Source organism: Hyperolius riggenbachi, chromosome 10, assembly GCF_040937935.1.
Source record: "Hyperolius riggenbachi isolate aHypRig1 chromosome 10, aHypRig1.pri, whole genome shotgun sequence".
Taxonomy (NCBI): domain Eukaryota; kingdom Metazoa; phylum Chordata; class Amphibia; order Anura; family Hyperoliidae; genus Hyperolius; species Hyperolius riggenbachi.
Window position 1 is genome coordinate 281657359 of NC_090655.1, and position 65182 is coordinate 281722540.

At 46.8% G+C, this 65182-nt stretch overlaps 2 protein-coding genes across 2 annotated transcripts; one reads left to right on the plus strand and one right to left on the minus strand.

Annotated features, from left to right (window-relative positions):
- Positions 1–9822: 9822 nt before the first annotated feature.
- Positions 9823–27997, minus strand: LOC137535512 (zinc finger protein 665-like). Its single transcript, XM_068257354.1, has 3 exons — positions 27963–27997; positions 19662–20507; positions 9823–13363 (listed from the first exon to the last, which is right to left on the minus strand). Exons 2-3 carry the CDS (start codon positions 20449–20451, stop codon positions 11661–11663), a joined length of 2493 nt encoding a protein of 830 aa, XP_068113455.1. The 5' UTR covers positions 20452–20507; positions 27963–27997; the 3' UTR covers positions 9823–11660.
- Positions 27998–35734: 7737 nt separating this feature from the next.
- LOC137535524 (zinc finger protein 84-like) lies at positions 35735–50080 on the plus strand. The gene is made up of 2 exons (XM_068257364.1): positions 35735–36140; positions 48521–50080. Exons 1-2 carry the CDS (start codon positions 35783–35785, stop codon positions 49894–49896), a joined length of 1734 nt encoding a protein of 577 aa, XP_068113465.1. The 5' UTR covers positions 35735–35782; the 3' UTR covers positions 49897–50080.
- Positions 50081–65182: the final 15102 nt, after the last annotated feature.

Consider the following 65182-nt stretch of genomic DNA (forward strand, 5'->3'; position numbering starts at 1 on the left):
ACAGGCAGCGCAATCAGACATTACACCGTATCTCCTCTCCTCCTCCACCTTCTTTTCCTGCTATTACATCACTTCCCTTTTTGTGTTTACATCTCTTCCTTCCTTTGGCTTTATGACCTCTTATTTGTACGTTCCACTTGGAAGCTGTAACATTGCCATCTAGTGGTGAATAGGCTAACTGCAGTCTCTGTTTGCAGTAGTAACGAGATCATATTTCATATAGTAGTAATTTCACAGCGAAATGTACAATTACAATGCAAAAATCATAAAGCAAAATTTCAAACTGTTACAACATTCATTTTGTACATAATCATGATTAAATAGGTAGAATTACACATTGACGTATAACTTCAGGAAATATTCATCTCTGTGAAAATGCCTGTTGACCTCAATGCATTTGGTGGGAATTCATTTTTGCATACACACCCATACATTTTTCTCACCTATATTAATTTTTTGCATCGTTCAAAACACTTTAGTGAATCTGGTGAATGTAAATTTGCATGGCTTGTAAACAAAATTAGAATTATTTGCAGAATAGTAAGAATTATTTACTGTACATCGTAAAACAGAAATTTGCCTTCTTAACCACTTAAGGACCAGCGGTCTCTGGGCACTTAAGGACCAGAGACCGCTGGTCCAATCCCGATGAATCGCCACACATGCCCACCGCAACCGCCATCACCGCCGCTCGCCGAGACCCCCAGGACACAGACTAAGGCCTGAAACACACCAGAGGAGTTTTTCTGAGCGTTTTGAGTTTTTAAATCTGCTGCTAATGTTATCCTATGTGTCTGTGCACACTGGAGCAATGAGGTTTTGTAAAAACCCCATAGCATTACATTGGGAAGAGCTTTTGAAACCTCTAAAAGCTCTTCCCAATGTAATGCTATGGGGTTTTTTACAAAACCTCATTACTCCCAGTGTGCACAGACACATAGGATAACATTAGCAGCAGATTTAAAAACTCAAAACGCTCAGAAAAACTCCTCTGGTGTGTTTCAGGCCTAAGCCGGCTCTATGACGCAGAGTCATGTGAGCCGGTCAGGAGCCGCTTTCATTAGCTCCTGACCCTGCCTATCAATGTAATCCAATGGGAGTGGCTTATGTTGATAGACAAGGCCAGGAGCCAATGAAATCGCCTCCTGACCTGCTCACATGACTCTGCCGTCATAGAGACAGGCAGAGCCTGTGAGCTGCGGCGAGTAACATCGGGTTTCAGCAGCGCGATCGGCGGGGAGCGACGGAAATGGTGAATGCGCGCTGCGGACGGTGATTGCGATCTCCGCCCTGCCAGCCAGGAGCCCACCAATACAGGGCGTAGATCTCAATCAGCGCGGTCCTTATCTAGTTAAAACAGAAGGTATTTGTGATTATTCAGAGTGAAGTGATCATATGAGGTGTCCCCCACAATGCATCACTGGTGAATATGCAAATCATCCTTTGTTGTCCCTGTAAGCTAGCCACACCTCCAGAACAACTGGAATGCAATGATGTGTCAGTTTGTTAATTGTACAGAGCCACAATAATCCAACATGCATACAGACTGTTTCTGATTTGTTGATCCTCCTCAGTGCATGGCAAGGGATAATTTGCATATTCAGCAGTGATGCATTGTGGGAGACATCATATGATCACTCCAATCTGAATAATCACAAATACCTGCTGTTTTAAAAAGGTAAACTTTTGTTTCACATAACATTTTAGTAAGGAGGCTTTTGGTCCTTTGTAGTCCCTTACACAGTGCTAGGGGTTCTGGTTCACCATGAGCTTTGTGGATAGTCTGTTATGTACATCATTCATAATTGTGAAAATTGCATGAAATTTCAAAATTATGGTCAGCACAGTTTGCAGAGTCACCCTCACTGTATAAATGAGGCTTCATTCACATTGCGTTCCGTTCGCATGTCTGTCCGCGTTGGGCGGGTTTTGTGGCTTTTTTTTCCCCGATTCCCGGTGATTACCTGCAAGGTTTTTTTTTTAAATGCTTCTCTAAGCGGTTTTGCCGAGTGATTGCGGTTTTTCACTTCCTGACTTTAGTCAGGAAGTGAACTCTTTGAACCGGAAAAGAATAAGTACAATGTATTTATTCTTAAAAACGTGAACGCAATCGCTGCACAAACTGATTTTGTGAGCGTTTTGAGTTTCTCCTATACCTTCCATTGAGGCAGAATCGCCTCACAAATGGTGCAGGCAACACTATGCTGACCGCAAAGCGCACGACCCGCGCGGATAAGAAGGTGTTCAAAAAGGAGGAGATTAGAGAAAAGAGGTATGTTTGTTTATATGACACTTGCAGTTAGCCGAGTCCAAGTTTGCTGTAATGGGAGCGCTGCTTGTGGGATCTCTAGGAAACTATTATCACATCTGTTTTTACATGAGTCAAGCAGAACTTTGCGTGGGAGTCTTTAATAGGTAGAGGTAAAAAGAGAAAAGAGATTAAAGGAACACTAGAAAAAGAATTTTATATATAAAAAAAAGTGTATAATATTTTTGTGGCAACATTAGTAATGGATGTAAAAGCATTTTAAAGAAAGGACTCTGCATATATGTTTGTCATGTAATGCTTTTTACATCCCAGGTACCTGTACATCAGTGTCCCCTGAAGAAACTGATGGAGGAACAGTCCATCTGCGTAGGTGATGCCGCTGATGTAAAATCTGAGCAGCACAGTCTATATCCTGGCTCCGCCCTCCTCCAAACATGGAGTTAGGTTTGATAAGAGACAACTGCTATCGCTCCTCTTATGCCGCCCACCCCCCTCCTCAATGCGAGTTGTAACTCACGTGGTCGCTGTACAAATTGCTATTATACCCACCTATAGTATGTAAGAGGAGCGGGTGTGTATCTCCCTTCCCTCGCTCCTGCCCTGTACCTTCTGTGCGCACACTAAGGGCTCGCTCACACTAGGGGGTGTTTTATGTAAGAGGAGCGGGTGTGTATCTCCCTTCTCTCGCTCCTGCCCTGTACCTTCTGTGCGCACACTAAGGGCTCGCTCACACTAGGGGGTGTATTATGTAAGAGGAGCGGGTGTGTATCTCCCTTCCCTCGCTCCTGCCCTGTACCTTCTGTGCGCACACTAAGGGCTCGTTCACACTAGGGGGTGTTTTATGTAAGAGGATCGGGTGTGTATCTCCCTTCTCTCGCTCCTGCCCTGTACCTTCTGTGCGCACACTAAGGGCTCGTTCACACTAGGGGTGTTTTATGTAAGAGGAGCGGGTGTGTATCTCCCTTCCCTCGCTCCTGCCCTGTACCTTCTGTGCGCACACTAAGAGCTCGTTCACACTAGGGGTGTTTTCAGCCTTTTTTCAAGCGCAGGCGATTTTTTAAATCACCCACAAAACACTTGTGCAATGAATCTCTATGAGAAGGTTCATATCAGCGCGGTTCATGCGCTGTGCATTCAGCAAAGCGCTGCCTGGACCGTTTTAGGTCATTTTTGCTATAATGGAAGGTATAGGAAGATCACTAAGCGCTCACAAAACCGCTTTATGCGGCGATTCCCGGGTCAAAGAGTTCACGTCCTGACTTGCGTAAGGAAGTGAATTACAAAACCGCTCTGGAAAAGTGTTTTTTCCAGAAACGCAGTGCGCAGTGGAACGACAGGAGGGGGGAATCACACAAAAATGCAAAACGCTTGCGTGATGTAGGAATTTTTTTCTTTTTTAATATGGAAAGGATTCAGGTGTTTTATTATTCCACTAAAACTACTTGGATTTCTGCAACCTTCATATTCCAGCAAAACAGAACTTAAATGACAGCAGCATAAGCAGAACTACCAGCATATGTAGTGTCCACAGACAGAGAACTCCAAGAAGTCCAAAGATAAAGCCCAGGCAATTAGTCCAGTATTCCATATAGAGGTAATTGGATTTCTTCCCTCCTGTAACTATTGGATCCAGGGGGTTGGAGAACCAGCGCTGCAGCTTGCTGTCTCCAAGTACCTGACCTTATACGGCAGATACAGGATCCTATCCACATGGAGACGCCTTGCTCCCAGACCATTCAGTACATACAGACAATTCCCATCTCTAGGAGCTGTGTGGTCCAGCAGAAATGGTCCAGTCAGACCATTGTCTATTGGTAAGCTGATTGGAGGAAGCTTACAGAGGTAGGGAGGGAATGGATGCAGGCGGGGAGCGGCGATATGCAGGAGGCAGGGGAGCGGAGGTAAACGACAGCTTAAATGTAAACAGCCAGCTAGCGACAATCTGTGTGTCGCTAGCGTGGGTTTTTTTCTAAGGGGGGACAGCAGAGCACAGTATAAGGACACAGAGGCTGGGCATTGTATGCCGGATGTGCCTGTGTCCTCATATTAATGTCAGAAACCCCCCTCAGGTTCTCTTTAAGTGAGAAAAAGTAAAACCGGGTTAGGAATGTGCTGGGACCATCAGGGTGACCTACTGATCCGTTACTCCCAGAGGATCTAATCTCTTCCAGCAATTCCATATCTTACAATATTGTTTCATGTTACCTTTGGCTCCACAAACTAGTTCCTCCATTTCTCTACCCCCTATTGGTCCATTGTTTTATACTGGGGATCTGCTGATTGGCCCATTTTCAAGCTGCATACATTTGCATGCACTCGGAAAGATTTGCATCTCATTGAACATCCCTAATGTAGAGCTACCATATGGATGTGTCTCCATAGTTACAGGGAGTGTCAGCTTCTTGCCCCAGACTGGGAGGAAGAGGCAGAATCACTGGAGAAACTGCAAAACATCAAAATGAACTTCCGCACACTCATGCAAATCCTCATGCGAATCCACTTACAAAAATCGTGCAGCAATCAATGCTGTCCCTACAGCTAACTTAAAAGCTGGGATCTTTGTTACAAGAATAAGTCTCTTGTGTAGTCACATACGCCGCATAGAGGTAGCCCAGTGTTGTATGTGTCCTAACTCTGGCCCTGTAACATGCATAGCACAAACATGCACGCATTCAGCGCATCAAAACCTATCTAATAGGAGCACATATCCTTAACGTCCTCTCCTGGGACAGATAGTGCATCTAACTAATCCTGCAAGGGAGCTGCCAGTACCTACATATGTGCCATGCGAACACACCAGCAAGCTGTGTGTTAAGATCACTAATAGGGGAAGAGGGAGAGCACTAAATTTTAATTTTTTTCACTGGAGAAACTGTCTGGACTGGGATGTCCACTTAATCCCTCCATATCTCTCCTGGGACTCCCATTCTCTTCTGGCCACGCTCCTCCTCCTCCCAGCAGCTCCTCCTCCCAGCAGCTCCTCCTCCCAGCAGCTCCTCCTCCCAGCAGGACAGCTGACAGACTGGTAGGCGGGACATAGAAGTCCTCTCCTCCCTCCACCATTACTGAGCTTATGGGAAGTGTCCTGGAATCAGGTGACTGTGAACACCCTAGGGCAGTGATATGACTATGTACTCTGTAATGTGCTGGAGCGCATGTCAGTGCTATATAAATACATAATAATATGGTAGGACATTAGACTATGACTATGGTAGGATTAGATTGTGAGCTCCTCTGAGGACAGCCAGTGACATGACTATGTACTCTGTACAGTGCTGCAGAAGATGTCAGTGCTATATAAATACATAATAATAATATGGCAGGGCATTACACTATGACTATGGTAGGATTAGACTGTGAGCTCCTCTGAGGCCAGTCAGTGACATGACTATGTACTCTGTACAGTGCTGCAGAAGATGTCATTGCTATATAAATACATAATAATAATATGGCAGGGCATTACACTATGACTATGATAGGATTAGATTGTGATCTCCTCTGAGGACAGTCAGTGACCTGACTATGTACTCTGTAAAGTGCTGCAGAAGATGTCAGTGCTATATAAATACATAATAATAATAATATGGCAGGGCATTACACTATGACTATGGTAGGATTAGATTGTGAGCTCCTCTGAGGACAGTCAGTGACATGACTATGTACTCTGTACAGTGCTGCAGAAGATGTCAGTGCTATATAAATACATAATAATATGGTAGGACATTAGACTATGATTATGGTAGGATTAGATTGTGATCTTCTCTGAGGACAGTCAGTGACCTGACTATGTACTCTGTAATGTGCTGCAGAAGATGTCAGTGCTATATAAATACATAATAATAATATGGTAGGACATTAGACTATGATTATGGTAGGATTAGATTGTGATCTCCTCTGAGGCCAGTCAGTGACATGACTATGTACTCTGTACAGTGCTGCAGAAGATGTCATTGCTATATAAATACATAATAATAATATGGCAGGGCATTACACTATGACTATGATAGGATTAGATTGTGATCTCCTCTGAGGACAGTCAGTGACCTGACTATGTACTCTGTAAAGTGCTGCAGAAGATGTCAGTGCTATATAAATACATAATAATAATAATATGGCAGGGCATTACACTATGACTATGGTAGGATTAGATTGTGAGCTCCTCTGAGGACAGTCAGTGACATGACTATGTACTCTGTACAGTGCTGCAGAAGATGTCAGTGCTATATAAATACATAATAATATGGTAGGACATTAGACTATGATTATGGTAGGATTAGATTGTGATCTTCTCTGAGGACAGTCAGTGACCTGACTATGTACTCTGTAATGTGCTGCAGAAGATGTCAGTGCTATATAAATACATAATAATAATATGGTAGGACATTAGACTATGATTATGGTAGGATTAGATTGTGAGCTCCTCTGAGAACAGCCAGTGACATGACTATGTACTCTGTAATGTGCTGCAGGAGATGTCAGTGCTATATAAATACATAATAATATGGTAGGACATTAGACTATGATTATGGTAGGATTAGATTGTGATCTCCTCTGAGGACAGTCAGTGACCTGACTATGTACTCTGTAAAGTGCTGCAGAAGATGTCAGTGCTATATAAATACATAATAATAATATGGTAGGACATTAGACTATGACTATGGTAGGATTAGATTGTGATCTCCTCTGAGGACAGTCAGTGACATGACTATGTACTCTGTAATGTTCTGCAGAAGATGTCCGTGCTATATAAAATACATATTATTAATAAGATAGGACATTAGACTATGGTAGGATTAGAGTGTGAGCTCCTCTGAGGACAGTCAGGGACAGGACTATGTACTCTGTAAAGTGGTGTGATAAATACATAATTATAGCATTGTAGCACATTAGACTATGACTATGGTAGGATTATTGCTAAAAAGAACTGTAGGAGGCACCAAAGAGATTCTATTCTATAGTCATAAAATGTAGGAGTAAATTTGTCTTACCTTCATAACACAACAAACCAACTGGGTAGATATAAATTTTAATGATGCACAAAAGACAACGCGTTTCATGGGTACTGGCCTGTTTCCTCAGGTCAATAACAAGTCCCTAAGTCTGCAGCAATCGTGGGTCTGGGTGCCTCTTATTAATAATAGAAATTGCACCCTGTATGTATTTATAGAGTTTAGCCAGTCTAATTCCCCCTCATCTGTGATTAATCCCAAATTGTAATTTGATCTCTCACCAGTGTCAGCTGACTGCCATGGCAGAGCAGCTACTTTGTATACACAGGATGTTAACAATATGTCTGCTTCCATGAAAGCAGGAAGTAGACACCCTGCAGATTTATATCAGCTGTAACAAATAAATGCTTTTCTTTAAAGGTTATTATGCTGTTGCTTATCTTATAGAGCAGAGAGGAAGTTCTGAGTTCAGGTCCGCTTTAATGACTGTGTTCTGCCAGACAGCAAGACCTGCTGTTCTCTGATAGCTAATTTCCTTATGGTCTGTGTCTACATATCGGCGTTCCCTCCCTGGCAAATAGCTCCTGTGATTACTGTGTGAGCCATTGTCAGGTGCTCTGAGGGTGAATAGATCTGAGCAGCAGCACTGATGGACATTGTTACATTTACAAGGGGGTAATACTGTGTACCAGGCCTGATAGCTAATTTCCTTATGGTCTGTGTCTACATATCGGCGTTCCCTCCCTGGCAAATAGCTCCTGTGATTACTGTGTGAGCCGGTGTCAGGTGCTCTCAGGGTGAATAGATCTGAGCAGCAGCACTGATGGAAAACTTTACATATAAAAGGGGGTAATACTGTGTAACATGGCGACTGATTGCTGTAATACCCAAGAAAATCATATATAAGCTTCTGTATGTGACACTTCTTTCTATGGTTACATAATTATTTGGGTTGAAAAAAGACGTACCTCCATCGAGTTCAATATTCCAGATGTGGCCTTACTAGAGAGTTAAACGGGCAATATTATGCTAGCATCTCGAGTTTTTATTTCCCTTTTAATGCATCCCAACATTTTGTTCGCTTTAGCTGCAGCTGCTTGGCATTGAATATGATTATTTAACTTGTTGTCGATGAGTACTCCTAAGTCCTTCTCCAAGTTTGATGTCCCCAACTCTATCCCATTTATTTTGTATGGTGCTAGACCAGGGGTCTGCAACCTTTAAGACATAAAGAGCCACTTGGACCCGTTTCCGAAAAGAGAAAAAAACTGGGACCCGCAAAACCATTATAAAACAAATCTAACACTGCATATATTGTTTCTTACCTTAATGCTATATACAGGATCAGATCTGACCCCAATATGCACAAATTGTTAGCAGATCTGACCCCAATATGCACAAATCCTTCAGCAGCTCTGACCCCAATATGCACAATCCTTCAGCAGCTCTGACCCCAATATGCACAAATCCTTCAGCAGCTCTGACCCCAATATGCACAATCCTTCAGCAGATCTGACCCCAATATGCACAATCCTTCAGCAGATCTGACCCCAATATGCACAAATCCTTCAGCAGCTCTGACCCCAATATGCACAATCCTTCAGCAGATCTGACCCCAATATGCACAATCCTTCAGCAGATCTGACCCCAATATGCACAATCCTTCAGCAGATCTGACCCCAATATGCACAATCCTTCAGCAGATCTGACCCCAATATGCACAATCCTTCAGCAGATATGAAAAGAAAAACCCCTTTACTCACCTAGTCAGAAGACCTCCTGTCACCATCTCCTCCGGTCCCGACCTCCTTGTGGCGCGCAACTCCCACGATCCTCTTCCTTCCCGACGTCACGTCCTGCCTGCATTACACTGCAGGGCTACAAGAAAATGGCCGCCCGAAGCCCTGCACTGCACCGGTCCGGCGGCCTCTCTGATAGGCTGCCGGCCAGCAGCAGCACACGTCACACGCGCACCGCAGCCAATGACACACACTACCGGAACCGCGGCAAAGGTGAAAAAGAGCCGCATGCAGCTCTGTAGCCGCGGGTTGCCGACCCCCAAAACATTCAATTTACTTTGTAAATGTTTAAATATAAAATAAAACCACGAGATATTAAAAAAGCCTCATTTTTAGAAGTAGGATTGTACAATTATTTATCTCATCAATTTATTTTCACCTCGCATTCACTTTAAAAGTAAATATTGGTGACAGTCCCCCCTTTATTCAGTCAAGTAACCACCTCGATCCTCTGAAACGGAATACATGACAAATCGTGATTGCTTGGAAGATGATGATGTTGCAGGACTGATGGGCATATTATATGCTAAGGTGTATGAGGTGTTGGCAGAGCACAATGTACTTTCTGATCAGGGATTGCTGCTGACACAGGCTGCATATAAACTAGCAGCGCTGATCTTAGTCCAGCCATGCTGCTGTGTTGGCACTTTTATTAGATGCAAGTTTTAGGACTCTTTCACACTTACCGCGTGTTTTAGTGTTTTGCGGGATGTATAAAAGGCACACCCAATACACACACAGGTGAACGCTACACACGCCATCTTCAGGATGAGGAAAGTTTTTTGGAAACTTTTTTATTGGTAAATATTATGACAGTCATATCAAAACATCAGCAATCATCACATATATTATCACTTAGGAAAGAAAAGTAGCTACAATAACAATGACACACAACATTCCTTCCAATACATCATTTTCCATTTTTATAACCCATCCCCAATTCATCATCAGCTCGCTATATAATTATGCGAGGAGGAGAAGAAACAGTGAAGGAGTCACATCGCCGCGGTCATGTCCGTACAGCTCTCAGTCATCATATTACACCTTAGAAAATAATGAATCCGGCCCCAAATTTAATGTCACCCTCTAAGGAGCTCTACTTTCTTGTCTCCCTAATGTACCTTTCTACTGATCTGTACCATGCCATTCCGTATACATAAACGGTTCCATTATAATGTCTATTTCTGCTCTGGTGTAGTAAAAGGCAATACACTAGACAAGACACAGAACATTTATAGTGTGCTTTTCTCCTGGCGGACTCAAAGCGCCAGAGCTGCTGCCACTAGGGCGCGCTCAGTAGGCAGTAGCAGTGTTAGAGAGTCTTGCCCAAGGTCTCCTTAGTGAATAGGTGCTGGCTTACTGAACAGGAAGAGCCGAGAATTGAACCCAGGTCTCCTGTGTCAGAGGCAGAGCCCTTACCCAGCACACCATCCAGCCACTTTCAGGCGCCTGCGGCTCAATGACCCCACCCCATACGGACGCTGCCACACAGCTCTGCCAGTATCAGGTATGTCACTGATGCACAGTGTATGTGTTTCTGAGGACTGCTGCTGAGCTCACAATGAAGTCATTACAATGGCCACTTGGCCAGCAGTCCTGGTAGTTTGTATCCTGTTTTGTTACAGATGAAAAAGAATGTATTTTCTTTAGTTACAAAAATAAATTTTACACATCGATATTCCCCTCACTGAGACCAGAGCTTATGGAATTCTAGCAGGCTGTATATTATCTGTGCAGCAAGTAGTTCTGAATCAGGATAATATCAATAAATGGCTAACTGAAAGTGAACCCAAGGTGAGAGTTATATGCAGGCTGCCATAGTTATTTCCTTATAAGCAATACCAGTTGCCTGGCTGTCCTGCTGATCCTCTGCCTCTAATACTTTCAGCCATAGCCCCTGAACAAGCATGCAGCAGCAGGGCTGCCAGGCAACTAGTATGGTTTTAAAGGAAACAAATATGGCAACCTCCATATTACTCTCACCTCGGGTTCCCTTTTGCCTTCATCAGACTTGGATCCTGTATGCTGACAAGTTGTTGGAGCACACAGCTATATACATGTGACATCAAAAGGGGATACATGGATTTTTTGGAAACAAATACGCGTCATACAATTCTTTAATTGAAACAACATCCAAATTGAATCTTGAGAGGATGTTAGCTGATTTATGACAAATAGATAAGACTCCTCACATAACTGAGACCCAGACTGCCACAGAGGCATCGTAAATTCTGAGTTCAAGAGTTCGCTGCAAGCAGAGTGGTTACAGTTAGTCGGGGCTGAACAATAATTATGACATTACTTATCAACTACCTCATACCAATATAAGAAATTGGTAGCCTTGTTCAATACTTTCTCCACAGATTAGAATCAATGAATAATATCTGTGCAGATGAGTCATCGCCAGGTCCTGAGTTCATAGACATATCTTATTCATTGGATAAAGTCTGTTGTAGCAAACATTTCCCTCACTCAGTACCGGAATACAACGCCTCACCTGTGTGAGTTTTAATATGCATGTTAAGATTTGATTTCTGTGTTAAGCATTTCCCACACTCAGCACAGGAACAGAGCTTCTCACCTGTGCGAGTTTTCTTATGCATATTCAGTTTTGATTTCTGTGCAAAACATTTCCCACACTCGCTACAGGAAAATGGCTGAGTGGATTCTCTCATGCTTAAGCAGATCTGATTTCTGTACAAAACATTTCCCACACTCAGAACAAGAATATGGCTTCTCATCAATATGAGATCTCATGTGTTTAATAAGCTGTGATTTCTGTACAAAACCTTTCCCACACTCAGTACAGGAAAATGGCCGCTCTCCCGTGTGAGATCTCATATGTACAACAAGCTGTGATACGTGTTTAAAACACTTCCCACACTCAGTACAGGGATATGCCTTCTCGCCAGTGTGAGATCTCATATGTACAACAAGGTTAGACTTGGTTAAAAAACATTTCCCACACTCAGAACATGAAAATGGCTTCTCACCTGTGTGGGTTCTCTCATGTGTGATAAGGTCTGCTTTACGCCCAAAACATTTCCCACACAAATCACACGAGTATGGCTTCTCGCCAGTGTGGGATCTCATGTGTTTAGTAAGCTGTGACTTCTGAACAAAGCATTTCCCACACTCAGTACAGGTATACGGCCTCTCTCCGGTGTGACATCTCACATGAAGGGCAAGCTGTGCTTTGCGTATAAAGCTTTTCTCACACTCAGTACAGGAATATGTCTTTCCACCAGAGTGAGATCTCTCATGTCTGAGAAGGTTTGACTTTGATCCAAACAATTTCCCACACTCAGAACATGAATAAGGCTTTTCTCCTGTGTGGGTTCTCATATGTCTGAGAAGATCTGATTTTTGTATAAAACATTTCCCACACTCTGTACAAGAATGTGGCTTTCCACCAGTGTGAGATGACAAGTGTACTGCAAGGGCTGGCATTGTTCCAAAACATTTCCCACACTCTGTACAAGAATAAGGTTTCTCACCGGTGTGAGTTTCCTCATGTACAATTAGAGCTAATGTCTCGACAAAACATTTCCCACACTCTCCACAAGAATACAGCCTCTCGTCGGTGTGGCATCTCACATGATTAGTAAGCTGGGACTCCTGTACAAAACATTTCCCACACTTGTTACAGGAATATGGCCGCTCTCCGGTGTGATATCTCATATGCACCGTAAGCTGTGATTTGCGTGCAAAACTTTTTCCACACTCAGTGCAGGAATATGGCTTCTCGCCAGTGTGAGATCTTTCGTGTATAGCAAGATTTGTCTTCGAGACAAAATATTTCCCACACTCAAAACATGAAAAGGGCTTCTCACCTGTGTGGCTTCTCATGTGTCTGAAAAGATCTGTTCTCTGTATAAAACATTTCCCACACTCTGTACACGAATAGGGCTTATCACCAGTGTGAGATCGCAAGTGTACGGCGAGGGCTGAATTTGCTCCAAAACATTTCCCACACAGATTACAAGAATACGGCTTCTCGCCTGAGTGAGTTCTCTTATGATTGTGAAGCTGTACTTTCTGAAGAAAACATTTCCCACACTCAGCACAGGAATGTGGCTTCTCACCAGTGTGAGTTTTCTTGTGCTTAACAAGGTATGATTTCTGAACAAAACATTTCCCACACTCAGCACAGTAAAATCCCCTCCTCTCATGGGCTCCAATATGAGGCCCCCCGGGGTTAGACAAGTGAGGGGAGTCTGGGGGTATATTTGGGGTCACCAGGATATCTGCAGGAGACTCTTGTCCAGTGACATCATCATCCGTTGTACAGTCTGTGGATACAGAGAGACGAGTCTCTGAGAGGTTCCTGATGCCGGGACTTCGCGCTGCAAATAGAGAAACATCATCACTTCCTGTTGGAGAATTCTGATAAGAATAATAGTTATACAAACATGAAGAAAACATCTCTGAGAATATGCCTGTAATAAGGTAATTTAGTACCTCCTAAGGCCTCTTTTCCGTGGACAGTTGATAGGCAGTGAAATGCCTCACAAACTCTCACAACTGCTCACTGCTGCCTGGTGACTGCTTATTGCTGCCTGGTAACTGCTCACTGCTTGTTGCTGCCTGTTAACTGCTCACTGCTGCCTGGTAACTGCTCACTGCAGCCTGGTAACTGCTCACTGCAGCCTGGTAACTGCTCACTGCAGCCTGGTAACTGCTCACTGCAGCCTGGTAACTGCTCACTGCAGCCTGGTAACTGCTCACTGCAGCCTGGTAACTGCTCACTGCAGCCTGGTAACTGCTCACTGCAGCCTGGTAACTGCTCACTGCTGCCTGGTAACTGCTCACTGCTGCCTGGTAACTGCTCACTGCTACCTGGTAACTGCTTGATGAGCACACAGTTCAACTGTCAGTGGAAAAGAGGCCTAAGAGTTGGAAAGTCCTCACCTTATAATTAGTGGTACCAAGCTAACCCAACCACAATGTGTGCGTTATGTACAGTCCGATGTCTGTGCATAACCGATGTCTGTGTGTAACGCATGCATTGTGGTCGGGTTAGCTTAGTTTAAGACAATCTCATATCTCTGAGAACAAAAATCGCTGCCAGAGTCCGAGGAGTTTAGATACATCCAGGTTGCCCATTATAGTGATGCTGTTCTCCCCCTCCCCCCCCCCCCCTTCACCAGGACTTCTATCAAACATCACTGCGCCAGGGACCCTTTCACACTGAGCCGAGGACCCTTTCACACTGCGCCAGGGACCCTTTCACACTGAGCCGAGGACCCTTTCACACTGAGCCGAGGACCCTTTCACACTGTGCCAGGGACCCTTTCACACTGCGCCAGGGACCCTTTCACACTGCGCCAGGGACCCTTTCACACTGCGCCAGGGACCCTTTCACACTGCGCCAGGGACCCTTTCACACTGTGCCACCTTTCTACCCTGGAATGATTTCCATCTAATATTTAGAATTGATAGCAGCACACTCCCAACAAAAAACAGAATATTGAAGTGTAGCAGGTAGAGTAAAGAAACCGGCACTGCAGATAGTCAGGAAGCATGCATGGAGATAAATGTGAGGTGTTGAGGAGTTAGTATCGGGTAATGCTGTTGGTTGCGTGCTCAAACTGAGAAAAAACAGCAATTTCTAATATAGCAAGCAGTAGGGAAGCAGTTGGCACATGCAGTGTTACAGCATAAAACAGCTTTATTCCATTTGGCTTCATGCAAATTGCTAAGCATACATGTCCATATAAAATTGATCCTACCCGATACTTAGATGGCTGTGGGGTTATATATCACCAGATGGGAAGTAAACTAAATCTTGCAGAATATTTGGTGTCAGATGCCCGGAGACTCCATCTCAGCAAAGTTTGTGGAAGCTCCAAACTACAAGTCGGGAGGTCCGCGCAGGCGCAGGAGGCCAGAGTGAGTTACTGGGGCTGAACGGCAGACCACGGGAGGACAGCCAGGGACCGCGCAGGCGCAGGAGGCCAGGACTGATGCAACTGAGCCAGTTACTGGGGCTGATTGTGGCTGAACGGCAGACCACGGGAGGACAGCCAGGGACCGCGCAGGCGCAGGAGGCCAGGACTGACGCAACTGAGCCAGTTACTGGGGCTGATTGTGGCTGAACGGCAGACCACGGGAGGACAGCCAGGGACCGCGCAGGCGCAGGAGGCCAGGACTGACGCAACTGAGCCAGTTACTGGGGCTGATTGCGGCTGAACGGCAGACCACGGGAGGACAGCCAGGGACCGCGCAGGCGCAGGAGGCCAGGACTGATGCAACTGAGCCAGTTACTGGGGCTGATTGTGGCTGAACGGCAGACCGCGGGAGGACGGCCAGGGATCGCGCAGGCGCAGGAGGCCAGGACTGACGCAACTGAGCCAGTTACTGGGGCTGATTGTGGCTGAACGGCAGACCGCGGGAGGACGGCCAGGGACCGCGCAGGCGCAGGAGGCCAGGACTGATGCAACTGAGCCAGTTACTGGGGCTGATTGTGGCTGAACGGCAGACCACGGGAGGACAGCCAGGGACCGCGCAGGCGCAGGAGGCCAGGACTGACGCAACTGAGCCAGTTACTGGGGCTGATTGTGGCTGAACGGCAGACCACGGGAGGACAGCCAGGGACCGCGCAGGCGCAGGAGGCCAGGACTGACGCAACTGAGCCAGTTACTGGGGCTGATTGTGGCTGAACGGCAGACCGCGGGAGGACAGCCAGGGACCGCGCAGGCGCAGGAGGCCAGGACTGATGCAACTGAGCCAGTTACTGGGGCTGATTGTGGCTGAACGGCAGACCACGGGAGGACAGCCAGGGACCGCGCAGGCGCAGGAGGCCAGGACTGATGCAAGTGAGCCAGTTACTGGGGCTGATTGCGGCTGAACGGCAGACCACGGGAGGACGGCCAGGGACCGCGCAGGCGCAGGAGGCCAGGACTGATGCAACTGAGCCAGTTACTGGAGCTGATTGCGGCTGAACGGCAGACCACGGGAGGACGGCCAGGGACCGCGCAGCGCAGGAGGCCAGGACTGATGCAACTGAGCCAGTTACTGGGGCCGATTGTGGCTGAACGGCAGACCACGGGAGGACAGCCAGGGACCGCGCAGGCGCAGGAGGCCAGGACTGACGCAACTGAGCCAGTTACTGGGGCTGAACGGCAGACCACGGGAGGACGGCCAGGGACCGCGCAGGCGCAGGAGGCCAGGACTGACGCAACTGAGCCAGTTACTGGGGCCGATTGTGGCTGAACGGCAGACCACGGGAGGACAGCCAGGGACCGCGCAGGCGCAGGAGGCCAGGACTGACGCAACTGAGCCAGTTACTGGGGCTGATTGTGGCTGAACGGCAGACCACGGGAGGACAGCCAGGGACCGCGCAGGCGCAGGAGGCCAGAACTGACGCAACTGAGTCAGTTACTGGGGCTGAACGGCAGACCACGGGAGGACGGCCAGGGACCGCGCAGGCGCAGGAGTCCAGGACTGATGCAACTGAGCCAGTTACTGGGGCTGATTGCGGCTGCCGGCAGACCACAGGAGGACGGCCAGGCACTGCACAGGCGCAGAAGGCCAGGACTGATGCAACTGAGCCAGTTACTGGGGCTGATTGCGGCTGAACGGCAGACCACGGAAGGATGGCGAGGGACCGCGCAGGCGTAGGAGGCCAGGACTGACGCAACTGAGCCAGTTACTGGGGCTGATTGCGGCTGCCGGCAGACCGCGGGAGGACAGCCAGGGACCGCGCAGGCGCAGGAGGCCAGGACTGACGCAACTGAGCCAGTTACTGGGGCTGATTGCGGCTGCCGGCAGACCGCGGGAGGACAGCCAGGGACCGCGCAGGCGCAGGAGTCCAGGACTGACGCAACTGAGCCAGTTACTGGGGCTGATTGCGGCTGCCGGCAGACCGCGGGAGGACAGCCAGGGACCGCGCAGGCGCAGGAGGCCAGGACTGACGCAACTGAGCCAGTTACTGGGGCTGATTGTGGCTGAACGGCAGACCACGGGAGGACAGCCAGGGACCGCGCAGGCGCAGGAGTCCAGGACTGATGCAACTGAGCCAGTTACTGGGGCTGATTGCGGCTGCCGGCAGACCACAGGAGGACGGCCAGGCACTGCACAGGCGCAGGAGGCCAGGACTGATGCAACTGAGCCAGTTACTGGGGCTGATTGCGGCTGAACGGCAGACCACGGGAGGATGGCGAGGGACCGCGCAGGAGGCCAGGACTGACGCAACTGAGCCAGTTACTGGGGCTGATTGTGGCTGAACGGCAGACCACGGGAGGACAGCCAGGGACCGCGCAGGCGCAGGAGGCCAGGACTGATGCAACTGAGCCAGTTACTGGGGCTGATTGTGGCTGAACGGCAGACCACGGGAGGACAGCCAGGGACCGCGCAGGCGCAGGAGGCCAGGACTGACGCAACTGAGCCAGTTACTGGGGCTGATTGCGGCTGCCGGCAGACCACAGGAGGACAGCCAGGGACCGCGCAGGCGCAGGAGGCCAGGACTGACGCAACTGAGCCAGTTACTGGGGCTGATTGTGGCTGAACGGCAGACCACGGGAGGACAGCCAGGGACCGCGCAGGCGCAGGAGGCCAGGACTGACGCAACTGAGCCAGTTACTGGGGCTGATTGTGGCTGAACGGCAGACCACGGGAGGACAGCCAGGGACCGCGCAGGCGCAGGAGGCCAGGACTGATGCAACTGAGCCAGTTACTGGGGCTGATTGCGGCTGAACGGCAGACCACAGGAGGACGGCCAGGCACTGCGCAGGCGCAGGCGGCCAGGACTGATGCAACTGAGCCAGTTACTGGGGCTGATTGCGGCTGAACGGCAGACCACGGGAGGACGGCGAGGGACGCACACCTGCTTATGGGGCTAGAGGAAGACTACTAGGAAGATCACAGCTGTAACTATCCTGATCTTTGTTGGTAATGTGGAGTCTCTATCCTTATAGTACAGAGTTCCCCAACCCTGTCCTCAAGGCCCACCAGCAGTACGAGCACAAGGCCCACCAGCAGGACATGTTTTGCAGAAAACCACAAACATGCACAGGTGAGGTAATCAGTGTCTCAGCAGAGCTGAGTAACTACTTCTGTGGATTTCCATAAAACATGCACGGTTGGTGGGTGTGGTGATATATTGAGGTGCTGATGATGTTAGAGAATACACGATCATATTTCTGTCATTTTTCTGTCTACTTTGTCTGCTATATCTCACATGTGTATTCTGCTTTGAAGTGATGGTCATCTGGCTGTACTACATTTGCATCTAAAGGGACTTCAGTGAATAAGCTGGGGTAATCAGACAATGGCAGAAGTGAAGTGTGGAAGTCATTGACACTTGAAACATTTACACTTCTGTTGAGGAAGAGCCTCCTGTGTGTCAATGACTATTTCGTTGTGAGGAAATTAAATTATTGGTGGAGGTGCAAACTATATCCTTATCTTTGATCAGCTAGGAAATACTGTCAACAATGGGGTTGTCACCTGTAACTTGGACTAGGGAAATCTTTTCATGTATGTGGGCTATAGTACATTTTTCACATGTGGATCTCTGGAAATCCCATTATGTCTGAGATTTAATTAAAAAGTAGTTCCTCCCCTCCCCAAGGAAGTTGCAGCCTCCAAGCGTATCGCACAGTATAAAACCGCAGCTAGGATAGCCACAACTTGTAGTTCTTGGAGGTAGCACACACGGCTAGAACTAACCTGGTTCCTGACCAGAAGTGCGTACTCCCGCAACAACGCCAGATCGATACACTGGTACGTTTATTTCCCCGTTTATTTTGGTAAGCAAAATCGCTTTGTGTGTATTTTTGTAACTTTTATCTTTGTAACTTTTTATTTTATTTGTTGTAATCTTTTGTATATAATCTGTTCTGCATTGTTCCACGGTTTTTATGGAATATTAAATCGTTATATAAGAAGCTTGACTTCTGCTGTGCTAAACTAACACTCATAGCCTAGAAGAGATTGAAGTGCAACTGTGTATAGTTCATGCCTAATTGTATGCTTGAGCAACACTACCATATGAAATTGTAATTGCATTGTGTGTGGGGGCGTTTGTCATATGTTGGCCTAAAGCGCGCAGCTGACCCAACGTATGAAAAACGCCAGTGCGAGTAGCGACAGCAGAGTGGCTAACAGTATCGTTTGGAACGACTGTTAGTGGGTTTTTGCTTCACTACAGTGTAAGATTGCAACTGTGTGTGTGTGTGGGTGCGTGGCGTTCCCGTATTCGGCCTAAGCGCAAAGCTGACCCGAATACGAAAACGGGGAGTGCGCACTGAGGGCTCGACAGCAGAGTGGAAGTGTCTAGCGAACAGCTAGTGGTGGCAGTGAGAGGTGTTCTGAGGGGTCCCAGCCTTGTTTTAGCTCGAATAAGGCTGCTCCCCGCTTGATCTGGTCAAACCCGCAGTCAGGAACCGTATACGCAGGCGTGCCGCGGGCCGGTTCCTGACAGTGGGCCTTGTGGACAGGGTTGGGGAATACTGCTTTAGTATTTTGTCCAAACTTGCCATAGCTTTCCTCCCAAACAACAAGCATCCCTTAATCTAATGGATTAAGATGACATAAATCTAACATGAGTACTAAGGAGCATAGCTAGCATTAGGCCAGTCTGTGAGCAGTGACACAGTCATAACAACAGAAGAAATTCAATATTTTATGTTGATTACTTACCTGTTCTGCCCTTTGTGAGAGCTTCTTCCTCTTTCCCCATCACATCTACCTCCTCCGTAAACTGCTGATCACTCCTCACATACGTCTCTTCTTCTTCCTCTTTACTTGTCCTCATCATGTCACCCTCCTCCATAGACTGCTGATCACTCCTCACATACGTCTCTTCCTCCTCTTTACTTGTCCTCATCCTGTCACCCTCCTCCATAGACTGCTGGTCACTCCTCACATACGCCTCTTCTTCCTCTTTAATTAACACCATCATGACACCATCCTCCATAGACTGCTGATCACTCCTCACATACGTCTCTTCTTCTTCCTCTTTACTTGTCCTCATCATGTCACCCTCCTCCATAGACTGCTGATCACTCCTCACATACGTCTCTTCCTCCTCTTTACTTGTCCTCATCATGTCACCCTCCTCCATACACTGCTGATCACTCCTCACATACGCCTCTTCTTCCTCTTTAATTAACACCATCATGACACCATCCTCCATAGACTGCTGATCACTCCTCACATACGTCTCTTCTTCTTCCTCTTTAATTTTCCTCATGTTACCCTCCTCCATAGACTGCTGATCACTCCTCACATACGTCTCTTCTTTCTCTTTACTTGTCCTTATCATGTCTCCCTCCTCCATAGACTGCTGATTACTCCTCACATACATCTCCTCTTCTTCCTCTTTACTTGTCCTCATCATGTCTCCCTCCTCCATAGACTGCTGATCACTCCTCACATACGCCTCCTCTTCTTCCTCTTTACATGTCCTCATCATGTCTCCCTCCTCCATAGACTGCTGATTACTCCTCACAATCTTCTCTTGATCTATGAGCTCAGATCTCAGTTCTGAAAAGGATAACAGATTATAGCTATAAGATATTAGCAGTAATAAACAGACCACAGAAAAGAACATAATTTGCTAGGGGGTGATAATATCCCATAAGCTGTGGTATCTGAACATTCACTACCACGGTCCTCTCTCCCAGTGTGCCTTGCTCATCATCTGGTGCTTCTCTCCTCCTCTCCATGCTCACATTCCTGGGAATCATGGATGCACTTGCCCTAGGTGCACTTTAAGATGCATGCACTGCTCAAAACCTTCACAACACTAAAAAGTGTGTGTGTGTGTGTGTGTGTGTGTGTGTGTGTGTGTGTGTGTGTGTGTGTGTGTGTGTGTGTGTGTGTGTGTGTGTGTGTGTGTGTGTGTGTGTGTGTGTGATGATGCTATGCAAAGGAAGATACTGTGGAGGGCATATGGCTGCACTGCAGGGTAATATGATGATGCTATGCAAAGGAATTGCCAGCACTGGATATATAAATGATGCTATGCAAAGGAATTGCCAGCACTGGAGGGACAGGTAGTGCTTCAAGCTGCAGCCCTAAAGGGACTCTCTGCCTCTGTCTCTCTCCTCTTACTTTGTTTCTCTCTCTCTTTCTTTCCTCATTCTCTCTTTAGCTATCCCTTCTCTCTCTATCCACTCTTTTCCAGGACACACTGCGGGACATCTGGAACTGCTGCAGAGGAAGTGCCGCCAGTAGATGTGGCTGCTCCCCTCACACAGCACTCCAGACTTCCCCACGCGTCCTTTACTATAGTCATGTGCCGTATGCATATATATATGTATATGCTTACTTTGTACTATACTATATCTGATTGTATGTGTTGAGCGATCGCATGTATGTGTTGTACCATCACCGACCCTGTATGAGACAAAAACAATCCTGGGTACAACCCGTGTTGTACTTGGCGTAATAAACGATTCTGATTGTGACCTCACCTGTGCATGTTTGTGGTTTCCTGCAAAACATGCACTGTTGGTGGGCCTTGAGGACAGGGTTAGGGAACTCTGCTCTATAGTGAAGACACCTCAGGGAATAGAAGATAGACAATGTAGTGTAGACTGTAGTTATATAGCACCTCCTGTGTCACTGCACACTGCATCAGTCTATGGTGAGAAGGGATGAGGGAACCACCACCGCAGACTCAGCTCCCCCCCCCCCCCCCCCACACACACACACACTTACCAGAACACTTCTTTGTACTGCTCATATTTTTTCACTGCTTTACCACTTTCATCCTCCCGGAACAAATAAATTGCCCATAGTCTGATCTCACCATAGACTGATAGTGTATGGACACAGGAGGTGATATGCTATATAACTTCATTCTACACTACATTGTCTTTTCTTTTGGCACTATTATTATTATTTAGTATTTATATAGAGCTGATATCTTCCGCAGCGCTGTACAGAGTACATAGTCTTGTCACTTAACTGTCCCTCGGAGGAGCTCACAATCTAATCTCTGCCATAGTCATATGTCTATGTATGTATTGTGTAGTGTATGTATTGTACTCTAGGGACAATTTAGGGGGAAGCCAATAAACTTATCTGTAAGCTTTTATGATGTGGAATGAAAGCGGAGTGCCCGTAGAAAACCCACGCAGACACAGGAAGAACATACAAACTCCATGCAGATAGTGCTCTGCCTGGGATTTGAACTAAGGAGCCAGCGCTGCAAAGCAAGAGCACTAATCACAATGCCACTGTGCTGCCTTGTCTACTTTGTCTACTCAGCAGGAAACCTCATCGGGAACAGTTCTGCAATCACAGCATCCTCTATAGCATTAACCTCCCTGGCGTTCTGGATGAGCTAGGCTCGTCCAGAGACGCCGGAGGTCACTGCTCAGGCCCCGCTGGGCCGATTTGAATAATTTTTTTTTTTAACACGCAGCAAGCACTTTGCCTCACCCGATCGCCGCCGCTACCCGCCACGATGCAGGGCCCCCCAGGCGAGACCCCGTGCGCTGCCTGGCCAATCAGTGCCAGGCAGCGCTGAGGGGTGGATCGTGTCTCCCTGTGACGTCACAACGTCGCCGCCATGGCGACGGGGGAAGCCCTCCTGGAAATCCCGTTCAGAACGGGATTTCCGGACGGGTGATTGCGCCGGTGGGGATTGGAGGGGTGGGAGGGACGCCGCAGTGAGGGGGGAATCATGTAGCTAGCGCTAGGCTAGCTACATGATAAATTAAAAAAAATGTGCAGAAAACGTTCCCGCGGCCAGAGGGCCGCGGGAATCAGAACGCCAGGCAGGTTAAATATTGGGATTGGCCAGACAATGTGGACATAGTTTACTACAGCCTATTGGTAACCTAGCAGTTGGAGGGGGTGTCGTCCACCCAATCATGCTGAATTTCCCCTATGCGGTTTCCTGCTTGGTCCCCTGGAGTAGGGTTGCCAACTCATCCCTTTAAACTCCCTGGCGGTAATCCCGAGAGTAGCTTGGGCTAGCCGCCAGCAGGGCTGTGGAGTCGGAGCAATTTTGGGGGCTTGGAGTCGGAGTCGGGGAAAAATGCACCGACTCCGCCTCCTGATGAATTTAACTGTAATTAAAATAGAAAATATGATCAAATGTTCTATTTCTCAGATAATAGTCATCATAAATAATTTATACATACAGTAATAGCTGTGCCTAGTCCACAAAAATGAAATAAACCAATCAAATTTAGTTACTTGTGCTGCTTCAATAAAGCAGTCCCCGTATTTATAAAGTCAGATATACATATCTGATTGTTACTGTATATATGATGTGTACACAGGAATATCTTATATATACTAAATAACATCTCTGCTGTAAGAATAAAGCCTGATGTGTAGCCGTGTCACTAATAGAGATGGTCAATGAGATGGAAATAATTCTACATTGATGCTGATTTATGCAAATGTACGCACTCTCTTTGCTCATGAAATCAAATAATTTGATATGTTGTTAAAATTTGGTTTGATGACTACAAATTAAATGGTACCTGAGACGAATGAAAAGAAAAGTGTTATACATACCTGGGGCTTCCTCCAGCCCCCTTCAGGCTAATCAGTCCCTCGCTGTCCTCCTTCACCACCTGGAACTTTTGCTATGAGTCCTGGTAATTCAGCCAGTCATCGCTGTCCGGCCGCATGCCGCTTCCACAGCCAGGAACATTCTGCATCTGTGCAATAGTGCTCAGCAGGTGTAGTACGCTCCCGGCGCCGGAGTGTGTGCATGCGCACTACGCCCGACTGGCTCAAGTACCTGGACCCATAGCAGAAGATCCAGGTGGCGGAGGAGGACAGCGAGGGACTGATCAGCCTGAAGGGGGCTGGAGGAAGCCCCAGGTATGTACAAAACTTTAAAGAGGAACTGTAGCGAGAAGAATATGGAGGCTGTCATATTTATTTCCTTTTAACCCTCTGGGGGATAATCCCGAGCTGAGCTGAGAGGATTTCTCAGGCCCTGGTTGGCCGATTTGCATAATTTTTTTTTGTTGCAAAAAAAATCAGTGCGCCGCCGCTCCGCACTGATTCGCCGCTACCCGCCGTGCCGCGCCGCCCCGCGCCCCCCCCCAGACCCCGTGCGCAGCCTGGCCAATCAGAGCCAGGCACCGCTGAAGGGTGGATCGGAACTCCCTCTGACGTCACGACGTCGTTGACGTCATCCCGATCGTCGCCATGGCGACAAGGGAAGCCAAACAGGAAATCCCGTTCTGAACGGGATTTCCTGTTTGCTTTGATCGCCAGAGGCGATCGGAGGGGGTGGGGGGATGCCTCTGCAGAGCGGCTATCATGTAGCTAGCGCTAGACTAGCTACATGATTAAAAAATAATAATAATAAAAAAAAATGTGCTGAGCTGCCCCCTGGCGATATTATTGTATCGCCCAGGAGGTTAAATAATACCAGTTGCCTGGCAGCCCTGCTGATCTATTTGGCTGCAGTAGTGTCTGAATCACACCAGAAACAAGCATGCAGCTAATCTTGACTGATCTGACAATGTCAGAAAAACCAGATCTGCTCCATGCTTGTTCAGGGGCTATGGCTAAAAGTATTAGAGGCAGAGCATCAGCAAGACAGCCAGGCAATGTGCATTGTTAAAAGGAAATACATATGTCAGCCTCCATATCCCTCTTGCTTCAGTTGCTCTTTAATTTCATCTGTCTCAGGTTTACTTTGTTACACAGTAATTCTATACTCTCCATATGCACTTCCAACAGAGCTGCAGGGAAGCCACTGAGAATGTTGTGCACATTGAACACAGAGGTGTTGTCTATCACCCATAAACCTGGTTCAGATTGTACCTGAAGAATGTGTAATAGAGGAAGAACCCCCTCATTCCCCTGCAGAGTACCTGCACATCACTCTTACATGTACCCACAGTTACACTGCCTAGGGCATGATCCATGTTCAGATTGTGCATGAAGAATGTGTAACAGAGGAAGAATCCCCTCATTCCCCTGCAGAGTACCTGCACATCACTCTTACATGTACCCACAGTTACATTGCCTAGGGCCTGATCCATGTTCAGATTGTGCATGAAGAATGTGTAATAGAGGAAGAATCCCCTCATTCCCCTGCAGAGTACCTGCACATCACTCTTACATGTACCCACAGTTACATTGCCTAGGGCCTGATCCATGTTCAGATTGTGCATGAAGAATGTGTAATAGAGGAAGAATCCCCTCATTCCCCTGCAGAGTACCTGCACATCACTCTTACATGCACCCACAGTTACATTGCCTAGGGCCTGATCCATGTTCAGATTGTGCATGAAGAATGTGTAATAGAGGAAGAATCTCCTCATTCCCCTGCAGAGTACCTGCACATCACTCTTACATGTACCCACAGTTACATTGCCTAGGGCCTGATCCATGTTCAGATTGTACATGAAGGATGTGTAATAGAGGAAGAATCTCCTTATTCCCCTGCAGAGTACCTGCACATCACTCTTACATGTACCCACAGTACATTGCCTAGGGCCTGATCATGTTCAGATTGTGCATGAAGAATGTGTAATAGAGGAAGAATTGCCTCATTCTACTGCAGAGTACCTGCACATAACTCTTATGGTGGCCATACACGATACAATAAAAACATTCAATTTTCCCGTTTATTCGATCTAAATGATCGAATCGAATGAAAGTTGAAATATATTTTTTTTTTCGATCAAGAAATTCGAACGATTATCCTGTTTTTTCGAGAAAAATCTGATCAAACATGCTGGAAAAAAATCTTTATAATCAATCTAACAGAATAATTGAACTAAATTATCTAATAAAAAAAAATGAAAAATTGTACCATGTATGGCCACCTTTACATGTCCCCACAGTTACATTGCCTAGGACCTGATAGATGTTCTTTTTTCCTGTCTATACCTTCTACATGTACTCTTACCAAGGACTAGTTTTAGTCTATGACTAAAAGTATTAGAGGCAGAAGATCAGCCAAACAGCCAGGTAACTGGTATTGTTTAAAAGGGAATAATTATGGCAGCCTCCATATCCCTCTCACGTCAGTCGTCTTTTAAAATTCTTAAGCGTTGGCAGTTAAGAGATGCATTTCATGTTACATACTTTCATTCAACAAGATTGTAATAAGCAAATTAGAGGAGTCGGTGGAATCCTAAACTGAGGAGTCGGAGTCGGTGGATTTTTGTACCGACTCCACAGCCCTGGCTGCCAGGAGCTCAACGCAGAGCAATGCGTGCAGCGGGAGCTTTTACCACCTCCCGGGGGATCCAGATGTCAGTAGTCGTTCTCCTTCCTGTCCTTTGAGGCTCTGAATCACTCTGGTGAGATTGCAGTCATTGATCTCACTATAGTTACAGCGCCACCCGGAGGACAGAGGTAAGCAGCGCTGGAGCCCAGGGAGGTGAGTGAGAGCAGGGGCTGCTGCAGAGACTCTGGTGGTATGATTTTTTTCCTGATTTTAGGGTCTGAAATCTTTTAAAAAGACCCTAAAATCCAGAAATAATCGCACTGCCAGGGAGGTTCAATAATGACACATGATGTATACATGCCTTCTGGCTAGTTAGATGCAATTTAGGCACTGATTATGTGTGAGTAGCCCCAGAATCTGTCCAATTCATATGTGCCAGTATTTAACCTATTGCTGACTGCGTCACGCTGATGGGCGTGGCGGCAGCTCCAGGACCGCCTAACGACAATCAGCATAAAGTCCTGGGGCTCGCTTTTGCAGGAGATTGTGCGCGCCGCATCTCCGCTTGGTAGGCGGAGCTCAGCCCCGCCTTCAGCCTCCCAGCGGCGATTGCTGACTGTTAGACGGCAAAAGAAACGCTGTCTAATTAGCTTGTACAGCACTGCGATCCACGGAAGCGCTGTACTGGGGACAGCCGTGTGACTTGGCTGTCCCCTCTGTGGGCTTGGAGGTGACCGGCTGTCATAGGCTTCAGCCTATGACAGCTGATCATGGGGATTGGCTGCCGGGGGGAGGGAGGGAGACCAATAATAAAAAAGACACTTTTTTTATTCAAAAATAAACAAATATTGATTAAAAAACAAACAAATATTCGGGGGGGGGGGGGGGGGGGGAGCCGATCAGACCCCACCAACAGAAAGCTCTATTGGTGGGGAGAAAAGGGGGGGGGGGAGGGAAATCACTTGTGTGCTGAGTTGTGCGGCCCTGCAGCAAGCCCTGAAAGCTGCAGTGGCCCTTATTGTGGAAAATGGCCTGGTCTTAAAGGGACACTTAAGTAAATAAAAAAGAGTTTTACTCACCTGGGGCTTCCAATAGCCCGCTGCAGCTGTCCGGTGCCCTCGCCGTCTCCCTCCGATCCTCCTGGCCCCACCGGCAGCCACTTCCTGTTTCGGTGACAGGAGCTGACAGGCTGGGGACGCGAGTGATTCTTCGCGTTCCTGGCCACAATAGCGCCATCTATGCTGCTATAGCATATATCATATACCATATAGCAGCATAGAGGGTGCTAATGTGTCTGGGAACGCGAAGAATCACTCGCGTCCCCAGCCTGTCACCGAAACAGGAAGTGGCTGCCGGCGGGGCCAGGAGGATCGGAGGGAGACGGCGAGGGCACCGGACAGCTGCAGGGGGCTATTGGAAGCCCCAGGTGAGTAAAACTCATTTTTTTTGTTTGACTTAAGTGTCCCTTTAAGGGGGGTTTAACACTGCAGTCCTCAAGAGGTTAAAGGGATGAGGAGGCAACCTTGCCCTAGAATAGACTAGCGCCCTTCTTTTCCCTGAGCTGTCTTCACTATACAGCACAGACGGATTCCAGAAATTTGAGCGCTATTGGAGAGCCTTCGAGGCTGCATAACGCAGGGTCAGCGCGCTTTGAGTCCCCAGGGCAAAAGGCGCTAAAAAATATTATTATTATTACATGAGCGATTGGGACAAGGTAGTCCGAAGGAAAGCGCTCCAGCTAAGTGGATGGCACATAGAACAAGGTGTGCCATTTGTATCTATGGCAACAAGACTTTTTTGAAATTTGTTTTATATAACAAAAAAACCACAATTACCTCTTCCAACAACGTCTCCTCTCCTGCAACTCCTCCTCCTGTGTTACATCATTTCCTTTCCTTGGCTTTGTTTACTTCCTGTCCGTGCGTTCCACTTGGAAGAGGTTTGATCTCCACCCAGTGGTGAATAGGCTAACTGCAGCCGCTGATGATCTGAAATTTCAGAATCAGAATCAGTTTTATTTCGCCAAGTACAGCAAGAGCCATAATCGGAATTATTTGTAGTACACATGGCATAGACAGATACAACAACACATACAATTTGAAATGCAGTAATCAGATATACAGAGGAGGCAGCGACGGGGACCAGCTGTCGACCCGGCAATTATGAGTGCAGGCCGGACCGGGGAAAGTCAGAGTTCAGTGACCGAACGGCCTGGGGAAAGAAGGTGTTCTTCTGCCTGGTGGTTTTGGATGGTATAGTACTGAAGCGGCGGCCCAACGGGAGGAGCCTGAAGTAGTGGCTGCCATTTGAAATTGAAATCTGAAATTTCGTATACCTGTAATAGTAATTTCACAGCGAAATTCACAATTATAATGAAAATTATATCATAATGCAAACTTTTAAACTATTAAGAAATTAATTTTGTACATAATTAGAATGTGTAATTTTGCATTGACTTGTACTTGTGGTGCAATTCGGTGGGGGTTTGTAGGATCATGGAGGGGGAAGTCTATTGTGCCAGGACATCTGTGCCTATAGGCTCCAGTGAGGTAAATCCGGGCCTTCATGTGAACGCTGTATTTAAGTCACAATGCTGCCATTTAACTCACGCTGCTGTAGCAACACCAGTTAATGAATCAACCTCATTGTGTGTTTTCTAGAAGAACCGTGTGGTTTGGCCACTAGTGAGGGATCTGGGGCCGCTGGTGGCTGGCAGTCCTTTGGTTTTCTCCTTGGTTTGCATTTTAGGGGGGTCTACTTCTGCCTGCAGCGGACGTCTATAGGGGTTTTTGTCTCACCCATATTCCTGTGCTGAGGAAGGGTAAAGGTGTTTTGTATCAAGTTTTGCCTCACTTTTTTCCTTTGCATGCAATTCTGGCAACTGACCACTAGATGGCAGCAGATAACGATCTGTAATTATGTTTGTGCTAATGCATTTTGTGGCCTTATGTTCACCACATAATTGTGTTCTGAATATTTCCCTGTGTACAGAGGTATAAAACTCCTATACATCTGATGACTGCCCACACTACATGACTCTACATAGTAAGGGCAGATAGTACTATGTATGGATACATCCTGCCAGTCTCCAACATGGCGATCCCAGCCTCACATAGCATGTATGATGTCATGATGCCACCGCCCACTGGCTGCCATTACCCAGAAGTCCCTGAGAGTGTGTGTGCTGTACACAGAGCCATGGCAGATGCAGAGGTGCCCATTAATCATGAGATTCCATTGTTACAGGTAAGCCTGATTCCTTTATCACCCGCACCCCAGCACCTTCTACTCCTGATAGGCATTATAGTACACCTGAAGTGACAGCAATATGGGGTGCTCTGACTGAAGTGTGACTAGATTTGCTGCTTGCGTGTTTCAAGTGTGTGATTCAGACACCACTGCAGCCAAAGAGATCAGCAGGACAGCCAGGCAACTGGCAATATTTAACAGGAAATAAATATTGTAGCCTCCGTGTACCTCTCAGTTCATGTGTACTTCTAAGGGAACCAGAGACAAACGAGTCCCTATAAAATATACATACCTGGGGCTTCCTCCAGCCTGATCTCTCCCACGGCGTCCTCTTCTATCTCTCCGTTTGCCTACAATTGGCCCTGGAAAGTCCTTCAGTCCGGGGCCAACTGTGCATGTGCGGCCCGGCCGGCGCACGCTCCCTCTGCATTCATGTCTTCTGCACAGTACGCACCCTCTGCATTCATGTCGCCTGCACAGTACGCTCCCTCTGCATTCATGTCTCCTGCACAGTACGCTCCCTCTGCATTCATGTCGCCTGCACAGTACGCTCCCTCTGCATTCATGTCGCCTGCACAGTACGCTCCCTCTGCATTCATGTCTCCTGCACAGTACGCTCCCTCTGCATTCATATCGCCTGCACAGTACGCTCCCTCTGCATTCATGTCTCCTGCACAGTACGCTCCCTCTGCATTCATGTCGCCTGCACAGTACGCTCCCTCTGCATTCATGTCGCCTGCACAGTACGCTCCCTCTGCATTCATGTTGCCTGCACAGTACGCTCCCTCTGCATTCATGTCTCCTGCACAGTACGCTCCCTCTGCATTCATGTCTCCTGCACAGTACGCTCCCTCTGCATTCATATCGCCTGCACAGTACGCTCCCTCTGCATTCATGTCGCCTGCACAGTACGCTCCCTCTGCATTCATATCGCCTGCACAGTACGCTCCCTCTGCATTCATGTCTCCTGCACAGTACGCTCCCTCTGCATTCATGTCGCCTGCACAGTACGCTCCCTCTGCATTCATGTCGCCTGCACAGTACGCTCCCTCTGCATTCATGTTGCCTGCACAGTACGCTCCCTCTGCATTCATGTCTCCTGCACAGTATGCTCCCTCTGCATTCATGTCGCCTGCACAGTACGCTCCCTCTGCATTCATGTCGCCTGCACAGTACGCTCCCTCTGCATTCATGTCGCCTGCACAGTACGCACCCTCTGCATTCATGTCGCCTGCACAGTACGCACTCTCTGCATTCATGTCTCCTGCACAGTACGCTCCCTCTGCATTCATGTCGCCTGCACAGTACGCTCCCTCTGCATTCATGTCGCCTGCACAGTACGCTCCCTCTGCATTCATGTTGCCTGCACAGTACGCTCCCTCTGCATTCATGTCTCCTGCACAGTACGCTCCCTCTGCATTCATGTCTCCTGCACAGTACGCTCCCTCTGCATTCATGTCGCCTGCACAGTACGCTCCCTCTGCATTCATGTCGCCTGCACAGTACGCTCCCTCTGCATTCATGTCGCCTGCACAGTACGCTCCCTCTGCATTCATGTCGCCTGCACAGTACGCTCCCTCTGCATTCATGTCGCCTGCACAGTACGCTCCCTCTGCATTCATGTCGCCTGCACAGTACGCTCCCTCTGCATTCATGTCGCCTGCACAGTACGCTCCCTCTGCATTCATGTCGCCTGCACAGTACGCTCCCTCTGCATTCATGTCGCCTGCACAGTACGCTCCCTCTGCATTCATGTCGCCTGCACAGTACGCTCCCTCTGCATTCATGTCGCCTGCACAGTACGCTCCCTCTGCATTCATGTCTCCTGCACAGTACGCTCCCTCTGCATTCATGTCGCCTGCACAGTACGCTCCCTCTGCATTCATGTCTCCTGCACAGTACGCTCCCTCTGCATTCATGTCTCCTGCACAGTACGCTCCCTCTGCATTCATGTCTCCTGCACAGTACGCTCCCTCTGCATTCATGTCGCCTGCACAGTACGCTCCCTCTGCATTCATGTCGCCTGCACAGTACGCTCCCTCTGCATTCATGTCGCCTGCACAGTACGCTCCCTCTGCATTCATGTCGCCTGCACAGTACGCTCCCTCTGCATTCATGTCGCCTGCACAGTACGCTCCCTCTGCATACATGTCGCCTGCACAGTACGCTCCCTCTGCATTCATGTCGCCTGCACAGTACGCTCCCTCTGCATTCATGTCTCCTGCACAGTACGCTCCCTCTGCATTCATGTCTCCTGCACAGTACGCTCCCTCTGCATTCATGTCTCCTGCACAGTACGCTCCCTCTGCATTCATGTCGCCTGCACAGTACGCTCCCTCTGCATTCATGTCGCCTGCACAGTACGCTCCCTCTGCATTCATGTCGCCTGCACAGTACGCTCCCTCTGCATTCATGTCTCCTGCACAGTACGCTCCCTCTGCATTCATGTCTCTTGCACAGTACGCTCCCTCTGCATTCATGTCGCCTGCACAGTACGCTCCCTCTGCATTCATGTCGCCTGCACAGTACGCTCCCTCTGCATTCATGTCGCCTGCACAGTACGCTCCCTCTGCATTCATGTCGCCTGCACAGTACGCTCCCTCTGCATTCATGTCGCCTGCACAGTACGCTCCCTCTGCATTCATGTCGCCTGCACAGTACGCTCCCTCTGCATTCATGTCGCCTGCACAGTACGCTCCCTCTGCATTCATGTCGCCTGCACAGTACGCTCCCTCTGCATTCATGTCGCCTGCACAGTACGCTCCCTCTGCATTCATGTCTCCTGCACAGTACGCTCCCTCTGCATTCATATCGCCTGCACAGTACGCTCCCTCTGCATTCATGTCTCCTGCACAGTACGCTCCCTCTGCATTCATGTCTCCTGCACAGTACACTCCCTCTGCATTCATGTCGCCTGCACAGTACGCTCCCTCTGCATTCATGTCGCCTGCACAGTACGCTCCCTCTGCATTCATGTCGCCTGCACAGTACGCTCCCTCTGCATTCATGTCGCCTGCACAGTACGCTCCCTCTGCATACATGTCGCCTGCACAGTACGCTCCCTCTGCATTCATGTCGCCTGCACAGTACGCTCCCTCTGCATTCATGTCTCCTGCACAGTACGCTCCCTCTGCATTCATGTCGCCTGCACAGTACGCTCCCTCTGCATTCATGTCGCCTGCACAGTACGCTCCCTCTGCATTCATGTCTCCTGCACAGTACGCTCCCTCTGCATTCATGTCTCCTGCACAGTACACTCCCTCTGCATTCATGTCGCCTGCACAGTACGCTCCCTCTGCATTCATGTCGCCTGCACAGTACGCTCCCTCTGCATTCATGTTGCCTGCACAGTACGCACCCTCTGCATTCATGTCGCCTGCACAGTACGCACCCTCTGCATTCATGTCGCCTGCACAGTACGCACCCTCTGCATTCATGTCTCCTGCACAGTACGCTCCCTCTGCATTCATGTCGCCTCAAATGTTCTGTGCCTGCACAGTACGCTCCGTGACGAGAGTGAGACAGGGGAGCGCGCCTGGCTGGACTGCACATGGGCAGTTGGCCCCGGAACAGAGGACATCCCAGAGCCAATTGTGGGCGAACAGAGAGGAAGAAGAGGATGTCGTGGGAGTGATCAGGCCGGGGGTGTTGGAGGAAGCCCCAAACAGGGGCGTAATAATAAGGGCTGCAAGCCATGCAACCACGGGGGAGCCTGGGGCCTACTCATGGCCGTTTTGGGGGTCAGGAGGGGTCGCAGCATGAGGGGAAAGCATTGGACATCAGTGGGGAGGGCGGACAGTTCCCCCCCCCCCCCCTACCTCGAACTCTCTCAGCGCTTCCCTTCCAGCATCTATCACTAGCAGCAGCGGCGGGCACGAACACATCCACCGCCGGAGGTTCCTCTCTTTAAGTGTCTGACACTACTTCCCGTTTAAACAGGAAGTAGCGTGAGGCACTTAAAGAGAGATCCGACCCCGCGGTAAATGGAAGTATGTATTTCTGCCTGTCGCTGCTGCCACTGTGATAGATGCTGGAGGGGGAGCGCTGAGGGGGAGACTGTCCTCATATCCTCATATCCTCATCCATCTACCACTCCCAGCACTGCTGTAACATCACAGGAATGGTAACAGTGGGAGGTGGATGTGAGGAGAGAAGGCCAGCTGGAGAGGAGGCAGAGGGAGGACAGGACTGCAGCAGGCTGTGAGTATAGTGCACAGGTAGCTATAAACCAGCTTATTATGCTTTCCTGCAATACTCTGCATGGCCCCACCACCCACAAGTGACAGCAATGGGGAGTAATGGGGGAGGGGGATCCTGTATTGGTAGTTTCACCACTGACAACTGTGCAACCTGAATTATCCTCCCATTATTATCTATCCAAAGGCAGCAGCATCCCGTACAGATCACATGACCCCATCACTGAGGATGGATGAGGACCAGAGTCACATGACCACATCACTGAGGATGGACGAGGACCAGAGTCACATGACCGAGAGGATATTCAACCTCACCCTGGAGATCATCTGTCTGCTGACTGGAGAGGTGAGGAGGATTCTGGGAGGTCACATGACATCACTTATCTCTATTAACCTCCTTGGCGGTATGGACGAGCTCAGCTCGTCCATAACCACCGGAGGGCGCCGCTCAGGCCCTGGCGGGCCGATTTTCTTCATTTTTTTTTTTAAACGTGCAGCTAGCACTTTGCTAGCTGTGTGTTTAGGACGGTTGGCACCGCTACCCGCCATGTTGCAGCCCCCCCCCCCCCCTGAGACCCTGTGCGCAGCTTGGCCAATCAATGCCAGGCAGTGCTGGGGGTGGATCGGGACTCCTGATGACGTCATCACGATTGTCGCCATGGCGACGGGGGAAGCCCTAAAGGAAATCCCGTTCAGAACGGGATTTCCTTATGGGGATACGTGGCGGCGGGGATCGGAGGGGTGGGAGGGATGCTGCAGGGAGGGGGGAATCATGTAGTTAGCGCTAGGCTAGCTACAAGATTTAAAAAAAATAATACTGCTGTGCCGCCACCCTGGCACATTTAACAGAATGCTAGGGTGGTTAATAAAACACACCTGACTGCAGAGTTGAGGGGAATTCTGGGAGGTCACCTGATGTCACTCTTATCTTTATGAAAACAAAACAAAACACAACACTGACTGGAGAGGTGATGAGGATTCTGGGAGGTCATGTGACATTAATGTTGGTCTTTCTATACAGAGATTTCCTTCAGTAAAGTCTGGTGATCATGTGACCATCACGGTGCCCCCACCTCACTCCCTGATATCTAAGGGACACAACAAGCAGAATATTCTGGAAATCACTGGGAAGATGATAGAGCTGCTGACAGGAGAGGTGAGCGGTGCTGGGAATTATGGGATATTGTTCAGTTACAGTAAGGGGTGTGTCACGGCGGTGACTGTATAATTATGTATGTCAGGTTCCTATGAAATGCCAGGATGTCGCCATCTATTTCTCCATGGAGGAAGAGCAGTGTATACAAGGACACAAGGACCTCTACAAGGACACCATAATAGAGAATCAGTCGCCCCTCACATCACCGGGTAAGAGGAGACTTTCATTTCTTCTAAATGAGAGCACAGTATGGAGGGTCCCCTATATCCCCCATCATCTGATAAACACATAGAGACAATGTATTCAGTCAGTATGTGTGTTTCTTACAGATGTATCCAGTAACAGCAACCCACCAGAGAGATATACAGGTCCTCTTTACTCCCAGGATTGTCCACCTAGATCCCCCATCATCTGATAAACACATAGAGACAATGTATTCAGTCAGTGTGTGTGTTTCCTACAGATATATCCAGTAACAGAAACCCACCAGAGAGATGTACAGGTCCTCTTTATTCCCTGGATTGTCCACAAGACGTTCCCACTACCCCCCACCATTATCAGGTAGGTTGGATGAGGGTCATCAGTGTCTCTGTACTGTATGAAATTGTTTCCTCCTGTGAATGCTGTTATCTGTGTTCACATTTATTTTACATTTCCTCTCATTTTGTGCACTTAGGGTGGTGAACTGATACATGGAAGTGCTGTGGTTAAAGTGGAAGAAGAAGAGACGTATGTGAGGAGTGACCAGCAGTCTATGGAGGTGGGAGACATGATGAGGACAATTAAAGAGGAAGAAGAAGAGACATATGTGAGGAGTGATCAGCAGTCTATGGAGGAGGGTGACATGATGAGGACAAGTAAAGAGGAAGAAGAAGAGACGTATGTGAGGAGTGATCAGCAGTCTATGGAGGGGGGTGACATGATGAGGACATGTAAAGAGGAAGAAGAAGAGACGTATGTGAGGAGTGATCAGCAGTCTATGGAGGGGGGTGACATGATGAGGACATGTAAAGAGGAAGAAGAAGAGACGTATGTGAGGAGTGATCGGCAGTCTATGGAGGAGGGTGACATGATGAGGACATGTAAAGAGGAAGAAGAAGAGACATATGTGAGGAGTGATCAGCAGTCTGTGGAGGAGGGTGACATGATGGGGACAAGTAAAGAGGAAGAAGAAGAGACGTATGTGAGGAGTGATCAGCGGTCTATGGAGGAGGGTGACATGATAAGGACAAGTAAAGAAGAAGAAGAGACGTATGTGAGGACTGATCAGCAGTGTATGGAGGAGGGTGACATGATGGGGACAAGTAAAGAGGAAGAAGAAGAGAAGTATGTGAGGAGTGATCAGCGGTGTATGGAGGAGGGTTACATGATGAGGACAACTATAGCGGACCCTCTTACAGAGAGCAAAACAGGTGAGTAATCAATATTAAATATATTTTTCTAGTTATTATGACCGTGTCACTGCTCACAGACTGGCCATATTAGAAGTTATACTAAATACTAATGTTAGATTTTTGTCATCTAAAACAATTATTCTTGAATTTGTCTCATAAGACACTTAATGGTTGATTCATAAAGCATTAGCGCATTCGGTAATGCAGAAAACAGCTGACTTTACCCAGCACTTGATTCACAAAGGCTGTTACCGCATGAAAAGCTGAAGTTACCGAGCAGTGAGCTAAATTACTGACTTGTGCGGTAAATACCTGAACACATGTCAGTAAATGTCAATTCATAAAGGATAGATCATGCGGTAAAAGCCTGAAATTATTACCGTCACCTCTGGTGTGGTGATTGGCGAGATGAGAGCGGAGAGTGTGCAGTACTGGGGGGAAGCCAGCGTTACTCAGACAAGCAGAGAGGGATAAGCTATGACTGACAGGAGCAGAAGCCAATAGAAACAGCCCCTGTCTCCTGTGAGTCGGGATGATGCATTTTGATAGGACCTGAAGCCTCCTCCGGCGGGTGCAGCTTTTCTACCCCCAGGCAGTGAGCAGAAGATGCAGAGTAGCTAGTGGGGAAATCATCTAAGCAGGGCATGTGTAAAGTCTCCTGGGATTTCATCTAAGCTGTGGCAAATAAATAAAATGTTAAGAAAGACTAATAGATTCAGAGTGGGCAGAGACAGTATAACAAACAGTAAAGCAAATCATGTGCATCTAAAGTGATGTCAGGATGCCTCTTACTATTGTAACGCTGTCTCTGCACAAAGTTTTGTCTACTGAAGCCGGTAAATTACTGAACTTCTACCGCACCTGTGAACATTTTTATGAATTAGCACACAAAAGTCTAAAATACAGAATGCTGTGATTTACAGAGCACTTTACATTTACCGCACTGTGCTCTATGAAGGCCTTAGTGTTATTTGTTCTGTAATAAGCTGATAATGGTCGCTGTACATTACTGTACACAGATTGGTCACAGTAGGGGTGACTTAGTGTTACCGGCCTGTAATAAGCTGATAATGGTCACTGTACATTACTGTACACAGATTGGTCACAGTAGGGGTGACTTGGTGTTACTGTTCTGTAATAAGCTGATAATGGTCACTGTACATTACTGTACACAGATTGGTCACAGTAGGGGTGACTTGGTGTTACTGTTCTGTAATAAGCTGATAATGGTCACTGTACATTACTGTACACAGATTGGTCACAGTAGGGGTGACTTAGTGTTACTGGCCTGTAATAAGCTGATAATGGACACTGTACATTACTGTACACAGATTGGTCACAGTAGGAGTGACTTAGTGTTACTGGCCTGTAATAAGCTGATAATGGTCACTGTACATTACTGTACACAGATTGGTCACAGTAGGGGTGACTTAGTGTTACTGGCCTGTAATAAGCTGATAATGGACACTGTACATTACTGTACACAGATTGGTCACAGTAGGAGTGACTTAGTGTTACTGGCCTGTAATAAGCTGATAATGGTCACTGTACATTACTGTACACAGATTGGTCACAGTAGGAGTGACTTAGTGTTACTGGCCTGTAATAAGCTGATAATGGTCACTGTACATTACTGTACACAGATTGGTCACAGTAGGGGTGACTTAGTGTTACTGGCCTGTAATAAGCTGATAATGGACACTGTACATTACTGTACACAGATTGGTCACAGTAGGAGTGACTTAGTGTTACTGGCCTGTAATAAGCTGATAATGGTCACTGTACATTACTGTACACAGATTGGTCACAGTAGGGGTGACTTAGTGTTACTGGCCTGTAATAAGCTGATAATGGACACTGTACATTACTGTACACAGATTGGTCACAGTAGGGGTGACTAAGTGTTACTGGCCTGTAATAAGCTGATAATGGACACTGTACATTACTGTACACAGATTGGTCACAGTAGGGGTGACTTAGTGTTACTGGCCTGTAATAAGCTGATAATGGTCACTGTACATTACTGTACACAGATTGGTCACAGTAGGGGTGACTTAGTGTTACTGGCCTGTAATAAGCTGATAATGGACACTGTACATTACTGTACACAGATTGGTCACAGTAGGGGTGACTAAGTGTTACTGGCCTGTAATAAGCTGATAATGGACACTGTACATTACTGTACACAGATTGGTCACAGTAGGGGGAGTTAGTGTTACCGGCCTGTAATAAGCTGATAATGGTCACTGTACATTACTGTACACAGATTGGTCACAGTAGGGGTGACTTAGTGTTACTGGCCTGTAATAAGCTGATAATGGACACTGTACATTACTGTACACAGATTGGTCACAGTAGGGGTGACTTAGTGTTACCGGCCTGTAATAATCTGATAATGGTCACTGTACATTACTGTACACAGATTGGTCACAGTAGGGGTGACTTAGTGTTACTGGCCTGTAATAAGCTGATAATGGACACTGTACATTACTGTACACAGATTGGTCACAGTAGGGGTGACTTAGTGTTACCGGCCTGTAATAATCTGATAATGGTCACTGTACATTACTGTACACAGATTGGTCACAGTAGGGGTGACTTAGTGTTACCGGCCTGTAATAAGCTGATAATGGTCACTGTACATTACTGTACACAGATTGGTCACAGTAGGGGTGACTTAGTGTTACCGGCCTGTAATAAGCTGATAATGGTCACTGTACATTACTGTACACAGATTGGTCACAGTAGGGGTGACTTAGTGTTACCGGCCTGTAATAAGCTGATAATGGTCACTATACATTACTGTACACAGATTGGTCACAGTACGGGTGACTTGGTGTTACCGGCCTGTAATAAGCTGATAATGGTCACTGTACACTACTGTACACAGCTTGGTCACAGTACGGGTGACTTAGTGTTACCGGCCTGTAATAAGCTAATGGTCACTGTACATTATTGTACATTGGTGACTTAGTGTTACCAGCCTGTAATAAGCTGATAATGGTCACTGTACATTACTGTACACAGATTGGTTACAGTAGGGGTGAGTTAGTGTTACCGGCCTGTAATAAGCTGATAATGGTCACTGTACATTACTGTACACAGATTGGTCACAGTAGGGGTGACTTAGTGTTACCTGCCTGTAATAAGCTGATAATGGTCACTGTACATTACTGTACACAGATTGGTCATAGTAGGGGTGACTTAGTGTTACCGGCCTGTAATAAGCTGATAATGGTCACTGTACATTACTGTACACAGATTGGTCACAGTAGGGGTGACTTAGTGTTACTGGCCTGTAATAAGCTGATAATGGTCACTGTACATTACTGTACACAGATTGGTCACAGTAGGGGTGACTTAGTGTTACTGGCCTGCAATAAGCTGATAATGGTCACTGTACATTACTGTACACAGATTGGTCACAGTAGGGGTGACTTGTTGTTACCAGCCTGTAATAAGCTGATAATGGTCATTGCACATTACTGTACACAGATTGGTCACAGTAGGGGTGACTTAGTGTTACTGGCCTGTAATAAGCTGATAATGGTCACTATACATTACTGTACACAGGTTGGTCACAGTAGGGGTGACTTAGTGTTACCGGCCTGTAATAAGCTAATGGTCACTGTACATTATTGTACATAGATTGGTGACAGTAGGGGTGAGTTAGTGTTACCGGCCTGTAATAAGCTGATAATGGTCACTGTACATTACTGTACACAGATTGGTCACAGTAGGGGTGACTTAGTGTTACCTGCCTGTAATAAGCTGATAATGGTCACTGCACATTACTGTACACAGATTGGTCACAGTAGGGGGTGACTTAGTGTTACTGGCCTGTAATAAGCTGATAATGGTCACTGTACATTATTGTACACAGATTGGTCACAGTAGGGGTGACTTAGTGTTACTGGCCTGTAATAAGCTGATAATGGTCCATGTACATCACTGTACACAGATTGGTCACAGTAGGGGTGACTTAGTGTTACTGGCCTGTAATAAGCTGATAATGGTCCATGTACATCACTGTACACAGATTGGTCACAGTAGGGGGTGACTTAGTGTTGCCAGCCTGTAATCAGCTGATAATGGTCACTGTACATTACTGTACACAGATTGGTCACAGTAGGGGTGACTTAGTGTTACCGGCCTGTAATAAGCTGATAATGGTCACTGTACATTACTGTACACAGATTGGTCACAGTAGGGGTGAGTTAGTGTTACCAGCCTGTAATAAGCTGATAATGGTCACTGTACATTACTGTACACAGATTGGTCACAGTAGGGGTGAGTTAGTGTTACCAGCCTGTAATAAGCTGATAATGGTCACTGTACATTACTGTACACAGATTGGTCACAGTAGGGGTGACTTGGTGTTACCGGCTTGTAATAAGCTGATAATGGTCACTGTACATTACTGTACACAGCTTGGTCACTATACGGGTGATTTAGTGTTACCGGCCTGTAATAAGCGGATAATGGTCACTGTACATTACTGTACACAGATTGGTCACAGTAGGGGTGACTTAGTGTTACCGGCCTGTAATAAGCTAATGGTCACTGTACATTACTGTACATAGATTGGTCACAGTAGGGGTGACAGTGTTACCGGCCTGTAATAAGCTGATAATGGTCACTGTACATTACTGTACACAGATTGGTCATAGTAGGGGTGACTTAGTGTTACTGGCCTGTAATAAGCTGATAATGGTCACTGTACATTACTGTACACACATTGGTCACAGTAGGGGTGACTTAGTGTTACTGGCCTGTAATAAGCTGATAATGGTCACTGTACATTACTGTACACAGATTAGTCACAGTAGGGGTGACTTAGTGTTACTGGCCTGTAATAAGCTGATAATGGTCACTGTACATTACTGTACACAAATTGGTCACAGTAGGGGTGAGTTAGTGTTACTGGCCTGTAATAAGCTGATAATGGTCACTGTACATTACTGTACTCAGATTGGTTACAGTAGAGGTGAGTTAGTGTTACCGGCCTGTAATAAGCTGATAATGGTCACTGCACATTACTGTACACAGATTGGTTACAGTAGGGGTGACTTAGTGTTACTGGCCTGTAATAAGCTGATAATGGTCATTGTACATTACTGTACACAGCTTGGTCACAGTAGGGGTGACAGTGTTACCAGCCTGTAATAAGCTGATAATGGTCACTGTACATTACTGTACACAGATTGGTCACAGTAGGGGTGACTTAGTGTTACCAGCCTGTAATAAGCTGATAATGGTCACTGTACATTACTGTACACAGATTGGACACAGTAGGGGTGACTTAGTGTTACTGGCCTGTAATAAGCTGATAATGTTCGCTGTACTGTACACAGATTGGTCACAGTAGGGGTGACTTAGTGTTACCGGCCTGTAATAAGCTGATAATGGTCAGTGTACATTACTGTACACAGATTGGTCACAGTAGGGGTGACTTAGTGTTACTGGCCTGTAATAAGCTGATAATGGTCGCTGTACATTACTGTACACAGATTGGTCACAGTAGGGGTGACTTAGTGTTACTGGCCTGTAATAAGCTGATAATTGTCACTGTACATTACTGTACACAGATTGGTCACAGTAGGGGTGAGTTAGTGTTACCAGCCTGTAATAAGCTGATAATGGTCACTGTACATTACTGTACACAGATTGGCCACAGTAGGGGTGACTTAGTGTTACCAGCCTGTAATAAGCTGATAATGGTCACTGTACATTACTGTACACAGATTGGTCACAGTAGGGGTGACTTAGTGTTACCAGCCTGTAATAAGCTGATAATGGTCACTGTACATTACTGTACACAGATTGGTCACAGTAGGGGTGACTTAGTGTTACTGGCCTGTAATAAGCTGGCAATGGTCACTGTACATTACTGTACACAGATTGGTCACAGTAGGGGTGAGTTAGTGTTACTGGCCTGTAATAAGCTGATAATGGTCACTGTACATTACTGTACACAGATTGGTCACAGTAGGGGTGACTTAGTGTTACTGGCCTGTAATAAGCTGGCAATGGTCACTGTACATTACTGTACACAGATTGGTCACAGTAGGGGTGAGTTAGTGTTACCGGCCTGTAATAAGCTGATAATGGTCACTGTACATTACTGTACACAGATTGGTCACAGTAGGGGTGAGTTAGTGTTACCAGTCTGTAATAAGCTGATAATGGTCACTGTACATTACTGTACACAGATTGGTCACAGTAGGGGGTGACAGTGTTACCGGCCTGTAATTAGCTGATAATGGTCACTGTACATTACTGTACACAGATTGGTCACAGTAGGGGTGACTTAGTGTTACCAGCCTGTAATAAGCTGATAATGGTCACTGTACATTACTGTACACAGATTGGTCACAGTAGGGGTGACTTAGTGTTACAGGCCTGTAATAAACTGATTATGGTTACTAAGGGCTCTTTCACACTAGAGGCTAGTTTCGGCGTTTTACAGCCAAGACCATAATTTGCATTTGTCAAGGTTTGGGCGTTGCTGTTTGAAGAGCTTTTTTACAGCCAACGTCGGCTTTTCGCGTTTCAATGATAGTCAATGGAAATGCAAATTACATCTTTTTTTTTTTCCAGCTTTTTCAAAGCGTTTTACTGCTGACTTGTTGACTAATTTTTAAAAGAAAAAAAGGACTTTCCATATGAGCTGTAAATGCTTTGAAAATGCTATGGAAAGGCTACAAAAACGCTGACAGCAAAAGGCAGCCTTTTAGCCTTTTCTGCCGCAGCCTCTAGTGTGAAAGAGCGCTAAGCATTATGTTACACAGATTGGACACAGTAGGGGGGGGGACTTATGTATAGGAGTATACAGTGTATCTGGAAAGCATTCACAGCACATCACTTTTTCTACATTTTCTTATAGTACAGCAGTATTCCAAAATTGATTAAATACATTTTTTTTCCTCAGAATTCTATGCACAACACCCCGTAATGACATCATGAAAACTTTTACTTGAGGTTTCTGCAAATTTCTTAAAAATGAAAAAAAAAATAGAGAAAGCACATGTACATAAAGTGTTCACAACCTTTGCCATGAAGCTCAAAATTGAGCTCAGGTGCATCCTGTTTCCTGATCATTCGTGAGATGTTTCTGCAGGTTAATTGGAGTCCACCTGTGGTAAATTCAGTTTATTGGACATGATTTAGGAAGGCACACAGGTCTCTATAAAACGACAAACAGTTGACTTTTCATATCAGACCACAAAACATGCGTGAAATCAAAGGAATTGTCTGTAGACCTCTGAATTCAAGCCACAGTACACTGTGAAGACCGTGAAGCATGGTGGTGGAAGCAAATAAACAGACAACCATGGCTGAACAAGAAAATTATACACCAAAAAGTGTCTATAATAACCAATTTTTTTCCTCTGGACTTTGCCTCTCATATTCTGTCTTATACGGCAGAAAATACGCGTCAGCGATTCAAAGGAAAGCAAAATCTTAGAACATTTTTGAGCCTATATAGTGAATGTTTGAGTTTGTAAAGAAGAATACAAACATTGCTGTTTTTTGAACAGTCTAAGGGCTCTTTTCCACTATGAAATGCGGTTGCGATTGCGATCGCGATTCCGATCGCGATCGCAATCGCGTTTTAATTTCCACTATGCGATTGCGATTGCGATTGAGCTACTATACTCATTATAGTATAGCTCAATCGCATACAAAACGCGGCAGGACACCGATTGCGCTTTGACCAAAATCGCATCGCAATCGGATCGCACTAATGGAAATTGCTGCTGCAGTTTCCATTAGTTTAATGTACCTTGCGATTTGCGATCAGAAGCAAATCGCAAATCGCAGGCTAGTGGAAAAAGGCCCTCAGATTCGCTTGTCTTCTATGGCTTCAATTCATCAAAGGGTGTTCGATAACAAAACCCCAGTCCTTAAAATACCGCATTTGGTATTTTACACTTCACTGTGCTAATTCATCAATATTTTCCCATGTGTGGTAGAGGTTCGTTAAGTTACCTAAGTACTATGGCTTCAGTTCATCAAAGGCTGTTAGATAACAGCAGAGTGGTGCAGAGCAGCTTGGAATGTCTCTGTGTTGTTACAAGCTGATAACAATAGAAGGCATCCAGACATCCCTTTATGTAAACGTGTTATATTTACTGTTACTTATACTGCCTCTGCTGCTCTGAATCTGTCCATCAGTGTTTCTTAACATTTTACTTATTTGCCACAACGTAGATAAACTTCCTGGAGACATTAGAAATGCCATGCTTGGTGATTTCACCACTTGCATCTTTGTATATTCAAACAGGGACTCAAAGGGTTACACCACCGAAGGACATCTGGGGATATCTTTTGTCCCGTTATCTCTGCTCACTGCCTGGGGGGTCTGGAAGCTTGTGTGGAGAAGCCTGTGACCTATCAGCACCTATCAGCGGCACTTGCAGGAGAACAGGGGCTGTTTATATTGGCTGCCTGCTCCTGCTAATCATGAAAACATTCACACAGAAGGCTTTCGAAGCCTGTAAGGACAGGGGAGAGCTGGAGATAATCACCGAATGTGTTAGCGAATGTGGTAACCTTGATGAATTAACATTTACTGACATTTGCTGACATGTGTTGCGCACAAGTCGGTAATTTATCTCATTGCTCTGTCATTTCAGCTTCTCATTCGGTAACAGCTTTGATGAATTAACATTTTCTTAAGTGCTCCGTTAACTCAGCTGTTTTCAGCATTACCGAATGCGGTAATGCTTGATGAATTGAAGCCTATATCTCTAGAGGAACAACACAAATTTGATATATTTTTCTTTATGTGTTGATTTGGAATAGAATGTGCAGTGTTCCTAATGCATTTGTGTGTATGGAAACAAAAGCCATTAGAAGGATTTTCAGCTTTATTCACCTTTTTAAACACACTGCTATTCCTTCGTACACAACTGTATGCAATATGTCATGTCTCTGAATTTTTTTTATTTTGAATCCATTTGCCAAAACCTCGAGTACATATTTTTCACGTTGTCATTATGGAGTGTTGTGTGTAGAACTCTGAGGGAAGCAGGAATGTAATCCACTCGGGAATTAGGCTGTAACATAACAAAATGTGGAACAATTGATGTGTTGTGAATACTTTCCAGATGTGCTGTATCAGATTAATTGATTTCATAAGTCAGGCCAGAAACCCACTAGGAGCGATTTTCTGAGCACTTTGCGATTTGAAAACTCGTGCTAATGTAATGCTATGGGTGTGATCCCACTAGAGCGATGTGATTTTATTAAAATCCCCCATACAATTACATTAGCAAGAGCTTTTTCAAATCACTAGCAATTAGAAATAGCTCCTAGTGGGTTCCAGCCCTAAAGGGAGTTGGAAACTCAGGTAGAATTGGTGCAGGAGCTGACAATAGTTACAGGTGTTAACATGCAAATGCACTTGTTTAAACAATTTACAGCTCATATAAAAATGATTACTATTAATGAAGAGAATGCCAAGAGTGTGCAAAGCAGTAATCAAAGCAAAAGGTGGCTACTTTGAAGAACCTAGAATATGACATATTTTCAGTTGTTTCACACTGTTTGGTTATGTACTATACTTCCACATGTGGTAATTCATAGTTTGGATGCCTTCAGTGTGAATCTACAATGTTCATAGTCATGAAAATAAAGAAAACTCTTTGAATGAGAAGGTGTGTCCAAACTTTTGGTCTGTACTGTATATGCTTTATTGCAGCAGCACAAGTAACTGTGTTTGATTTGGTTTATTATTTCATGTTTGTGGGCTAAGCACTACTATTATTGAAGTATTTATATAGCACCGACATATTACGCAGCGCTGTACAGAGTATATTGTCGCTAACTGTCCCTCAGAGGGGCTCACAATCTAGTCCCTACCATAGTCGTATGTCTATGTATGTATTGTGTAGTGCATATACCATAATCTAGGGCCAATTTAAGGGGAAGCAAATTAACTTATCTGTATGTTTTTGGCATGTGGGAGGAAACCGGAGTACCCGGAGGAAACCCACACATACACGGGGAGAACATACAAACTGCTTGCCGATGCCTACCTAGCTGGGATTCGAACCGGGGACCCAGGGCTGCAAGACGAGAGCGCTAACCACTACGCCACCGTGCTGTACATATTACTGTATGTTCAAGTCATTTCTGATGACTATTATCTGAGACATAGAATATGTTATAATATTTTTTTAATAAAGGTTTAAATTTATTAGGAGTCAGAGCATTTCTGTACGACTCCAGGTACCCCAAAATTGCTCCGACTCCTCGACTCCACAGCCCTGCTAATTATATGCAAAGTTATGCAGCTGCTTTATCTGGGCCATTTCTAATCCGTATTGTGCAGCATTCACAAAGCTTTGGGTGGTTAAAAAAAACACCATGGTCAGGAAATTTCCGAATGCGGTATTTTTCATTTTTTTTTTTTAGCAGTATTTTTCATTTTTTTTTTTTTTTTTTTTTTTTTTTTTTTTAAGCATTCACAAAGATTTACACAGGTGCGGTAGAAGAGCGGTCATTTACGGGAAAAGACCTGTGCGGTAACAGTTACATGCTGTTCTCTCCATAACTGATGGCGTTATAGTAGTAACAGACATCCCCAGAATCCCTTTAAATGTACGTTATAATAATGTTTGTTCTACTCCCTCTGAGTGTCGCCTTTATTAACATTTTATCTAAAAGCCACAGTTTAGATGAACTCTCAATAAACATTAAACTTCAAGTAAGCGAATGTCGGCATGATGTCTCCACAATCCAAAGTTTATTTAGAACGTATCCCAATCAGATAAAAGAGTACTTAATAAACTTTGGATTGTGGAGACATCGTGCGGACCTTCACTTACTTGATATTGTGCTCCCTTTGTGAGTAGACCGGTATTTTTCCTTGTTTTACTTAAACATTACACATGCCATGCTTAGATGATTCCCCCCACTAGCTCCTCCGCATCCTCAAACAGGAACCTAAAAGGTTAAATGTCTGAAGGGCTGCAGGGGAAACCTTTTTTGTGCCTGTTGCTCTGCAGTCTGGGGGGGAGGAGTTGCTTGTTCTTCCTGAGAAGGTTTCGCAGCGTATCACAGGGAGTAGCAGGAGGCGGAGGCTTTTCCTATTGGCTCTCTGCTCTGAAGCCTGGGGGAGGAGTTGCTTGTTCCTCCTGAGAAGGTGTCGCAGCATATCACAGGAAGTAGCAGGAGGCGGAGGCTTTTCCTATTGGCTTTCTGCTCTGCAGCCTGGTGGGGAGGGGCTTGTTCCTCCTGAGAAGGTGTCACAGCATATCACAGGGAGTAGCAGGAGGCAGAGGCTGTTCCTATTGGCTCTCTGGTCTGCAGCCTGGGGGGAGGGGCTTGTTCCTCCTGAGAAGGTGTCACAGCATATCACAGCGAGTAGCAGGAGGTGGAGGCAGTTCCTATTGGCTCTCTGGTCTGCAGCCTGGGGGAGGGGCTTGTTCCTCCTGAGAAGGTGTCGCAGCATATCACAGGAAGTAGCAGGAGGCGGAGGCTTTTCCTATTGGCTTTCTGCTCTGCAGCCTGGTAGGGAGGGGCTTGTTCCTCCTGAGAAGTTGTCGCAGCATATCACAGGGAGTAGCAGGAGGCGGAGGCTGTTCCTATTGGCTCTCTGCTCTGAAGCCTGGGGGACGGGCTTGTTCCTCCTGAGAAGGTGTCGCAGCATATCACAGGGAGTTGCAGGAGGCGGAGGCTGTTCCTATTGGCTCTCTGCTCTGCAGCCCGGGGGAGGGACTTGTTTCTCCTGAGAAGGTGTTGCAGCATATCACAGGGAGTAGCAGGAGGTGGAGGCTGTTCCTATTGGCTCTCTGCTCTGCAGCCTGGGGGAGGGGTTTGTTCCTCCTTAGAAGGTGTTGCAGCATATCACAGGGAGTAGCGGGAGGCAGAGGCTGTTCCTATTGGCTCTCTGGTCTGCAGCCTGGGGGGAGGGGCTTGTTCCTCCTTAGAAGGTGTCGCAGCATATCACAGGGAGTAGCGGGAGGCAGAGGCTGTTCCTATTGGCTCTCTGCTCTTGCCAATCATGGAATTTTGCACTCTTGTTTTCACACCAGAGCTGCCGGTAATTACAGAACATGTTTCTGGACTTTATCGCATCTTTTATTTGTTATGAATTTACATTTTACTGACATGCGTTGAGGTGTTTACTGCACAAGTCAGTAATTTGCCTCACTGGTTGGTAATTTCAGCTCGGGAAGCAGTAACAGCCTAAGTGAATTGACATTTCACTAAATGCTCGGTAAAATCAGTTGTTTTCTGCATTACAGCATGCGGTACTGCTTTGTGGATGCTGCCCCTGACTTTGCATCAACTTGGAGTCATCAGCAGCTCACTGACCCTCCCTAATGATAATTGCTCCTCCCCTCAGAATTCTCCAACAGGAAGTGATGATGTTTCTCTATTTGCAGCGCGGAGTCCCGGCATCAGGAACCTCTCAGAGACTCGTCTCTCTGTATCCACAGACTGTACAATGGATGATGATGACATTGGACAAGAGTCTCCTGCAGATATCCTGGTGACCCCAAATATTCCCCCAGCCTTCCCTCACCTGTCTAACCCTGAGGGGCCTCAAACCCAGCACAGTTCTCCTCCTGCTGGAGCGTCTCATTCCTGTTCCACGTGTGGGAAATATTTTGTGCAGAAATCAAGTCTTATCAGTCATGAAAGGTCTCACACGGGTGAGAAGCCCTATTCATGTGCTGAGTGTGGGAAATGTTTTCTATGGAAATCACGTCTTGTCAGACATGAGAGATTTCACACTGGTGAGAAGCCCTATTCATGTGCTGAGTGTGGGAAATGTTTTGTACGGAAATCAAACCTTGTCACACATGAGAGATATCACACTGGTGAGAAGCCCTATTCATGTGCTGAGTGTGCAAAATGTTTTGTATATAAATCACTGCTTGTCAGACATGAGATATCTCACACTGCTGAGAAGCCCTATTCATGTGCTGAGTGTGGGAAATGGTTTGCAGAGAAATCAAAGCTTGTCCAACATGAGAGATCTCACACTGGTGAGAAGCCCTATTCATGTGCTGAGTGTGGGAAATGTTTTGGGTTTAAATCAGGCCTTGTCAGACATCAGAGATCTCACATTGGTGAAAAGCTCTATTCATGTGCTGAGTGTGGGAAATGTTTTGGGTTTAAATCAGACCTTGTCAAACATCAGAGATCTCACACTGGGGAGCAGCCATATTCATGTGCTGAGTGTGGGAAATGTTTTGGGTCTAAATTGGACCTTGTCAAACATCAGAGATCTCACACTGGTGAGAAGCCCTATTCATGTGCTGAGTGTGGGAAATGTTTTGTGAGTAAATCGCATCTTGTCACACATGAGAGATCCCACACTGGTGAGAGGCCCTATTCATGTGCTGAGTGTGGAAAATGTTTTGTGAGTAAATCACATCTTGTCACACATGAGAGAACTCACACTGGTGAAAAGCCCTTTTCATGTGCAGAGTGTGGGAAATGTTTTGGGTCTAAATCGGACCTTGTCAAACATCAGAGATGTCACACTGATGAGAAGCCCTATTCATGTACTAAGTGTGATAAATGTTATAGGTGGAAATCACAGCTTGTCGAACATGATAGATCTCACACTGGGGAGAAGCCCTATTCATGTTCTGAGTGTTGGAAATGTTTTGCGCATAAATCACAACTTATTATTCATGAGAGAACTCACACTGGTGAGAGGCCCTATTCATGTGCTGAGTGTGGGAAATGCTTTGTAAGAAAAGCACAGCTTGCCAAACATGAGAGACGTCACACTGGTGTGAAGCCCTAATCATGTGCTGAGTGTGGGAAATGTTTTGGCTGTAAATCCGAGCTTGTAACACACTATGGATGTCACACTGGTGAGAAGTCATACGTTTCTGCTTGTCTGACATTTATGTTGAGGGTGGGAAATGTTTTGGACATATGTGTCCTTTTACATCAGGGGTCAGAAACTTGTTTGGCTGAGAGCCATAAACGCCACACATATATATATATATATATATATATATATATATATATATATATATATATATATATATATATATATATATATATATATATATATATATATATATATATATATATATATATATATATATTATAATTCTGTAAGAGCCATACAATATTTTTCAAACTGGCACAGTGTGCATGCACAGCAGAGGGTTTACGTCCCTGTTGCCATGGTAATGTGTATACAGTTGATCCGCCGGGCAGCGGAAGTGTCAGACACGTCTTCAGCTTCTCTTGGGTTTCAGCAACATCAGCCATTTCCCCGAGAGCCAGACAGGAGAAATACCGACTAACAGCTTGTACAATTAGCTAGCTGACTTGGGGCTTGATTCACTTTGTAGGACGAGATCCCCGCACTTTGGCCCAATAGGCTGCCTGTCAAGTGACAGCCTATTGGGCCGATCAAAGTGCGGGGATTTCATCTTACAATTTCACTGGACCTGACAGGATCCAAAGTGGGACAATTGGAGCAGCTGTTCTTTTTGGGGGAGCACGAGTAAGTTAGTAATGCATGTTACAGCAGTTGTTAGTTTTGGGGGAGCACGAGTAAGTTAGTAATGCATGTTACAGCAGTTGTTAGTTTTGGGGGAGCACGAGTAAGTTAGTAATGCATGTTACAGCAGTTGTTAGTTTTGGGGGGAGCACGAGTAAGTTAGTAATGCATGTTACAGCAGTTGTTAGTTTTGGAGGAGCACGAGTAAGTTAGTAATGCATGTTACAGCAGTTGTTAGTTTTGGGGGGAGCACGAGTAAGTTAGTAATGCATGTTACAGCAGTTGTTAGTTTTGGGGGGAGCATGAGTAAGTTAGTAATGCATGTTACAGCAGTTGTTAGTTTTGGGGGGAGCATGAGTAAGTTAGTAATGCATGTTACAGCAGTTGTTAGTTTTGGGGGGAGCACGAGTAAGTTAGTAATGCATGTTACAGCAGTTGTTAATTTTGGGGGGAGCACGAGTAAGTTAGTAATGCATGTTACAGCAGTTGTTAGTTTTGGGGGGAGCACGAGTAAGTTAGTAATGCATGTTACAGCAGTTGTTAGTTTTGGGGGAGCACGAGTAAGTTAGTAATGCATGTTACAGCAGTTGTTAGTTTTGGGGGGAGCACGAGTAAGTTAGTAATGCATGTTACAGCAGTTGTTAGTTTTGGGGGAGCACGAGTAAGTTAATAATGCATGTTACAGCAGTTGTTAGTTTTGGGGGGAGCACGAGTAAGTTAGTAATGCATGTTACAGCAGTTGTTAGTTTTGGGGGGAGCACGAGTAAGTTAGTAATGCATGTTACAGCAGTTGTTAGTTTTGGGGGGAGCACGAGTAAGTTAGTAATGCGTGTTACAGCAGTTGTTAGTTTTGGGGGGAGCACGAGTAAGTTAGTAATGCGTGTTACAGCAGTTGTTAGTTTTGGGGGGAGCACGAGTAAGTTAGTAATGCGTGTTACAGCAGTTGTTAGTTTTGGGGGGAGCACGAGTAAGTTAGTAATGCATGTTACAGCAGTTGTTAGTTTTGGGGGGAGCACGAGTAAGTTAGTAATGCATGTTACAGCAGTTGTTAGTTTTGGGAGGAGCACGAGTAAGTTAGTAATGCATGTTACAGCAGTTGTTAGTTTTGGGGGGAGCACGAGTAAGTTAATAATGCATGTTACAGCAGTTGTTAGTTTTGGGGGAGCACGAGTAAGTTAGTAATGCATGTTACAGCAGTTGTTAGTTTTGGGGGGAGCACGAGTAAGTTAGTAATGCATGTTACAGCAGTTTTTAGTTTTGGGGGAGCACGAGTAAGTTAGTAATGCGTGTTACAGCAGTTGTTAGTTTTGGGGGGAGCACGAGTAAGTTAGTAATGCATGTTACAGCAGTTGTTAGTTTTGGGGGGAGCACGAGTAAGTTAGTAATGCATGTTACAGCAGTTGTTAGTTTTGGGGGAGCACGAGTAAGTTAGTAATGCATGTTACAGCAGTTGTTAGTTTTGGGGGAGCACGAGTAAGTTAATAATGCATGTTACAGCAGTTGTTAGTTTTGGGGGGAGCACGAGTAAGTTAGTAATGCGTGTTACAACAGTTGTTAGTTTTGGGGGGAGCACGAGTAAGTTAGTAATGCGTGTTACAGCAGTTGTTAGTTTTGGGGGGAGCACGAGTAAGTTAGTAATGCGTGTTACAGCAGTTGTTAGTTTTGGGGGGAGCACGAGTAAGTTAGTAATGCATGTTACAGCAGTTGTTAGTTTTGGGGGGAGCACGAGTAAGTTAGTAATGCATGTTACAGCAGTTGTTAGTTTTGGGGGGAGCACGAGTAAGTTAGTAATGCATGTTACAGCAGTTGTTAGTTTTGGGGGGAGCACGAGTAAGTTAGTAATGCATGTTACAGCAGTTGTTCCTTTTGGGGGGAGCACGAGTAAGTTAGTAATGCGTGTTACAGCAGTTGTTAGTTTTGGGGGGAGCACGAGTAAGTTAGTAATGCATGTTACAGCAGTTGTTCCTTTTGGGGGAGCACGAGTAAGTTAGTAATGCATGTTACAGCAGTTGTTAGTTTTGGGGGAGCACGAGTAAGTTAGTAATGCGTGTTACAGCAGTTGTTAGTTTTGGGGGGAGCACGAGTAAGTTAGTAATGCGTGTTACAGCAGTGCACTACTTTGAAAATGTTACTTGTGCTGCCACACTAAGCTGTGCTGCTTGAGCCATGTAGCTTAGTGAATCAATCCCTACTGATTTGTCTGTGAGCCAGATGCCACATCTGTCTCCCGAGCCATAGGTTCCCTACCCCTGTTTTACATGAAGCTCCCGGAACTGAGGTAACAAGGTGAGCTAAACATCTCCTCATGTCACCGCTGGCACTAAGCCTCGGTAGAACTTGCCTGTTTTCACTTATTAGAGCCGGTTTCCGCTGGCACGTGTTCCAATCACGTACGGAAATACGCATCCGGTTTTTAATGTGGATACTTGTTTCACTTATGAGTTTTTATGCAGAGATATGCAAAGTGATTTGAAAACTGCCCAGCAACAACATATGTCACATAAAACGCAGAGAAACCGAGAGCCCAATATAGTGTAGTATGTTAATCATAAATGAAGTAAAGGTTATCGTGGGAAAATTATACTCACAAACGTGGGTTACCACAAAGGCAACCACAGTATAGGCAGGTGAGGAGATTAGACCTGTCCTCACTCAGGATTAAGAAGTCGCTTTCTGTAGATGCGAAAGGGGGTAGATCACCCCTCCACCAGGGGTGGACACGGTACAGCAAACGGGGAACAGAGGCGCCAGCAGGATAAAAGCGGATAAAAAATTTAAAATTTGCTTGGAGGAAGTGGTGGACTTACCTCCATAAAGCAGACACAAAAGACTGTCTGAATAGCAGCAATCACATTTATTAATATAGTAGGGGTACTATTTAATAAATGTGATTGCTTCTATTCAGACAGTCTTTCGTGTCTGCTTTATGGAGGTAAGTCCACCACTTCCTCCCAGCAAATTTTAAATTTGTGCTCTCCTAATTGTTCTCCTACTGCCCAACATATGTCACATGTGCATGATGGGTAAATCCGCCTCTGTAACGCAAAGTGGCCCCTTTGACTTACTTTAGCTGCGATTCGCATCCAGACCCCAACCGCATGCGGAAAAATGCTACATACTGTCCAGATTTTTTTTATGCACCGCATCATATCCAAACATTTGTATTGAATGGAAATTGCTCCATTCACTAACGTGTTGCATTTTGTATGCGGAAGAGCAAATAGAAGCCAAAACACTTTTATCTAGCTTAACAAGCAAGCCTGGTAAAAAGAAAGTGCTGAAAAGATAACATTCCTTACTGTTAATGTCTTTTTCCAGGAATAGAAAGCACCCATCACATATAGGGCTCGATTCACAAAGCGGTGATAACTCAGTTATCACGCCTAAAAGACTTTAGGCGTGATAACCTTTGCACTAGCAAAGTTATCACCGCTTTGTGCTCTAACTCGCGCGAAGCTACTGCGCGTACGCGCGAACAGTCCCATAGGGCTTAATGGGAGCTTCGTGCGAAGTGCCGGGTGCTGCGCGCGCGGAAAATTCGCGCGAGTTTCTTCTTATCATGCCTAAACTGAGTTTAGGCGTGATAAAGGGGTTTTCACTCGCGTGCAAACACTTTGCACCGCTTTGTGAATCAGGCCCAAAATCTCTCCTCCCCAATCTGGACAGGAAGTGTGATAAAATATTCACATTAGCCACTGGGTATATATGTGCTGCCGTCCCTCACACTGCCAGCTAATAGAAAAGATAACGCCACTCAGGATAATATCTCACATATTTATTAATACAAATACAATGATGGGAGGGTTGTTAGGGTGCTGTCCTCTCCATTCCTGGAAAAGGTGTTACCAGTAAGTAATGTTCTCTTTCCCAGGTCATCTCAGGACAGCACCCCTGAGATAATAAACAAGACTAATAGATTAGGGATGTTACATCTCTCTTAGCAAACATATTTAGTCTATAGTGTCTTACAAGAGACATCCTGCTTCTTCAGGGGGCAGCAGCCTTGTACATGGTCAGTAGTGGCTCCTGGCCTCTCTGCACAGGATGGGTGTCAGATGGGTGCTCATATCCCGCTTCTTCAGGGGGAAGCAGCCTTGTACATGGTCAGTAGTGGCTCCTGGTCTCTCTGCACAGGATGGGTGTCAGATGGGTGCTCATATCCCGCTTCTTCAGGGGGAAACAGCCTTGTACATGGTCAGTAGTGGCTCCTGGCCTCTCTGCACAGGATGGGTGTCAGATGGGTGCTCATATCCTGCTTCTTCAGGGGGCAGCAGCCTTGTACATTGTCAGTAGTGGCCCCTGGCCTCTCTGCACAGGATGGGTGTCAGATGGGTGCTCATATCCTGCTTCTTCAGGGGGAAGCAGCCTTGTACATGGTCAGTAGTGGCTCCTGGTCTCTCTGCACAGGATGGGTGTCAGATGGGCGATCATATCCTGCTGGATCTACTCCAGACAGATGTAATCTTCAGGAATCAGATGACACAATATCTGACACCTAGATAGTGGGGAACATTCATCCATTTTATCTTTACATTGGTACAGAGGGAAGTTAGATACATTTCATGACAGCTGTGGATTCCTATAAAAGAAGATCTTGAGAAGGAAGAGTAATCCGCAAGGAATTCTGTATCCTACCTAATAAAAGCTTAACTGTTCCTGCGTACTCCTGTCTCTGTGTCCTTGGGTCTGTGCTTTTTTCTACTGCGCATATGCGCACCACGGACCGTTGGGACAGGAGGGCGGGGCCAGTTAGCCGAGCAGGTGTGTGCGCAAGTGGACGGGTACGCATGCGCACTGACATGGCGGCGATGGTAATAGACAGACCTAGAGCCCGTATTTAAATGGGCTGAGGTCGCTTGTTCCATTATAAGGCAGTCACGCTCTATACTGGAGAGCTTGCAATCCTGCCAGCATTCTGGGATCCCCGACAGCTACAAAATCTTACATGTCGTTTGTCTGATATCCTTTAAAGAAAATCTGTAATGTAAAACCTCCCCTGGGGGTACTCACCTCAGGTGGGGGAAGCCCCCGGATCCTATTGAGGCTTCCCCCTGTCCTCCTCGGTCCCGCGGCGGCGACGAAAATCCTCCTGGAGCGGCGGCGATGTAAATATTTACCTCCCGGGCTCCAGCGCAGGTGCAGTATCCGCTCTCTACACGGAGATGGGCGAAAATAGCCGAACTCCGTCGGGCCGCTCTACTGCGCCGGTGCAAGTCTCCTGCCCCTGCGGACCTGACGGAGATCAGCTATTTTTGCCCATCTCCATGGGAAGAGCCGCAACAGCGCCCCCGCTGGAGCCAGAAAAGGTAAGTATTGCACAGGCTGTCGGATTTGTCGCCTGTGCATTCCGGGGGCTGCAGCGAGACCGGTGTGGGACACAGGAGGACGGGGGAAGCCTCGATAGGGACCAGAGGCTTTCCCCTACTGAGGTGAGCACCCCCCCAGGGGATTTTTTTTCAGTACAGGTTTTCTTTAAGGATTCAAAGGGTATTTCTGTTAAAACCTGAAAGGCTATATTCAGATATCAAGAAGGCTTTGTACCCCTATTCTAATTTTTTCTGGGGAGGGGGCTGGTATCTGGGGGTCCCCTTCTTAAAGGGGACTCCCAGATGACACCATGCCGCCCCCCCCCCCCCCCCCGGGCATCATCGGCCCCCACCTCCTCTAGGAGCAGCTGAAGGTGGGGAAGAGCCCCCAGTCCATGGATTGGACAAGGGCACTCACTGGATGAAAAGGGGAAGATTGGCCGCCCCTCTCCCCCGTAGCCCCCCCCCCCCCCCATACCATGAACCATGCTTGGCCGGGGCTCCACATTCTGGCTATCCCAGCTTGCATGGGGGACAAGGGGTTACAGAGGCTCGGGAGGGGGACCCCACGTCATTTTGTTTACATTTCCCACACTCTGAATACATACAAAAATAAAATACATGCTAATACATTATCCGTCATTTTTACCGCACTAAGTTTGCTACTTTTTTCCTCTAAATTTAACATTGATTTTCTCAGAATCTATAAGGTCTTGGTTTTTTTTTCCTTTTGTTCCCACTCTCCTTCTTTACATACCCTGCAAATGTGGTGTTTCTAGCGCATCAGCTAATTATAGCGCTAATAGATTTGGGCGTGGCTGTCTTTTAAATTTTAATTATCGATTTTGTAATTTTTGACTCACCTTTGCAAATGTTTTGGCGCCTGTTATACTCACCGCGGAGGCGTCCTCCGGCGTTCCAGTGTGTCTGTCCTTATGCACATGCGGGAATACGCTGAGTTTTATGGTCCTGTCTGGTTCATTACGGCATTACATCAAAGTGTTACGCACTGCGCATGTGTAGGGGTTAATTCTAGCACCAATTCCAGGTCCTCACCAGTATATAAGCAGCACTGCTCTCAACTGCAGTGCTGTTCAATCTGACAGTTTGGCTAACCGTTGTTAGTGTACCTTGGCGATTGATCATTGTTTTGATTCCTGTTGTGACCTCGACTCTCTGTTGCTCTCCGCCTGCCCTGACCCTTGGCTTGTGACCTCGACCTCCGCCGCCTGCCCCGACTCTTGGCTTGTGACCTTGACCTCCGCCGCCTGCCCCGACTCTTGGCTTGCGACCCCCGACCACCCGTTACTCTCCGCCGCCTGCCCCAACTGTTGGCTTGTGACCCCGACCATCCGTTGCTCTTCACCTGCCCTGACCCTTGGCTTGTGACCCCAACCATCCATTACTCTCCACCTGCCCTGACTCTTGGCTTGTGACCTGGACCTCCACTGTTTGCTGCCTGCCCTGACCCTTGGCTTGTCACCCTGACCATCCGTTGCTCTCTGCCTGCCCTGATCCTTGGCATGTGACCTTGACCATTCATTGCTCTCTGCCTGCCCTGACTCTTGGCTTGTGACCTTGACCATCCGTTGCTCTCTGCCTGCCCTGATCCTTGGCTTGTGACCTTGACCATCCGTTGCTCTCTGCCTGCCCTGATCCTTGGCTTGTGACCTTGACCATCCGTTGCTCTTTGCCTGCCCTGACCTTGGCTTGTGACCTCGACCATCCGTTGCTCTCTGCCTGCCCTGACCCTAGGCTTGTGACCCCGGCCATCCGTTGCTCTCTGCCTGCCCTGATCCTTGGCTTGTGACCTTGACCATCCGTTGCTCTCTGCCTGCCCTGACCCTAGGCTTGTGACCTTGACCATCCGTTGCTCTCTGCCTGCCCTGACCCTAGGCTTGTGACCTCGACCATCCATTGCTCTCTGCCTGCCCTGACCTTGGCTTGTGACCTCGACCATCCATTGCTCTCTGCCTGCCCTGACCCTAGGCTCGTGACCTCAACCTCTGCTGTTTGCCACCTGCGCCGACCTTTGGCTTGTTACTGGAATACGGCTGATTCTACAAGTACTACAACAGAATGTTCGAAGACATAACCGCGCCATTGGCGAAATATCAAAATTTTACTTAAAATGATAAAGTACAATTGCTGAATAGAGGTTTATGAAACTAAATCTAGACTTTCATTGTCTGATATTGTGTATTTTTTTTATGATATTTGCTGATTATATTGATATATGTGACATTACGATAAATAAAGATGTGTAATGATGTAATTACACTAATAAAGAATTATATATGTCTTTAAGACGTGCAATGATGTAATTACGATAATATGTCATTATATGTAACAATTTATTAATGATAAAATGTGTTATTATGTTATTATCTTTTCTATGTGTAAAAGGGTGTTTATGCAGGGGAAGTGGTTAGGGTTAGGCACCACCAGAGGGTCTAGGAGTCAGGGATAGGTACAGGGAGGGTTCTGTGTGAGAGTAGGGTTAGGTTTAGTTAGGGTTAGGCACCACCAGAGGGTCTAGGAGTCAGGGATAGGTACAGGGAGGGTTCTGTGTGAGAGTAGGGTTAGGTTTAGTTAGGGTTAGGCACCACCAGAGGGTCTAGGAGTCAGGGATAAGTACAGGGAAGGTTCTGTGTGAGAGTAGGGTTAGGTATAGTTAGGGTTAGGTACCACCAGAGGGGTGGTTAGGGTTAGGCACCACCAAAAGAGAGTTCTGTGTGAGAGTAGTAGGGTTGGGTTAAGCTGTATTGTTGAATTACATTACGATATTTAACACTATTATATTTTCATTATCAACTCCAATCTGTTTTAAAACTGTATATTTCGTTAATCACTTTAGTTTACATATCGGTAATAATCAGAATTAACGATTTTACATTACACATACCGTTATTTATCGATAATTCTAAATTACTGCCGTTTTTGTTTTTTTTTTTGCCGATAAATCGTGCCCAAATTTGACCACAACTTTTTTTTAATGTATGTGTTTCTAGCACCTATGGGGGCTCTGCTATTAACCGTTAAAGTCTGCGGCCATTCGCCTGCCATTTAGGAGAACCTGTAACAAAAAAAAAGTTCCCCTGGGGGGTAATCACCTCGGGAGGGGGAAGCCTCAGAGTCCCAATGAGGCTTCCCCCAACCCTGTAGCTGCAGGCAGTCCAGCGCTGGCTCCTCCGAAGTGTCCCGGAATCCTCCCTCGACAAACGTTAAGCGCTGATTTATTTACCTTTTCTTGGCTCCAGCGGGGGCGCTGTTGTGGCTCTCAGCACGGAGATAGGTGAAAATAGCAGATCTCCGTTGGGTCCGCTCTATTGTGCAGGCGAGACTTGCGCCTGTGCAGTAGAGCGGCCCGACACCGATCGGCTATTTCTGCCTATCTCCGGGGTGGAGAGCCGAAACGGTGCCTGCGCTGGAGCCGGGAAGGTCAATATTTACATCCTCGCTGTTCTGGGAGCTTTATCGCCGCCGCCGTGGGACCGAGGAGGACGGGGGAAGCCTCAATGGGATCCAGAGGCTTCCCCCACCCGAGGTGAGTACCCCCCAGGGGAGGTTTTTTTGTTACAGGTTTTCTTTAAGTCTATGGATTCCACCGCAAACTGCCAGTTCGTGAACATTTGCAGTAGATTTGCAAAAAAATGTGAGGTTCGTTACATCACTACAGACATATCCCAATACCTCAGTGCAAATTAGGAGATGATTGGATACAGGTGTTTGGGCTGGAGGTGAGATACAGGAATTCTGGGGTGGAGAGGGGGACAGGTTATTGTTATATGTGTTACAATCACATGCTATAGACACCCCAATGCCTCAGTGCTGCACCCCAAATGTAAATTAGGAGATGAATGGATGCAGTTGTTTGGGCTGGAGGTGAGATACAGGAATTCTGGGGTGGAGAGGGGGACAGGTTATTGTTATATGTTACAGTCACTGCTATAGACACCCCAATGCCTCAGTGCTGCACCCGAAATGTAAATTAGGAGATAATTGGATACGGGTGTTTGGGCTGGAGGTGAGATACAGGAATTCTGGGGTGGAGAGGGGGACAGGTTATTGTTATATGTGTTACAATCACATGCTATAGACACCCCAATGCCTCAGTGCTGCACCCCAAATGTAAATTAGGAGATGATTGGATGCAGGTGTTTGGGCTGGAGGTGTGATACAGGAATTCTGGGGTGGAGAGGGGGACAGGTTATTGTTATGTGTGTTACACTCACTGCTATAGACACCCCAATGCCTCAGTGCTGCACCCCATATGTAAATTAGGAGATGATTGGATACAGGTGTTTGGGCTGGAGGTGAGATGCAGGAATTCTGGGGTGGAGAGGGGGACAGGTTATTGTTATGTGTGTTACACTCACTGCTATAGACACCCCAATGCCTCAGTGCTGCACCCCATATGTAAATTAGGAGATGATTGGATACAGGTGTTTGGGCTGGAGGTGAGATACAGGAATTCTGGGGTGGAGAGGGGGACAGGTTATTGTTATGTGTTACAATCACTGCTATAGACACCCCAATGACTCAGTGCTGCACCCCAAATGTAAATTAGGAGATGATTGGATACAGGTGTTTGGGCTGGAGGTGAGATACAGGAATTCTGGGGTGGAGAGGGGGACAGGTTATTGTTATATGTGTTACAATCACTGCTATAGACACCCCAATGCCTCAGTGCTGCACCCCAAATGTAAATTAGGAGATGATTGGATACAGGTGTTTGGGGTGGAGGTGAGATACAGGAATTCTGGGGTGGAGAGGGGAACAGGTTATTGTTATATGTGTTACAGTCACTGCTATAGACACCCCAATGCCTCAGTGCTGCACCCCAAATGTAAATTAGGAGATGATTGGATACAGGTGATTGGGCTGGAGGTGAGATACAGGAATTCTGGGGTGGAGAGGGGGACAGGTTATTGTTATGTGTGTTACAATCACTGCTATAGACACCCCAATGTCTCAGTGCTGCACCCCAAATGTAAATTAGGAGATGATTGGACACAGGTGTTTGGGCTGGATGTGAGATACAGGAATTCTGGGGTGGAGAGGGGGACAGGTTATTGTTATATGTGTTATCACTGCTATAGACACCCCAATGCCTCAGTGCTGCACCCGAAATGTAAATTAGAAGGAGATGATTGGATGCAGGTGTTTGGGCTGGAGGGGAGATACAGGAATTCTGTGGTGGAGAGGGGGACAGGTTATTGTTATATGTGTTACAATCACTGCTATAGACAAATGTGGGAAGCTGTTGCTGGAAGCGATTCTGTGTTATGTAACAAAATAAATCCTATTAGAATGGAAATCTAATGCGTCTCCAAGTATCTCTCCTGTGAGTAAAGCTGCTAATAAAGTTATTCCTCTGGATAATGCGCTGAATATCAGCTGTATATTGTTCTCACAGTGTGAGGTGTTTTGTTGCTCTGCATGGAATGTAAATTGTACTATTACCTGCATCAGATTACTGTAATACATACACTGCATTGTTATAATGAATGAGGCCAGTGTAAGCTCAGTGTTTGTAGCCAGAGCTCTCTGTAACATTGCAGGCCTCTAGTCTGTCACTGGTGAGGGTCAATGACATGCAAATAATGCTGACTTGATGCAGAATTCTGTCATGTTTTATGCAGATTGAAGATGGAGCGATGGAATGATGCTGAGCGGGATATGATTGGTGGATTGTCAAGCTGCATACATCCTGCAGCAACTTCAACAGACAAGGACTTGTTCCCCATCCCAACATGGCGACTTCCCTCCATAGTTACATAGTTAGAGAAACAAAACATCCATCAAGTTCATCTAGAAAAACCAAATTAGCCTTAAAGTGGGAGACAGTTTACACACCAATATCCTTGAAAAAGTCCCAATATCCTCTAATCTTGTTATCTTCATTAAGTTGATTGAAGATCTCTGTGCAAAAAGCTTATCTGCCAAGCTTATGTATTGCCCTCCAATGTATTTATACATGTTAAGCACGGTGGCGTAGTGGTTAGCGCTCTTGCCTTGCAATGCTGGGTCCCCGGTTCAAATCCCAGCCAGGTCAACATCTGCAAGGAGTTTGTATGTTCTCCCCGTGTCTGTGTGGGTTTCCTCCAGGTACTCCGGTTTCCTCCCACATCCCAAAAACATACAGATAAGTTAATTGGCTTCCCCCTAAATTGGCCCTAGACTATGATACATACACTACACAATACATACATAGACATATGACTATGGTAGGGATTAGATTGACATCACCAAGTCTCGTAATGTAACTGTACAGAGAACGAGACTTCGGAGATGGAGAAAGGGGTGTGCCGCAGCCGTTGCTGGAGAAAGCCCTGGGGTGAGTAAATCTATTTACTCACGGGGCTGAGACGGGGGGGAGGGGATTGGGAGGAGGGGGATAGGCCACCCACACAGCCGCCATAGAAGGGGGATCTCCCCGCTCGCACAGAGGGGGATCCCCTGCCTGCACAGCCACCATTGAAGGGGTATCCCCCCCCCCTCCCGCACAGCCTCCGCATACAAGGAGGAACCCCCGCACATTCTCTGCCCCGCTGGCTGCCCAGGGATTCCCTAGGGTGGCTGGATGCTTGTTCTGCACGCTGGGGTAGCACAGATCGCTACCCACAGCGTGCTAGGAGGGGGGGGGGGGGGACGTCTGGTTACCTATAAATCTGGCTAAACACCTGGCTCACTATAGATCTGGCTGCACATCTGGCTACCTATACATCTGGCTATACATCTTATACATACCATAGGCGTGTTGATCCCTCGTCGCGTACCTCTGATAGCTTCCCCAGTGCCTTCTTCCATGTCCCTTGGCGGATTTTGCTTCTCCCTCGGCGATCACATGTCCCCCGGTGATCGGCATTGATGACACTAGGGTCACACAGCATCATCAACATCTTGCAGAAAACACCTTTTTTTAATTGAATTCAATACAATAACCTGTATTGAATTCAATATAAAAAAAAATTGATTGCAAAAAAATAAAAAATGGTTGACAATTATTGGAAATTAATTGAAACACTTTTTGCACGGAAATCCTGGGGAAACTGAACGCCAGGGTGGTTAAAAAATACAAGGTGTTCCACACTGTGGAAAATCTCTAGAGGACATGGTCGAAAGCCAAAAGTGACATCTGTGCCGGCCAGGAGGATAGTGAGAGAGGTGAAAAAGAATCCAAGGACACCACCAAGGGCATCCTGGTGAATCTGGGCTCTGCTGATGGCAATGTCTCAAGGCAGACAATCCAACGGACACTGCAAACTGCTGGGTTCCATGGATGCAGACCAAGGAGGGTGCCACTTCTCCAGATAAGTGACACAAAAGTTTGCTTGGCCTTTGCAAATCCTCATCTGGACAAAGAAGATTTCTGGTCTGCTGTGTTATGGTCAGATGGAACAAAAATTGAATTGATTGGTCACAATGATGTTTCCTTCATTTGGCATAAAAAAGGAGAAGCTTTCAACCCAAAGAACACCATCCCCACTGTCAAACATGGAGGTGGGAACCTTATGCTTTGGGGGTGTTTTCAGCCAATGGACCAGGGAACCTAATCACAGTAAATGGCACCATGAAAAAAGAGAAATACATGAGGATTCTCAAAGACAACATCAGACAGTCTGCAGAGAAACTTGGCCTTGGGCACCAGTGGACATATCAGCATGACAATAACCCAAAACAAACAGCAAATGTGGTTAAGAAATGGTTAGCAGACAACAAGATGAACGTTTTAGAGTGGCCCAGCCAGAATCTTGACTTGAATCCAATTGAGAATCTGTGGGGGGAGCTAAAGATCAGGTTAATGGCAAGACGGCCCTCCAACCTGAAAGATTGGGAGCTCATTGCTAAAGATGAATGGGCAAAAATGCCTGTGGGAACATGCAAAAAGCTGGCCTGCAGGTATAGGAAGCGTTTCATTGCTGGTATAGCCAATAAAGGCTTTTCTATTGATTCTTGAGAAGGGTGTGAATGAATTTGGACGCCTTTTGCTCAAATGTAAATAAAAGCTGAGAAATGTTTTTTTTCCCACACAAATGCCTCCTGTACATTGTCTTATTATCTTTTGGGAGACACCTATGTCATTTCCCGTCAAAAAATTAATTGCTGGTTGAATAAAAGTAACTGTAAGTCAAAATTTGCCAGGGGTATGATTAATTATTGGCAGCACTGTAAATATAAAATATTAATATTTATTTCACTGACTCCTCACAGGAGCTCACTATGTAATCCCTCACATTGTACAGCACCACAGAAGGTGAGAGAGTTTCACATAAATAAATTGGTAAACGCCTCCAAAATCCTGGCCACGCCCAGATGACAATGTCCCCGCCCTCATACCTAGCCACACCCCTCTATCTCCTGGACACGCCCTGGCTGCTCTCCCTATGATTGATAAATGAGGCTGCAGTTAGCTGACTGGCCAATAGATGGCGAGCTTCCCTCCTCCAGCTGGAACGCAGAAATACAGAACCACAGAGAGGAAGTGAGGAGAGAAGCCGGAAGTTGCAGGGTGGAGCATATTGTCCTGCAGCCTCTGATAGCGCTACAATCATCCAGAGGAGGTCACGTGGCGGAGTTACGTCACTTTTAATCCCTGCCCTCTGCTGTTCTCGGAAGAAGGAGTCCGGAAGTGGTGAGAGCAGAGCTCGCGCTGGCTGCAGAGGAGGGAAAGATTACTTTGTTTATATTTTATTTCCATTATCTGCCGTCTGTAACTATAATTAATAATAAATGTAACATTTGTAGAGGGCTTTCCTCCTGTCACACCCAGTGCTTGAGAGCTGTAGCCACCAGGGGGAGGGGAGGGGCACATAGTGGGGGAGGGGAGGAGCACATAGTGGGGGAGGGGGGGGGCAGGTATTGGGGTGGGGGAGGGCAGGTATTGGTGTAAAGGGAGGAGCACATAGTGGGGGAGGGGAGGACATAGTGGGGGAGGGGAGGACAGGTATTGGGGTGAGGGTGGAGCACATAGTGGGGAGGGCAGGTATTGGAGGGAGGGAGGAGCACATAGGGGGGGAGGGGAGGAGAGGACAGGTGTTGGGGTGAGGGAGGAGCACATAGTGGGGAAGGGGAGGACAGGTATTGGGGTGAGGGAGGAGCACATAGTGGGGGAGGGGAGGACAGGTATTGGGGTGGGGGAGGAGCACATAGTGGGGGAGGGGAGGACAGGTATTGGGGGAGGGAGGAGCACATAGTGGGGAAGGGGAGGACAGGCATTGGGGGGAGGGAGGACAGGTATTGGGGTGAGGGAGGAGCACATA

Excerpts from the sequence above, each read along its gene's own strand:
- LOC137535524 (XM_068257364.1), top strand. The coding sequence starts at position 35,783 with ATGGAGGAGGGTGACATGATGAGGACATGTAAAGAGGAAGAAGAAGAG. Across the intron at positions 36,141-48,520 it reads TCTTACAGAGAGCAAAACAG|CGCGGAGTCCCGGCATCAGG; the intron begins GTGAGTAATCAA and ends CTCTATTTGCAG.
- LOC137535512 (XM_068257354.1), bottom strand. The coding sequence starts at position 20,451 with ATGGAGGAGGGAGACATGATGAGGACATGTAAAGAGGAAGAAGAGGAG. Across the intron at positions 13,364-19,661 it reads TCTCACAAAGGGCAGAACAG|CGCGAAGTCCCGGCATCAGG; the intron begins GTAAGTAATCAA and ends CTCTATTTGCAG.